We start from the raw sequence: 72,089 nt of genomic DNA, 5'->3' as shown, positions 1-72,089 counted from the left end.
GCCCTCAGTGCTGCCTCGCTATGCTTAGTGAATGTGTGCATGCTATTCAGTCATTGCTGTTGCTGTCAGGCGATGTCGAAACCAATCCGGGGCCTAGTATAGCTGACGTTTTCGCTGAGCTGCAGAAGCTCACAGTTGGACAAAGCACACTAATCACTGAGGTACAAGGTCTAAAGAATCAACTTTCGTGCACCGATGCAACACTAACAGATTTAAGTAAGCGAATTATGGAACTGGAACAATACTACCAGGCACTGATACCCCTGCGAAGCGAATTAGAAGCTGTGTACGCTACTACCTCTGAAACTGGTCGCCTGGTATCTAGCCTAGAGAGCCGCATAGAGTATGCTGACAACCGTTCACGCAGAAGCAACTTAATATTGTATGGCATTCCTGACCCTAACCGTCCTGAAACCTTTGCGCAATCGGAAAAACTATTTATTGATAACATTCAAGAGCACATGAACGTAAGCCTCGACCCAAAAGAAATTGAGCGTGCCCACCGGCTAGGACGCTATTCACCTGGCCGTAACCGCCCCATCATTGCCAAGTTTGCATTCTATAAAACAAAAGAATTGGTCTCGTCTAATGGTCGCAAGTTAAAGGGGAGTAAATGCAGTATTGGCGAGGACTTTTCACCCGCTGTTCGAAATGCCCGCAAAGATATTGTTCTTTTCGGCAAAAGCAAAGCAACACCTTTCAAGCTACGTTTCAAAACACTTGTCATAGGATCCAAACACTACGAATATGATGAATCATCTAAAACCGTAAAGGAGATTCACTAGCAATCAAAGTGCAATAGAGGTTCGCTTAACCCTCGCCACATCACCACAACGAATAATCTTTCTTTATGTGCTATTTTCACTAACGCCCGTAGTTTTCTTCCCAAACGCGAAGACATATCAAGTCTGGTTTCTTCATCAGGCAGTAATTTACTTATTTTAACAGAAACGTGGCTAACATCGGAGATCAGTGATAATGAGGTATTATCCGACTTGCCAAACTTCGAAGTTCATCGCTGTGACCGCCAAGGAACGCGACGAGGGGGGGTTCTTATAGCATTTAGCAAGCAATCGCCCTGTACACCTATCGCGCCTCCTACTGGCCTTGAGATAGCCTGGCTACTTATCCGCTCTTTCCCACAGGCTGTCCTGCTGGGTGTTTGTTATCGACCACCTCTTAACAGCCCTAATTTTCCTGGAAAATTAAACAGCATTTTATGCCAGGTTACTGCCGCACATCCTAACGCTCATATTATTTTATTCGGTGGCTTTAACTTTCCTGGTATTGACTGGCATCTTCAGCAGCATCAACTAATGCGGAAGCTAGAGACTTAACCGATGTCTGTTTGAACTTTAATCTTTCACAGCTTGTTGCTGAACCAACACGTGTATCGCTTGACTGTGCGAACATCTTAGATCTTATATTAACTAATCACCCCGACAGCTTATCATCATTAACCTTCCTTCCTGCTATCAGCGACCACAACGTTCTTCACGCTACCTTTTGCTTTTCCGCACCACCACGTGCAACATATCGCAAAACTATCAGCCTATACCATAAAGGAAACTTCGAAGCGGTTAATGACGAACTGACTGCCTTTCTACCACACTTTCAATCAAGATTTTACGAGCGAACCACTCGTACAAATTGGACGCTGTTTAAAACTAAAATTATTGAATTAGCTGACAAACATATACCGAAAATTACCTTCCGTCCAAACCGTCGGAACCCATGGTTCACTAACCATGTAAAGCGACTAGAAAATAAGAAAAAAAGACTTTTTCGATCTGCCAAGCAAAGTACAAATCCTAACTCATGGGAAAAGTATTATTCTGCCGAAAAAATGTACTTATCCGCTGTTCGCAGCGCCAAGCATACTTTTTTTAACATCGATCTACCGAAAATACTCAGAGACAACCCCAAGAAATTCTGGGAAGTAATAAACCCCCTCAAACTCGCGCCATAACTCTCGCTGACGATTCTAGAGATATCATGACTGATACCGACTGCGCCATTTCATTCAACGATGCCTTCGCCTCAGTTTTTACTAAAGATACTAGTTCTCTCCTACCATTAATGTCTAGTAACATAGTATCTCTAATGCCGGCCATCGCGTTCTCCGTAGATGGTATCTCCAAAATAATTGATAACCTCAAACTATCTTCATCCACCGGTGTCGATGGTATTAACTCGAAACTGTTAAAAAATACTAAGCATATCTCAGCTGCATTTTTGTGTCTTATTTTCTCAGTCACTTTTAGCAGGTTACATCCCTTATGAGTGGAAAGTAGGAAAGGTCATTCCTATCTACAAGGGAGGCAACAGGAATAACCCACTAAATTATCGCCCCATCTCCTTAACAAGTCTTCCATGTAAGATAATGGAGCACGTCATTTACTCACTCATCATGGACCATTTAGGCGCCAACAATTTTTTTCATCCTGCTCAGCATGGATTTCGTAAGGGCTTTTCTTGCGAGACCCAACTAGCTCTTTTCCTTCACGACCTTCATACGAATCTTGACTGTAATAAACAAACTGATGCTATCTTTCTCGACTATGAAAAAGCTTTTGACAAAGTCCCTCACCGTCACTTATTACATAAACTTTCTTTCTTGAATTTAGACATGGATGTATTAAAATGGCTAGAAACGTTCCTCACTAACCGCGAGCAATTCGTTACTATCAACGACCAGTCCTCCGTCAACCTCCCGGTAACATCAAGTGTCCCTCAAGGGTCCGTTCTTGGACCACTTCTATTTTTAATATACATCAATGACTTACCCCTTCACGTAACTTGCGAAATTCGGATGTTCGCTGATGACTGCGTGCTTTATCATACCATTAACAATGACACTGATGGAGACAATTTGCAACAAAATCTCAACCATGTACAGTCTTGGTGTGCCCATTGGCTAATGACTCTTAATCCCAAAAAATGTAAACATATGTCATTTACCCGTAGTCGTACATCCTTCTTGCCTTCTTACACAATAGCCAACAATCAGATTGAAACAGTAAAATCATTCAAGTACCTAGGCGTCATAATTTCCTGTGATCTTAACTGGGGCACGCATATCAACACCATAGTATCATCGGCGAACAAAACACTCGGATTTATGAGGCGCCACTTGCGTCATGCGCCTCAGGATGTCAGACTTGCGGCGTACAAATCACTTATCAGGCCTAAAGTCGAATATGCGTCATCAATCTGGAACCCATATCAAAAATATCTCGTTAACGCACTTGAGCGCTTCCAAAATCGTGCGGTAAGATACATTCAGTCATCCTACTCATATGACGTAAGCATATCATCTTTAAAAGAGAAATCTGAGTTAGTCTCTCTCGCACCGCCGTAAGGTAGCCAGCGTTGGTCTCTTTCATAAGTTTTTCAACAGTTCCCTTAATCGCGAGCCATACATCATTCCACCCGCAAGAATATCGCAACGCGCTCTTCATCCACTCCAAGTTTTAAAACCACGCTCACACACAACTACCTTCTCTGCTTCTTTTTTTTCGCGAGCAGCAGCTGATTGGAATGCCCTTCCCCACCATGTTGTATATACAAATAATCACCATGTGTTTATTGCTGAGGTTGCTTCTATTTTGTCAAATTAATTACCTTTTTGTACAAATTCAACATCTACCATACGTTTTTATTTGTATGCAATGTATCTACCTTTTTTCAAATGTTCCACTAGTTACTGAAATGACTTGTGCATTGCCACTGTTTCTTCTCTTCGGCCAAATTAACTGTTGCTTTTTTATTCTAATTGACAATTTGACACGAGTATGCACTTGTTTATACAAAGTATCTACCACTTTTCAAATGTTTCGTTTGTTATCATGTTGAATTTTTGTTACAAGATGTACCCCACCCCTTATGTAACACCCCTGATAAAGGGGCCTTTAAGGAAATAAACTGACCTGACCTGACCTGAAAGGCGAAGCCGTATTACTGATAATGATGTATACGACAAATACACGAAGGAACATTACAGCACCGAGAAAGGCAAGATTCTTGGTCGTGGGAGAGGACTCAGGATGCGAAATGGAACTGTCTCCTACTACGAGGTCTTGTAAATTCTCATATAATGCCGTGACTTCAGTGAATAATTCTTCCAGGTCACACGAAGTTTGTTCAAGTGCAAGAAACACACACACACACACAAACACACACACAAACAAAATATATATAGGAGGGGGGTTCTTCAAAGCTCAGTTCGCAGGGCCCGACGTAACATATGCAAAAGAGACGACGAACGTTTTGGAAGACGCGTTTACTTGCCGTTGTCGGCTGGACCACTAGCTGAAACCAGGTAAACGCTGTACTCTGTCGATGGCTGGTCCACCAGCCGAAAACTTCAATTAAACGCGTCTTCCAAAAGGTTCGTCGTCTCTTTCCTGCACACGCACACGCACACACACACCCACACACACACACACACACACACACACACACGTGTGTGTGTGTGTGCGTGTGTGTGTGTGAATGTGTGCAGAGATCTGGATGCCAAGAACGTGGCATCCAGATCTCAGCATCCGTGGCGGCTCATAGCGTCTAAGGCCCACCGGAATCGTGAAACTCTTGGGAGATACGGTACGTTACAAGAAGACGGGTTTTATGAGCAAACGAGAGGCAGAACGGCCACTGATAGAATTTCTTGAAGGAACCTGCTCGCGTAATAATTTTAAGAGCTTTATAAATAATTGACACAATGCTTGTTTTTCTTTTTTCGTTTCTAAAATTCATCCAAGGGAAGGCAACTGTGTTTCTTTCACTTGTGTTAAATGCATTGACACCATGTTTGCTGAGACCTGTTTGTGATGATGTTCATTACGAACGCGGTAATAACGCAAATCCTGGAGTACAGTCTCAGCACACAATCCTGTTTTTACTTTTGCTTTTTTTTTCTTCATTCACGCACTAACAGACTTTGTCTCCTGTTGCGGCTGTTGTGTCATAGCTCGTTTCTTAAATGTGAGGGTTCATGAACTAATAAAGTGTAGTCTTCCATAACTGTTTTTCTTGCTTGTCGATTTTTCTTTCTTAAGCGTTCTCTATCCTAAGTTGGAGCAATGGAGTAACTGGCACTCCTAATATGCGCTGTCGTCTCGTTAAGCACGTTTAAACGTCCACTGCAACAAATTTTTATTCTGGCTAAGTTGATTATAAGCGAGTAGTATCATACTATAGCAGCAATCCTGGCATATCTGTGGGGCAGGTGATCGTTAATTTTCTTAGGTGATCTTTACATAGCACCTAAGCAGACGACGCGTGCACATGGTCGTTTAGTGGATGCGACATAAACCCTACCATGTATCCTCTGACATTTCGTGGCGCACCCTGCGGGCAGTCGCAGTCGGTGCCTAATCTAGGAAATCGTGTGGAGGAACAGCATGAGAGAGGTAATGACGCAAAAGGATAGAGAGTTGTGCGAGGTGGTGCGGTAACATATTCTTGGTTTGTATCCCGAAGTGACAAAGACAGAGACAAGAGGCAGACAAGACGAGCGCTCGTCTTGTCTGCTTCTAGTCTTTGCCTGTGTCGCTTCGCGCTACAATCCAAGAATAGGTAATGGCGTTTTCGTTTTCACAGATTTTGTATGAAAGACATGTACGCTTGCGAGCTTTTTGCGATGCATTCTCCCATATTTCATAAATAAAATATTGCACGCAGGCTGCTTGTTTTGTCTGCACTATGTGAAGCGTCGGTTCTACGCAGTCCAAAGTTTCACTACTGTTCGCGTTTACAAATACAACACGTAGATCTGAAAAGTTGTGTAGAAATTTTGAGCCTTTTATTAAACTGAACACCGGGGTCACAGCCAACTCGACACCTTTCTTCAGGGAGGACAGGGTGTCACCTCCAGAAGCACGAAGTGGATCATATTCTCGAACTGGAACTAGCCTCATACACCTGGTTACACAAAAACAGGGGAGAAAAAGAGATGTCAGTACACTATTGTGGAACGCAGCGTCCCCACAATTCAAACCCTCGGCTCTGTGAAATGCCTACATATAGATCAGTGGGGAGAACTGCGGCGAATCATACTATTTAGAACAGAGACACTGCTACATTGGGCACGTACCCGATCAATAAAACCAATAAGTCCACACATGCTTTAATCACATGTTACAAAGGACCTTCATATGTTCCTACGAGATTCTTTGACATATGGGGACATACTGCTTTTACGCGCGAGCGTACATGCCCTGTCTGTGAAATCGGCGAGGCGAAGTCACAGGCCGTTGAGCTGTGGAAAGGGAAGCGAGCGCCGGAGGAGGACGGCGCCTGGAAGTGGAGAGGAGGAGCGCGCTCCGGGGGAAATGCTGTGCAGCGTGTAGCTGAGGGGGGTGGGAGGAGGTAGACGGAGCGTCGCAGAGGAGGAGCGTCGGAGGAGGTGCGCGGGGTTCACCTCCTCTGGCAGTTGCTACGGGCTCTGTGTGCGCTATGAATGCACCGGGTTTGTCTGTGGATCGAGTGGTCGAACGCCGAGCGAGAAGCACGGAACAGCCACAGAAGCCACGGTAGGCAAAGCGCGAGTCGACCGACCCCGAAGTCGTCGGCAAGCGCCGGGCGTCGGGTACGAGCTGAGCAAGACCGGTAAAAGAGGCGGGATATGCGGGTCCAGGACACTCCCTAAGAACGCGCTAGGCGGCTTGCGACAATGCAGGCGTGGCAGGCAAGACTCCGCAACAGCACCCATGCGTTTGCCCGTAACCCGAGCTCACAAAGTAAAACCTCCCTTTTTATATGGGACCTCAGTTTGTTAAACGGCAATATTAGATGGGGGACTTACACGTTTTTCTATATGGTAATAACTTAAATTTTTCTATAACTTTAACTGGAGGGTTTCGCTACCACAGAAATTACAAGTAGTTCACTAGATCTGCATATTATTAGTTCGTGGGTCCTCCCGCGTTATTATTGCGTTATCTATTATGCGTTATGCTTCTAACTTTCCGAGGAATCACCTTTTCTAAACTCAACAAGGCAAGAAGTATTTGTGCACATACACAATTCCAGCGAAATGTTACATTTCTAGCGCAATATCTTGTTGAACATCAGGAATTTGCAATGTCGCAGAGTTAGCAGCTAAGAAGCAATATCAGATAGCTCTTTGAAGACGGAAACATGACGTTTGTAGAAATCCATGCACGACATCAGTACAGTCTTTGAGTACACTGGTTGGGGTCCCAGTTCAATCTTACAACTATGTATGAAAGTCTATGCCTAATAGAATAGTGCATAGAGAAAATAGAACTTGAGAACTAGCAGTTGCGTGGAGCCCACATTAAAAAAAGTTATAATGGCGTACCGACTAATGTTGCCGCAGCTCATTGAAAAATAGAAGTAGATTCTTGCTTGAAAAGAAGTAGAAATCAGTTGATTCCTTAAAGGGACCCTGAAACGATTTTGGCGATTTTCTACAAACGTACTGAGTCGTTAGAGTAGGTTCTTCTGATCATTAATTGACACATCTAAGTGCTCTGCGTAAAGCGTGTAATTTATTATAGGGTTTTAAAAATGCACATCGCTGTCGATCGCAGCGCACTGCTCGGCGGAATTTTAAGCCGCCCCTACCCATATGATGCAAATAACCCATATGACGTCACATGGGCGAGCTATCTGATTGGCTGACCAGGGCGCGTGGTCGATAATTTTTCCAACTTTATGGTGAACAAATGATGCTCGTAATAGTTGGAATGTTAGTTACTTTGTTTTTGTAAAAAGAAAATAACTTAAAGAGAATACACAAGAATAGTTTTTTAGTACACTTGAGCACTTCCGGCACACAGCAAGTGTCGTCTGCTTGTGTTACAACGTGCGCAGTCTTTGACGAGAGCTCCGCCGTCAGTGTCGATCAGTCTTTTCGTGACCACGATGAATCACCCTTGTTGCGTTGTGGGCTGCAGACGTAGCGACTGGAAAGATGTGAAGTTGCGAAATCGTGTCCCTCTGCAAGGCAGCATACGAGCGAACTGGCTGCTGCGCATCGGACTGCGGCTATCCGATAGGCGCCAGGGTTTGCGCGTTTGTGGCCGTCACTTTACAGCGGAAGATTACTAATGCAATAGCGTTTCACAAGTCCGGTATTAGGGCAAACACAAGCGCAAGGGGACAGGGTCTGGCCGCTTGACTGTGCCAGGATGAGCCATGAGATGAGCAGAAAGGTAAATGTGAATGGTCTGCACGGTGCAGCCACCTGGTGGCACAGAGCTCAACCATACACAGTAGCAGCAACGAAGTGCATTCTTCTTTGCTGCTGGTGTGTATTTTTCGCAGGAGTGTAATCACCAACACGTTGTTCTTATAAATGTTTAAAATGTTTTACACTTGGTTAGAGCAATATTAGCGCTTCGTTTGACTGGTTAAGCGCTGCGCCAACAAGTGTCTGGACCGTGCAGACCGATCAGGCTGCTCACGTACGTCTACTCTGAAGTTCCTTCATCAGCTTGAGTTTATGCCTCCAGTCATTTGCCGAAATGACCAGCTTGCCTGTGGTTACCGGAATACCGGCCACCTTCGGCGCTACGACAGAATGCTCGCAACGCACGCTGCTTCGATGGCTCTCGGTCGACGGCCAAGCGGCCAGCGGAGAGGTCTCGCGCGGGAGGAGGCGTGCTCCAACAACCGGAAGTGGACGATGTGACGTTGCATCGTGACGCAGGACCAGTGAAGGCGGAGCTTAGCGCCGCTCGCTCGGCGAGCGAGTTGAGGAGGAAAGGCATGGCTAGGGAGGAGGGTAACTTCTAATCGCTTGTAACTCTATTAATACGTAACGCTTCACTTAAATTGTGGTGCGAATGTTCTACTTAAGCTGTACCCTATGCGCCTACAAAATTTGTCCAAACCGTTTCAGGGGCCCTTTAAGCTGGCGAAAGAGGTATCTTAAATGAAGTCTTTACTGGCACGTCTCCCTTGCTTGCTGTCAGTTATATAATTTGACATCTGTAAAGCAGCAACATGATACAATGAGGTGCAAAATTTTCGATTGGTCCATGGTTTAAAAATCGCCACAGCGTACATGAAATCTCAAATACCATGACTGTTAAAAAGAAGCGTTGTTACAACCTTCAAACAAGTTTCCGAAAGGCCTCAGACCACATCTTGCACTGAAAATTGAAGTGTTCAGTGTGTTTGGGCGATACTTAAGCCCAAAAATGAAAGGAAAAGTTCGTATTACTCCACGTACATGCGCAGTAAAATACACGGCGCTTTAGCAGTGATCTAGTGAAAATGTGGTTGCCGAAAGCAGTAGAAAGAAAAACAGAAATTTTTAAAAAAGTTACAGATTTCGCTATTGTTTTCCTGGAAGACACCTGAAATTTGCATGTTCCGGAGATTTATCACTGCATAGCTAAAAATTAAACATCAGCTAATGGCATTGGTACTGAGACTGATATTGACAGAATGGTGATAGCGTCGGTCAACAGGGACCCCCTGTCAGAGTTGGATTCACTGTAGCCACTACGTGATCTTATTTTGTACGAACTGTTATCACTCTCTTCTGTTCGTTAATTATTGCCCGTTTGGCCGAGTAGTTTATACCGGTAGTAGTGGAGGTATGGCTTTCTGGAAGTCAACCGCAAGAACAAAAAAGAATTGAATATCAAAACAATCGTTACAAAACAGTTTCGCCGCCCTTCTCCTTACATGCATAGCGCTCATAGCAAAAAGAAAATACTGATTTTTTTCATATTGCACTAGACAGATTGGACAATAAGCACATCAACATGACTGTAATGCATGAGTGTCGATGAACATATTTGCGTGTGCCCCTGTGGATGCGTCACAATGGAAACGTTACTGTACAGCGTGCAAGACATTCAAGTATGTTGATTGTTTTGTCAGAAAGTAAAATATGGCGACACAAAGCAGGTGGGTCAAAGCAACCACGCTTGGGGGCGAAGCAAATCACCGCCTCTTTCTTTGCCGATGCGCGATTCTGTTCCACGGAGTGTGATCTTGTTGGAACACTCTGCGACCATTGTCACCGAGATCTTTGGTGCAGCGTAATGCGAATTAATAGGTAGGATGCACCACTTAGGACTAGGTTAGGCTGTCAGGTTCTTTATTGTTCGTTGCGCGAATTAGCGGCAGAAGGACAGTGAAGAGGGGAAGTTGTAATTTACCCAGTTTAGCGAGTTCGGGCAAGCGGAGGAAAATTCAAGAAAGAACACTAAGAAAGAGAACCGAAAATGTGCTATCTAGGAACATAATTTTTTTTTCAAGAAAACGTGCTAAGATACTGCAGCTTTGTTATAACGAAGATACTTGCTTAATAAGGGGTCATGAATTATGGAGCATGATGTTACGGCACAAATTTAGACGGCATGGAGCGAGAAGCACAGAGCAAGCGCCGAATCTGTCTAAGGAAAATTATGCGTCGTTTGCAAAAGCAAAGGATGTGAATGTGCTAGATGACAGTGTGCGCAGATGCGATGTTTTTGAAACACCCGCGCAGCGACTGCTGTTTATGTATCGTTCTGAACTAAATGCCCCGTAACGTTTCACAATGCTTGCAACGAACTACCTATCTGATCTTCTTTTTGAAGGTGACATGGACAACAACATCATGAGCCATAAATGAAAATAGCTTCTTATCTTTGTAGGAATAGGAACGCCTGGTTGATGCGCAGGCCTTCAGGTTTTACAGTGAGAAGAACTACAGGTGTTTCACATGCGCGCTGATTACGATGCGTCATGAGTCATCATCACAGCCGTGTTGTCCCAGATAGCGCGGGACAACAATGGCGAAAATCCTTCGTCAGTTGAGAACTAACTGCCTTTCTTGTGAGTTGCGGCCTGCTTTCTTCATCAGACAGTAATACGAGGACGCGTCTACCCGATATAAACTTTGCCACTGTTTAAAGGTAAGCTGTGTACGACCCCCGAGTCACAGTCAGTGTACCTACTGACGTGGTTGACGGGACACCACGAACGCTCCCGCTGCTCTTGCTCTCAACTGTGTGCGCAAAGAGCTCACCGTTAATTCTAATGTCTACGGCATCTAGCACGGCTTCATGAATGCTGCAGGGCACTAGAACATTGCAGTTGTATTTTCTAGGAAAAGGATTGGCTGTTTGTTTGCGGCTGTTGACAGCCTGGGCAGGCAATGGCGTCCGTGGATGCACCGTAAACCACATCAATGGGCATACAGTGACTGTGACTCGGGGTTATGTACGACGAACCCGAATGCGGCTGCCTTAACAAACACAATTTATCGCGCTTGTCTTTTCGAACCGCATCAGATGAATCGAAGGGAGCAGGTGCACTTGCCTCTGACACACCAGGTCCCTCCGCAAGGCTTGCGACAGCACTCAAGACCCCTGAGGGCGCACTGCCTCGGAGTGCACCTGGAGAAGGTGCAGGTGCTGGCCTGCCCAGTCGTGGGAGGGCATCGGCTCAGCACCGGCGTGGAGACCGCGCACAGGAGCAGCAGAATGGTCATGGATGTTGTGGCGTTGCAGTTCATGTCGGTGCGGCTTGCTGTGGCTCGGTCCTTTTGCGTCGGCTGGGCTCGTCTACGAGTTTCTTGACGCTGCTCGTAAACTAGCGTCTCTTATAGGCATCAGAGCCTTATCAGTGCGTCGAATTGCCATGTAGGAGACCGGTTCTGCTTGACAGTACGAGGAATGCAACCCTCTATGTAAAAAAAGAAAGAAAAAAAAAACATTGCCCCGCACGGAGCCAAGCTGAGCGAACTTTGACCATTGATTCGCGCTGCGCTGAACAGGTTTGTCTCTCGGGTCGGCCACGTGCGGATGAGTTGCCTTATTTTGTTGAAATCTGTGCCAACCCCAAGAAGCCGGAAGGTTTGTTTCTTTTGTCGGTAAGGATGCAATACGAGTCACCGGCGGCGTCTGCCAGATGCTCGCCACAGGGAATACACACGACGCCGTATACAGTGACGGTGAGGAGGAAATATGTTCTTGGCCGGAAGCCTCAGGCGTCTTACGCGATGGCCTTCAGTTTCACGGCAGGCGGCAATGAACGACTGCGCCCGCGAAAACTGCTTGAGGAAAATGACGCCTTATCGGCATGGTTTCATAATTCAATTGCCTGGGTTCCGTGCCCCTTTCGCAACTCCAATCCGCAAGTTGTAATGCACAGGCGCTCGTTACCTTTTCGTTTAGTTCTGGTGCTTTGCATACCGCTACATCGAGGTGGACTGCAAGTGGCTACGGCAGGTTTAACCTAAATGCAGAAGGTGAACAAACGCATATATTGGATACGTGTGTCAATAGAGGTGTACCGCGTGATCAGGTGGTATGCGAACGCTCCTTCTATTATGCTTGTAACTGTGGAAGCTAATTTTGTGATTCCTATGTTTACGGCGCGCATTGATCACGTTGTGTGGCATCACCTGGTACTATACATATCAGGCGTAAGTTGCCCAGGAAGGTCAACCTAAAGCCCGATGTACCAGATGACCATAACCATTGGTTAAAGAACTACTACGCAAGAACATTACTGCAGTACCTGCATCCTACAGCGTTACTTGCTTATATTCAGTGCCTTTTTTACTATTATTTTCGTCAGAAGTACAGATGAAAGGGAGAGGTTGTCCGCTAGATCCCTCAGATGAAGAAAGAATTCTACAGAAGCTGAAGGAATTAGCACCAACTCGCCCAAGTTTCCTTTCTAGCTCAGGCATAAAATTGAAGCGTGATATTACGAAGGCGGTATTTCCTTCCTTATCAGTCCGAGACTGTGCGGCATCAACGACTATTGAATTACAGATTGCTTAGAAAAAAAAAAGCGGTGAATTATATGATTCACATTTCTTTGTTACCTCTCAGTCATAGGTTTATAGAGTTGTAGTTTAAGGTTAGTAGAGGAGAATATGGCGTTAGTACCTGCACGTGCTACAGATATGGCTACAAATCATCGAAGTGTAAGAAAAAAAGCACCAAAAACACGACTTCAATAATGTAGCGAGACCGCTATTCTTTCAGCATGGTGTGATTTGTGTTTTTTGAATTTGTTAAATGGTATAACAACTGCCACATGCCCGTGAAACGGCACATATATCCTTGCATTTTTCATCCATAAAATTCATGCGAAGGGTATGTATTTGCCCAACCTTCGTTCATCATGCTTCAAACGTTCTCGTCGCTTGTTATTCAGGCATTAATAACAGGAGAACGGGCCGTTTTATGTCGAAAACGTTGTCAGGTATTCATGAAAAATTATTTCTAAAAGTTGACAAAGATTCTTCTACCGGAGCAAATGTTGAATGTATATACGACTCTATCAGCCTTGTCCGTTGCCATTGTGGAAACCATTATGCGTCCTCGTTGCCAGCTTTTACCCCCCGCTGGCTACCTGTAGTATGACTGGGAGCCGCCTGTGTGCACTAGCACACCATGCAAAGTGCATATGCTCGTTAAAGGGGCCCTGAAACGATTTTGACGATTTTTTACAAACGTACTCAGTCGTCGGAGTAGGTCCTTCTGATCATTGATTGACGCATCTAAGTGCTCCGCGTAAAGCGTGTAATTTATTAAGGTTTTAAAAATGCACATCGCAGCCGATCGCAGCACACTGCTCGGCGGAATTTTAAGCCGCCCCTACCCATATGACGGAAATCACCCATATGACGTCAGTGGGGTGAGCTATCCGACTGGCTGACCAGGGCGCGTGCTCGATAATTTCTCCAACTTTATGGTAAACAAATGATGTTCATAATAGATGGAATGTTAGTTAAATTGTTTTTATAAAAAGAAAGTAATATAAAGAGAACGCGCAAGAAGAACATTTTTTCAGTACACTTAAGCACTTCCAGCACACAGCAAGTGTCGTCTGCTTGTGTTACAACGTGCTCCGTCTTTGACGAGAACGCCGTCAGTGTCGGTGTCTTTTCGCGAGCGCTATGATTCGACTTTGTTGCGTTGTGGGCTGCAAACGTAGCGACTGGCAATATGTCAAGCTGCGACATCGTCTCCCTCTGCAAGCCAGTAGACGAGCGGACTGGCTGCAGCGCACTGCACAGCCGCTATCCGATGGGCGCCAGCATTTGCGCGATTGTGGCCGTCCCTTTACACCGAAAGATTACTAACGCAATAGCGTTTCGCGAGTCCGGCATTAGGGTAAACGCAAGCGCAAGGGCCTGGCCGTGTCCCCTTGCGTGTCGTTTCAGGGGATGAACAGAAGCGCAGATGTGAATGGTCCATAGAGTAACATAGTAAACGTAAAGAGTGGACACTCCCACAGGCGCCTGCGGCCGACTTTAGTGTTCCTGTATATGCTCCCGCAGGGAGCAGAGTTGCGCATACGTCCGCCGCCGTGACCCATCTCTGCAGCGAAGCCACTCCTCGCGCGCGCAGGAGCCAAATGCCGCGCGGTGTTCCGCCTTTTTCTCTATGGTCGCGAGCTACAAGCGCCAATTGTTCGCAGGCGCTTAGCAAAGGGCACTTGTTAATACAGGCTACGCTCGAACGAGTCATTCGTGCAGCCGGAGGGGGTGGGCTTTCTATGTATCTATGTAAACACGCATATAGAAACACACACACGAACGTAAAATAGGGGGTAGGACCGCCTTCCATTCCCCAAAATAAAATACTCCCGTGGCTCGAACAGCTCCAAAGTTCACTCGCAAACGCGCAGTACGTTGCCACAAAAAGCGGTGCAATGATTTTCAGCATGCATATGAAGTTGTCTTATCATGGTCAGAAAGCAGGAAATATTTTAAAGAGTGTTTAAAACTTCACACACGTAAGGTGGACACTTAGCGCATTTTGGCTGCCGAAACCAGCCGATTAATGACCGTCGCCAAGAGAGCTATCGTGCCTGCAGTTATGTCAGTGACCGTTAACAGAGCGCCATATATCACTAACCATCGTTCACAACAGCTGCACGTTTTCGATACATGCGGTGCAGACACAGATTTAAGCGCATTTCAAATGTTGACATGCGCACATTTTAAGCAAAGCTTACTTTTATTTACTATTACTATTTAGTAGCAGCAAATCTGCAAGTAGAAAAAGATTCAAGATGCAAGAGCTTCTAGCTGCTCCTCTGAAGGCACGATCGACGGTCCACTGATTGCAATGGCGATGGTACTGACGGAAACGACGAGTTCGCATGAGTCGGCGATGCGCCCGTAAAGTTGGCTTCGCAGCGGCGCGGATCATTTGACGTCATTTTTCGCGCTCGGCCAATAGCGGTGCGAGCGGCGCCGGAAAAGTTATGCGCAACTCTGCTCCCTGCGGGAGCATATACAGGAACACTAGCCGACTTTGGCTCTCAGCGCACCTAGCGGAATCGGCGAAACGCGCCAGCCTCCAAGATTATTGAGCACGCTGCCGAATCTCGGAGGCCCTAATTTCAGTGTCGTTCTTTGTATTTTTTTTTTGTGGCCCATATCTTTTTATTTAATCGCGTGATTTCATGCAGGCGCTTGTGCCGATATTTATATGTTGTGACGACGAGCGCGCAAAGGTGTTTCACTCATGTTAGTTTCATTTAAATTTATATTTGCTGTTTCAAGCAGTAACTTAGCGCAACAATCATACCAACTGTTGAGCAAGTACAACTTTATAGCTTATGATATTGTACGTCTAGGCCACGGCGGCCGCATTTCGATGGGGGTGAAATGCGAAAACACCCGTGTACTTAGATTTAGGTGCACGTTAAAGAACCCCAGGTGGTCGAAATTTCCGGAGTCCTCCGCTACGGCGTGCCTCATAATCAGAAAGTGGTTTTGGCATGTAAAACCCCATAATTTTATATTGTACGTCTAGTAACTCACGCCAAAAGGTGTATCGTAAATAAATGTGCCGTGTTCCTTAAATATAAATCAACTTGCTGCACAGTCAAGAACACGAAAATAGCAGGCAGCAATTTATTGCAGCAAGATTGTAAGTGGCAGATACATGAAAACGGGAAAAAAAACAGCGAAATGCAAGTAATACGGGTGTCACACGGCGCACTTTTAAACGCGATCAAGCCCAATCCGATTTGAATTTGTCGGTTACGATTGGTTCTTTTGCGCAAGCTGCGCGATCGCGCCAATAGCAGTCGCGAATTTCAATCCGGATTGGACTTGATCGCGATCGAAAGTGGTCGTGTGACACCGGTATAATGGAAAATAGTCGGAAAATAATGGCGTGATGGCAACGACTTTGCACAAGCAAAACACATAGAAGACGTGTTGCAAGTATCCAGATAACGAAAAAAAAAAAAACTCCATATACACGACAGCAATTAATTTACTCAAAATGGGATTGTTTGAGAAGGAAAGAAAAATATGACGTTTTGTCTTGCACTTCTGCGAAGCAGGGTGAATTAGAGCAGCAAAATTATGTGAATGGTATCGTGCCGAAATGAAATGGCTGCAAAAATAATTGAGCACGCACCAACATCTTCATCTCGAATGTGTGTCCATCATTAAACAGCTGCAATTAAGCACTTTGTGTTGGGGGTCTTCACCAGCTGTCTTCGAAGCCTTGCAATCGTCTTCTGATACTTATAATTTCGCCCTTGAGTATGCATGATGTCCTTTGGCTGTACAGTGTATTTTGAGGAAATGGCGATTACTGCAATACGTGGAATGACAGGTAGATGGTAAGTAATACTGAAGGCTTCAAAGCTATTGAATGAAGACGCTACGATCCTTCGTATAAGCAATACTGGAGCCTGCAAAGCTTTATAATGGAGATGCTGCGTTCCTTCAAGCGATGCGTTTTTTTTTGGTTAAGGAAGCGCGGTTATAAATGCTAAGAAACAAGGAATTTTCCAGGGTAATGACTCCATACCCAATTAAAACATGAAAACACGTATCCTCAACCCAATGCAGAACAGCTAACAACGCTCGAGCGCACATAGCCTGCTACAGAGTTTGGGAGAGAGCGCATTATTGCCATACTGCAAATATTGCACGTGTACCGCTTTAGAAATAGCTACATTTCTTTTGCAAAGTAGAGCACCATACTTTTACAGCAGTCGCCGCGCGTATCATAAATCTCTCTGGACCGAACGGCATGTGTTCATAGGCCGCATTTCTTAACGAACCATTTTATTTTCAAACTTAATCATTGTATCGAACGTGCCTCGCAGCTCGGACGCTGCCGCATCGCTGTTATCGCTGGTATCACCGCTCATTGCTGCGCATAAAAAAAAAGAATACGAAATGAAAGCTAGCGTAGCAAATGCGCAGCAGCTGTTCATGGCAGCAGGGCCGCCGTCACTCGTTCATGCGGCCAACAGTGACATAAAGAAATGCGAAGAGAATAAGTCGTTAAGAACGTGCAAAAGAACTTGCTGTGGCCTTACCATGAAACTGCGACGAAGCAGACGCTGGCAGAAGAAGCCAACAACGATGCTCAGGTGCATTTTACATAAAGAGACCGGCGGACGCGGTTTGACTAGGCTTCGCAGATGTTGGGTCGTGCCCAGCATAGAGTTTCCTACTATGTGGTGCCCAGTGGTCGTGCCGCCTGTCAAGCTGCTAGCCGCAGCCACAGCCGAATTTTTCTTGATGTGCTCTGCCACCTAACGGAATCGGCGAAGCTCCATAGCTCGGGCGCGAAACGGCTCGAGTGTCCGCTCTTGTCGTTTACTATGTTACTCTATGAATGGTCTGCACGGTGCAGCCACCTGGTGGCATAGAGCTCAACCACACACAGTAGCAGTAACAAAATGTATTCTTCTTTGCTGCTGGCGTAATTTTTTCGCAGGAGTGCAATCGTTAGCACGTTGTTTTTGTAAATGTTTAAAATGTTTCACACTTGGTTAGAGCAATATTACTCTTTCTTTGGCTGGTTAAGCTCTGCGCCAACGGGTGGCTGGACCGTGGAAACCGATCAGGCAGCTCACGTACGTCTACGCTAAAGTTCCTTTATCAGCTTCAGTTTATGCCTCCACCGTTCCGTCGAAACGTTCTGCTAGAGTGTGATTACCGGAATACCAGACACGTTCGGCGCTACGACAGAGTGCTCGCAACGCACGCTGCTTCGATAGCTCTCGCTTGGGGTTGAGGGCCAAGCGGCTAGCGGAGACGTTTCGCGCGGGCAGGGGCGGGATCAAAAGCTACCGGAAGTGGACGATGTGACGTTGCATCGTGACGCAGAACCAGTGAAGGTGGAGCTTAGCCCCGATTGCTCAACGAGTTGAGGAGGAAATACATGGCTAGGGAGGAGGGTAACTTGTAATCGCTTGTAGCTCCATTAATACGTAACGCTTCGCTTGAATTGTGGTGCGAATGTTCTACTTAAGCTGTACCCTACGCTTCTACAAAAGTTCTCCGAACAGTTTCAGGGGCTCTTTAATATCTTGTTTCTTCATGCTTTACCCACAGCGCGAAGAAGGGATTACTGTGGGAGGCGTTACAATTTGTAAAAAATAATGATAATATCAACAGAACGTTCATGCAACTGCATATAAGGAATGCCCAACAGTGTTCATAAATCAACATTGGACAAAAAAAAGAACGCTCTCTGAAATATGGGCTTAAGGTAGCCGAAATAAGAGCAAGAAAAAATACTCAATTGCGAAATAAAAAAGAAGAAAAACATCATTAGATACAATATTGACAACATCGAAATACTATCTAATCCACTCACGAATAGTTAGTGAAAAAGAAGACATCATGAGTAGATCAGGCTTCAGGCACGTTCACGGACTACTAGCGAATGGTGAACACAATGTTTTATAAATTAAGTCGCGTGTAGCTACATCCGGTAAATAACTACAGTTGCGTCGGACAAAACCAAGTTTTACTCGTTTTTGCAGCAGCAATGTCGGCTTGCCACTGCCATGATAATTTGGTTGTGCAGTAAACCCTTAAAAATTAAAAATCTGTCACTTTAGTTACCAGGTCGTGGCTATTCTATAGGAAGCATTCAAGGGGTTATTTCTGCGTGTAGACGTCTGACCAATGGTTTTGATTCGGTTTCATTGCATATGCTACTCTTTACACCATTCATAGACTTGATCTAGAACTTCAGTATCATCCGTTACAGTACTTTGTGCAAAATACAGTCATATTCAAATGGCCCAATGTGTGATGTCACACCTTTACTAATACCGTTTCTCTACATTAGGAACAGCGGAGGCCCCTGAAATAAATTACGAGGCAATCCAGACGTAGATTTCCGTAAATGCAACTGGACCCCATTTATAACCACGAACTGTTGCCGTAATGTAACACAGCGTGTGATTCCAGAGACAATCACAGGCTGTATATTCAACATGATATTTGCTATAAATAAAGAATACGGTATCGTATCAAACACCTTTCTGAAGTCCAGAAAGAAACGATCAACAGAAGGTCGTTTACCTAAAGCAGAAGCAACATCCTGTGTTAATGCAGTTAACTGTGTGGAAAAAAAACCTATCCGAAATCTATGTGCTAACCCTTAAGCAGATAATTGCGGTTCATATACGCTACAGTGTTCGTGAAAAAAAATTTCTAAGGTCGACCAGGTCCAAAGCGGACCTAGTCAAGCTACAGTCAATTCGGCTGCTGGGTTCTATGGCAGTGTTCGCCCTTGTTGAATTTGTTTCTCAGAGTTATCATAGTCACAAGCTTTCGAAGAGTCTAACCCTAGAAGCAACAATTCTATGCCACGCACACTGATTACGATGTCATCCGTAAAGTCCCGTAGGCTTCATCATTGCACGAGCATGAGGTGATATTTTGAACGGGAAAACGGAACCGACATAGTTGCGAAAGCATTCCGATTTGCCGATGTCATCATGAACAATGACATCACCAAGCACGAGCGGGGGGCACAAATACTACATCTTTATCGGTTTCTTAACGTGCTTCCAGAATTGATTGGGTTTCTCTTGTAATCGCAGCTGAATTGATTCAAGATATCTGTCTTTCTCAAGGTGTGCCGCAACTTTGACTTCGTGCGTTATTTCTTTCATCTCTGCAGCGTTATCGCTTGACGGTGCTTGGCAAAAAATAGAATGAGCTCCCAGTTTTTTAGCGGGCTTCTTGGATTATACCGTCCCGGATCGTCCTCAACCCGTCTGCGGCTGCCGGTCTGACTAGCCCTGAAAGACGGACACGTCACAGACACGTGATATGGATGTCGGAGACTTCTGGAAGTTTCACTCGAGAGCACCGGGGGTGGAGGTCACTTTCCAGGCTGCCGTCGTCTGCTCGTAGCTAACGCCAGTACCCACCGAAATAATTAGCGCGGCCTCCGAGATGGTGCAATCTTGAAGGCCACGTTGCCGAGACAATGATAAAGCTTGCGCTGTAATCCCTTCCTGAGTGCATAGAACGTATTCGCAAAGCGAAGGTTCAATAGCGTTCTCGCACCTTGGGCCGCTTAACCGAGGTAATAATGCTAGCTCGTTGACTGCAAAAATTCAGCTGAACTCGCGCACGAATGTATGAAAAATCGTGACCTTGCCACATCCCTGTTCACGCAGAAAGCTCCCGCCGATATCCTTAGAGCTCATGAAACTGCACGAAGCACCCGACCGGTATCTAGGACATAGGGCGTGCACACCGTCTACTAATGGTGCACGTCAAAACGCAAACGCTCGAATTTGGCAGCAGAAGCGATAAGCAGCGAAGTTCCGATTGTGTGCCAACCCAGGTAACAGCGTGAAATAGCGACGTGCGATATGATACGCTTCCTCGCACACCACCTTCTCTAATCTGAAAAACGAAATCCACCTGTTTGCTGCACGTGTAGCAATGAGCATGACAGAGTTAGCGAAACGCATCAAGAATCAAGCTTGTGCGCTTGATCGCTATGCTTGTCTCTTAAAGAAACACGAAGTATAAAGCAACAGCATCTTCATGGATTATGAAACGCTCGCATGATGGCAGACAAAGCACCGATGTAACAGACGCACTAGCTGAGTATTTCCCACCTGGGTGGAACGCGCAAAGTCCGAAGAAGCACATGGCATCTTTCACAACATGGCGGCAAATGCAGCCCGCATCTTTTAACGCGAAAGCGTTAAGGGCCCCGTGTCGTGAAAAATCCGACGCCGGCGTCACCACCGGCGGTGATGTCTGTGTGAGAATTTTCATCCCGAACCACGCACCCTAACCACGCAGGCCTTCCGCGTGGCGCAGAGGCGTTACTGAAATAATAGCATTTCTCAAAGTAACATGCGTCAGAAAATTTGTAAAGTATGACTTACACACAATACACAGACATGATAGCGTCGTCCTGTAATTTGAGTATATGAGAAAACATAATTCCGTTACTCGGAAACTCAAACACAAACCAGTTTTCAAGCTGCCGTTTGAGATCTGTCTTAGTGGGAGCGGCGCACCCCACTCGGTTCCTCGCAACACCTTCCATATCGCACTCGCCGCCGCGCACCCGTGGCTGCGCTGGCGCCGGCGATGGGGGTAAACAAAAAAAAAAGAACCAGAAAGCTCGCCTTCGTGCATAGCGTTATCCGCCAGTGTTTCCAGGAAAACATTGCGGTTACATAAGCTACAGTAGCCGCGAAGTGTGAGAAGCAGTCGAGAATCTTTGAATGCAGTCGTGTTCCACACAAGTCATAGGTTAAGCGCCCTCCAAGTTTTTAATACGTAAGAATTCTTTGGCGAGCTCCCCAGCCCTGTCACGCGAAAAGTGGAATGCGTTGTACATGAGCAAAAATGTCTAATTTGGAAAGCTAAGACATTCAATCGTTATCATAGTGTAAATGTATTTGATTGGTAGCTTTTTCAGCAAGCCGTCGTCTGCTAGCTGCTTGCGCTGGTTTGAACAAAAAATACGCTGAACGCTGCGAGAGTCCGCGGAGAGGCCACTACTTCCGGTCCCCGAAAAACGAACGCAATTCTGGCAGCTCGCGGTCTGGTGGACGGAGCTTCAAAAGTTGTCCGAGCAAACGTGAATGTGGCACAGCAGTCCCAAGCAGTCCAGGACTGTCACGGACTGATAATCGATGAGGCGCAGTGTAGGACGTCATAGTTGTTCGTGAACCAAGGCTTGCTTTTATCCACGATGGTAGGAACTGATCGCGCGGCTCAAATATTTCTTGCTTCAAGAACAACCACAGCTCATTGATACTCTTGACCTGTGCTTCGGTTTCAAATGCAGTAAAATGCCTACCAAACATTTCACTTAGTTTACCAACATCTTCTTAAAGGTAAGCATTTCTATGCTTATCCAACGAGGAAAAAAGTCCGAACGACACGTAACTCAAACAGATGTAAAGATATGTATAAAACAAAATAAATTCGAAAGGAAAAAGTTGGGGGTGGGGATTTTGCGACCTACGTCCCCACGCTCAGAAGCCGAGTGTCTTACCCACTGTGCTAAGCACAGAAGCTAGCAGAAGGTGAAGATATCTGAACCATAAGAATGAGTTGTATCTGAGGTACAAAACAACTGTAAAAGGATAACAGTTTCTCAGAAGGCTTTGTTGAAACATTTGGAGATGGCGGAATAAAAGCAGTCTCTAGGATCACATATACGGCCGACATGGAGCGTTGTATACCTCAGGGAAATTCCGACTTTGCGAAAATATAATGCCAAATACGCCACATCCCGATGCATACCGGTGGTTTCAATATGCGCCTTTCGTTGGGGCATTTCTTCACGGACCAAAATGCCCTGGAACTCCGAGGGCTCATGCGCTTCGCATTGCACAACACTGACAGATAAGCAATCAATAAGTTAACACGGATGATAAGGAGTGATGAGGGGTTACGTGGGTCTCATCACGCTTTAAAATGGTTTGACGTGCATGGATAAGGTGCTAAAGAGCAATAAGGGCTTACAATGATCGGATCAATTCTGATAAGGTTAATAAGGACCGATGAGGGTTGATGAGGGTCCAATGGAGTACAATAAGATTGATAAGAGCCTATAATATTCGATAAGTGTCTGATGATGTCTGATGAAATTGATAAGGACAGATAAAGGTTGATAAGAATCAGATCGATTGCGATAGAGTTGATAATGACCGATAAGGTTTCATAAGTGTCTATACTCGTCAGATAAAGTTTGATAAGATTGATGATAACACCGGGCTGCGTGGAGATAATGCAGTGGCATAATGCTTCCGCATGCTTAGACAATGCTTAGACTACTAGTTTCCGCGTGAATTTTTTCATGTCTCTGCTCACGCCACACCACGTGTGCTTACTTCAGTCAGCTTACGTTTACTGCAATATATACTGTCATTAAATCTACGAGCCTCACTTCCGCTAATATTCAAACATGCTGCTATTGCATTCATAAGATTTCTTTAATTGTACATCCTACGGTTAACACGGCTGCATGATCGAGCGTAAACCAGTGACACGTCTAACATGACAACATTTTGGTCGCTTATGCTTGGAATAACATTCGCAGAGAAGACAAGATCAGGTCTGTTAGTCAACAGCAAGTCTAATATATTATTTATAGGTTACTTTCACGAGTTGGTTGAAGGAAACCCTTGCGCAATGCATGCAGATTCACCATGCGTCATCGTTCCAACGTTACAACCTCCCGCCACAAAAGTTCTTGCATATGGTACGGTCCATTTCTTATCAAGTAAAGTCCCCCCCTTATTACCATTATGCCTGCATGAACTGCATGAATTAGGCTTTGAAAGTGAGCGATGGTGTTTGGCGAAGTGTTTGGGGGACGATAAGAGCCACATACTGTATGCGTCATACCGTTTAGAAGTTCATGTTTAAAAAACATGGCCTCGCACGCAGCAGCATCGAATCGTATTCGACAGGAGGAAATATTGGTAGCTACCTAAATAAGTACGCCACCAGAATGTGCATTTTGATCTCTTCTGTAACAGGGGAAAATCTTAGAAAATTAGAAAAATTGTTTTTTTTAATGTTTATTGAACCCAGCATGTGCCGGTATCATCTTTCAAGGGTGCGCAATTTAACAAAGCTTTCGTAAAACAGATGATTCTCGTGAAAAAAAAAATTAAGGGGTTCTACGCGCTAAAACCACGATCTGATTACGAGGCACGCCGTACTGAGGGATTGCGGAAATTCGGGCCACCTGGGGTTTTTTAACGTGCACCCAAATATAAGTACAGGGGTGTTTTCGCATTTCGCGAAATACTGCAGCCATGGCCAGGATTTGATCCCGTGACCTAGTGCTTAGCTGCCCAACACGATAGCCACTAAGTAACCACGGCGGCTTGCTTCTCGGGAAGCCTCAAAGGCTTAGTGTTTCTCATTTCTAGTGCCATGATATGTGGGTGAGGCTACTAAATAGATAATCCTGGTAGCAGTGGGCACGCCAAGTTGACTTGGGCGGCATCAAAATCGTAAAAGCAGACAGATTTCATAAATATGTGTCTTTAAGTATTCTCAGTGAACGTATATTGAAGAAAACAGGCTTGGGCTGTTTCTGCACACTTACTCGAAAATCTAAGAAACAAAATTTGATGAAAAGTGTAGTGATTGCTTGAAGTAAGATGAAACGAATCACAAAAGAGAGCGGAAATGCAATAAAAGTATACAGTTGATGCAACCGTTCCGCCTTAAGCGTCCAGACGAGATCAAGTAAAACAGTGACAAATCCGCGTTCAATTGCAGGTTTTATAGCCTGCCACTACTATGCAGTGAACCTACCCTGAAAAATCACACCGATATTCCCTACTATGTAGGTTATTATCTTCGGAGCTGAATGATGGTCGCCGTATCTTTGAGAACAATTAGTCAAGCTTAACCTTATATTTCTCTCCTTTTTTCATGATTTTAAAAACATAAGCTAACGTGATCGCTTAGAACGTGAAGTATAATAATGAACAGCCTGCGTTACTTATTAAATATAATTACATTTAGAGAAAGGCGTGTTCAAAAGCATAGTCAATTTTTTAAGTAGTAGAAGTAACTTACTTTACAGTGAAGATTAACATTTACTCTAAGAGCGTGAACTGTTCTAAATAAGCGTACTGAGGCTATTCTGCTATCAAGTGAACTACACATAATAAGGAAAAAGAAGTCGCTACGCGCTAGGGTAGTTAAACATCACCAGATATGAGAAAAAGGTCAAGCACTTCATATGATTGACATAAAAGCTAAACAATTTTGCACAAACATGCCTTCTAATTAGAGTTGTAGGTACTATATGTATTTTTTCGCCTTCTTCAAATACAGGGAGTCGGAACATTTTGTTGTGAGGCAATTGCGAAGCAAGAATGCAGAAGTTGCGATGCAGAAGGCGAAAAACTATAAGGCCATATAGTCCAGTGTCGATAAATAACTTTGGCTCTGCAGAAAGTACGGCATGTGACAGATGGTAGAAAGGGAGGTGAGAATAATCGAAATACAAATGTATAACACGCTTTCAAGCGATATGGGAGTGGGAAATCCATAGGATAAGTTACTTGAAGTCGCAAGAACGTTTATATTAGTGTGAAAAGGCAGGGGTTGCTGATACTTGGTAGCTTCTTCATACCATGGCTGTCACATATATAGCACCGACGCAATGTAACGTGCAGGTAAAATGGACCGATTTGAACTGAGGCTCGTTGGAGTGAGCATTAATTCTGCACTTTAGTGTAGGCTTTATGAAAAATTACGAATTCTTACTTTTCTTCAATATTTCAAATGTCTTCGGGTTAAATTGTTATCGTCGTCATCATCATCGTAATCATCATCATCGCCATCATCATCATCATAATCATCGTAATATGTTATGGCCGCTGCAGGACAAATACTTCTCCAGGCCATCTCTATTTATACGCGCCTTGCACCAGCTGGCACCCTGCTATGCCTGACAATTTCCCTATTTTATCACACTACCAAGTTCCTCTACTGTGCTTCACTCCCATTGGTACCCATCGTGTAACTCTTAGAGAGAACCAGTTATCGTCTCTGCCTATTAGAAAGCCTGACCAGCTCCATTTCTTCCTGCTAATGTCAACTAGAATGTCGGCTACCCCCGTTAGCTCTAATCCAGACTGTTGTCTTTCTGAACTTAGCGTTACGCTTCTGACTTTTGATTCCGTTGCTCCTTGCGTAGTCCATAACTTCATTTCAAGCTTTTCCATTCACCTCCAACCTTCTGCCCGATATGTCAATGTCGATGAAATGCATTGATTGTACACTTTTCGTTTCAGCAAGAACGCTAACCTGCCGGTCATGTCTTGGTAATGTCTGCCGTGTGTGCTCCAACCAAATATTTTTTCTTCTGTAGACTTGCCTCATATGACCCGTGCCCACTCTGATGAGTTGGTTTATATTGCTATGGAACAATATGTGCGATCACGAAAAGGCGAGCAGTGTGAAGACGACGACGACGATTACAAGCTAGCGCGGGCTGTTGCTTCTTGGCCAAGCACAGCGTATTTTCTTGTAAATATACTTCCACATAGCTTTTCGTCTGCGTCTTCCTACGTAACATATCTGGTGGAGGTGGACGTTCCCTGTACCTCGTCACGGAGCTTCGCAGTGGACGGTACGTCGAGCCTTCCTTCATGGCTCCCGGCGACGACAAACCGACTCCGCCGGCTTCGACACCTGCTGCCACTTCGACGACTTACATCACTCTCCCCGCTCCCCGTGAACCTGGCGTATTCTCGGGCAAAGATGGGGAAGACGTCTATGACTGGATCAGCCTGTATGAACACGTCAACCGCAATAACCGGTGGGACCCTACAATTATGCTCGCCAACGTAGTCTTTTACCTCAGTGGCACACCTCGAGTTTCGTATCGCACGCACGAAGATGAGCTCACCAGTTAGGATTCACTTAAGACACAGCTTCGAGACTTGTTCGGCAACCCCTACGGTCACCAACTTGCCGCGCAGAAGGCGCTTTCCGGCCGTGTGCAGACGTCAACACAGCCCTATGTCACGTACATTCAGGACGTCTTGGCTCTGTGCCGCAAAGTTGACACCCACATGACTGAGTCAGACAAGGTCGCCCACATCCTCAAAGGCATTGCCGATGACGCCTTCAACTTGCTCGTTTGCAACAACGTAGCGACGGTGGATGCTGTTAGGAAAGAGTGCCGCCGCCTGGAACTCGCTAAAAGCTGACGTATTGAGCAGCAGTTGGCCCGTCTGCCCAACACCCCAGCGACATCTTCCTGTGCCGACACTCCTCGTCCCAACAACACTGCGGATGTTACCAGGATCGTCCAGCGTGAGATCGAGGCCGCCTATCCGGCTGCCTTCGACTCCCGTCCCACCAACACATCTGCAGTCACGGTCTCACTGATCCAGGCAGTTGTCCGCCAAGAGTTCGAAAACATGGGTCTTCACACGATCTGCTCAGCCCATCGTCCTGATACCCGCCCGGCTTTTTCGATTCCACCCCGTCCCGCATCTTCTTACCCACCACGTTTCCGCTACCCATCTGAATGGCGCACTGCTGACGACAAGCCCATTTGTTTCCACTGCCATCGAATCGGGCACATTTCTCAGCACTGTCGCAGTCGCTGGAGTTCCCCGACCCGGTCTACTTATACTGCCTACTCTCGCCCCCCAGGTGGCCCTTCTCGTCCCTATGCCGCACGCTCTGATAACGCCGCCGCTAATTCTCCTGCACCGAACCGCTCCTAAGCTTGTTCGCATTCGCCCCTACGACGGCAATCGCGCTCTCCCCAGCCTCGTCGCTCCTATTCGCCGACACCCTTCGGACGCGGCTCCCAGCCGGAAACTAGACGATGCAGCGCCTCGAGGTGACGCTGCATTGCTCCCTACGCCGCCAAATCCTCTACTGACGTTGCCCACTCATCTGAACCTTCTTGACGTGCAAGTCGACGGTGTTTCTGTGTCTGCACTCATAGACACTGGGGCGCATTTGTCCGTAATGAACGCTGGCCTTCGTAACCGGCTCAAGAAAATTATCACACCCGCCACGACGCCTGTTGTCCGTGTCGCCGATGGCGGAACAGCCCCCGTAATTGGTATGCGTACCGTCCGCGTGTCCTTCGCCGATCGCTCAACTGTCGTGCTATTCACAGTCATCGCCCACTGTCCCCACGACATCATACCCGGCTTAGACTTCCTCTCCGCACATTCTGCTCTCATCGATTGTTCCGCCCGTACTCTCCTCCTTCACCTGCCTGTTCTGGATCCTGCTGAACCACACTCCAGTCGCCTCAGTTCCGTCGACTTCGTTCGCTTGCCACCTTCGGCACTGACCTACGTTGACCTAGTGTCATCCCCACCAGTCCCCGACGGTCACTACATCGCGGCTCCTATGCAAGACGACCTCCTTACACACGGGATCACAGTACCTCATACAGTTTTATCTATTACGGCCAATTGCGTCTGCCTGCCAGTGGTCAACTTTGGCTTGACGACACTAGTGCTGCCACGCGGGCTGTCTCTGGCCCAGCTTTGCTCATTCGAGGAGCATCCACTGCAGTAGACGACACTTCATCCGATACTCCTCTACCATCATATAGTCCATGGGCGTCACCTGTTGTACTGGTCAAAAAGAGGGATGGCTCATGGCGCTTTTGCGTGGACTATCGGCACCTTAACAGGGTTACCAAAAAGGACGTGGATCCCCTACCTGGGATTGATGACGCCCTTGACTGCCTCCACGGTGCTCGCTATTTCCCCTCTATTGACCTTCGCTCCGGCTACTGGCAGATTGCCGCGGAAGATCTCGACCCCGAGAAGACTGCTTTTGTAACACCCGACCGTCTTTATCAATCCAAAGTGATGCCGTTCGGTCTATGAAACGCCCCTGCCACTTTTGAACGCATGATAGACTCTCTTCATCACGGTTTCAAATGGTCCACGTGCCTGTGCTACATGGACGACGTTATAGTATCCTCCCCAACGTTCGCTACGCACCTCGAGCGCCTCTCAGCAGTCCTGGACGTTATTCGTCCAGCCGGTCTGCAACTCAACGCATCGAAGTGTCAATTCGGCCGTCACCAGATTACCGTCCTTGGACATCTCGTTGACGCGAACGGAGTGCAACCGGACCCAGGCAAGATCCATGCTGTTGCGCACTTTCCTGTTCCGAAGTGTGTCAAGGATGTGCGCAGCTTCAATGGCCTTTGTTCGTACTATCGCCGGGTCGTGAGAAATTTCGCCGCCATTGCACGACCACTAACCGAGCTTTTGAAAAAAGACGCCCCTTTCCAGTAGGGCGATAACGAGGCCTCTGCATTCTCACATCTAATCGACATTCTCACAACGCCTCTCGTTCTGGCCCATTTCGATCCTTCTGCGCCTACCGAAGTCCGTACTGATGCCAGCGGTCACGGAATTGGCGCAGTACTGGCACAACGCCAGCGTGGCCACGACCGTGTTATCGTTTACGCCAGCAGGCTCCTCTCACCCGCGGAGCGCAACTATTCCATCACTGAGCCTGAGTGTCTGGCCCTAGTTTGGGCGGTTGCGAAATTCCGCCCATACTTATATCGCCGACCCTTTTCCGTTGTCACAGACCATCACGCGCTTTGCTGGTTATGCTCACTGAAAGATCCTACAGGAAGACTTCGTCGCTGGGCCTTACGCCTCCAAGAATATTCGTATACTGTCACCTATAAATCTGGCCGACTACACAAGGACGCTGACTGCCTGTCTCGCTACCCGGTCGACGAGCCTGACGACACCGACAGTAGTAGCGCCAACGGCATTTTCTCTGTGTCTGCTTTCGCTAACATCGCCGATGAGCAGTACCGAGACCTATCGCTGCGAGCACTTATCGAGCGAGTGCGCTCCTCCAGGGCGGCATTCTGCATCGAAGGAACTTCCTCCCTGACGGCTCTGATCTTCTTGTCGTGCGAAAACAGCTACGACAGACTGTGCTCTTTGAGATGCATGACGCACCCACTGCAGGACATCTTGGGGTAAACCGCACGTACGACCGCGTCCGCCACCGCTTCTGTTGGCCTGGTCTCGCTCGCTCCTTTCGACGCTATGTTGCTGCCTGTGATCCCTGCCAGCGTCGGAAAACACCTCAGGTGCTACCTGCCGGTCATCTCCAGCCGATCACCGTCCCTGTGGAACCGTTCTTTCGTGTTGGGTTAGACCTGCTCGGTCCCTTTCTCACGTCATCCTCTGGGAACAAATGGGTAGCCGTCGCGATTGATTACGCCACCCGATACGCTATCACTCGGGCTCTCCCTACCAGTTGCGTCACTGACGTTACCGACAAATGCGCCCCAGTGTCTATAAGAGCAGATACAGAAACACCATGGACTTGCACGTCAAGAAGGTTCAGTTGAGTGGGCAACGTCAGTGGAGGATTTGGCAGCGTAGGTAGCAAGGCAGCGTCACCTCGAGGCGCTGCATCGTCTAGTTTTCCGGCTGGGAGCGGCGTCCGAAGGGAGTCAGCGAAATAGAGCGACGGGGCTGGGGAGGGCGAGATTGGCGTCGTTGGGGCGAAGGCGAACGAGAATAGGGGCGCTTCGGCGCAGGAGAATCAGCGGCAGCATTATCGGAGCGTGCGACATAGGGACGAGAAGGGCCACCTGAGGGGCGAGAGTAGCCAGTATAAGTGGACCGGGAACTCCAGCGACTGCGACAGTGCCGAGAAATGTGCCCGATTCGACGGCAGTGAAAAGAAATGGGCTTGTCGTCAGCAGTGCGCAATTCAGATGGGTTGCGGAAACGTGGTGGGACGGAGAGATGCCGGACGGGGCGCAATCGATGAAGCCGTGTGGTTATCAGGGCGATGGGCCGAGCACATGGTGTGAAGACACATGTTTGCGAATTCCTGGCGGACAACTACCTGGATCAGGGAAACCGTGACTGCAGGTGCGTTGGAGGGGCTTCAGTAGAAGGCAGCCGGATAGGCGGCCTCTATATCACGCCGGACGATCCGGGTAACATCGCCAGTGTTGGTGGGACGACGAGCGTCGGCACAGGAAGATGTCGCTGGGGTGTTGGGTAGAAGGGCAAACTGCTGGTCAATACGTCGGCTTTTAGCGAGTTCCAAGCGGCGGCACTCTTATATAACTGCATCCACCGTCGCCACGTTGTTGAAAACGTGCAAATTGAAGGCGTCATCGGCAATGCCTTTGAAGATATGGGAGGCCTTGTCGGACTCAGTCATGTGTGCGTCAACTATGCGGCACAGAGCCAAGACGTCCTGAATGTACGTGACATGGGGCTCTGTTGACGTCTGCACACAGCCGGAAAGCGCCTTCTGCGGGGCAAGTTGGTGACCGTATGGGTTGTCGAACAAATTTCGGAGCTTTTGCTTAAGCGAATCCCAACTGATGAGCTCATCTTCGTGCATTCGAAACCAAACTCGAGGTGTGCCACCGAGGTAAAAGACTACGTTGGTGAGCATGATAGTAGGGTCCCACCGGTTATTGCGGCGGACGTGTTCGTACAGGCTGATCCAGTCATCGACGCCTTCTCCATCTTTGCCCGAGAATACGCCACGATCACGGGGAGCGGGGAGAGTGATGTAGGTCGTCGAAGTGGCAGCAGGTGTCGGAGCCGGCGGAGTCGAGTTGTCGTCGCCGGGAGCCATGAAGGAAGGCTCGACGTACCGCCCACTGCGAAGCTCCGTGACGAGGTACGGGGAACGTCCGCCTCCACTAGATATGTTACGCAGGAAGAAGCAGACGAAACGCTATATAGAAGTATATTTACAAGGGAATACGCCGCACTTGGCCAAGAGGCAACAGCCTGCGCTAGCCTCTAATCGTCGTCGTCGTCTTCTCACTGCTCGCCTCTTCGTCATTGTAAACACCGTTCCGTAGCCCCGCGACAACTACTTACTGACCGTGGTCGTAATTTCCTCTCGAAAGTTATCGCCGACATTGTGCGTTACTGCTCCATTTAACACAAGCTGACTACCTCATACCATCCTCGAACCAATGGCCTGACAGAGCGGTTAAACCGCACTGTTACCGATATGTTCTCGAAGTACGTTTCCAAAGACCACCACGACTGGGACATTGCCCTTCGTTACGTAACATTTGCGTACAATTCTTCCCGGCACGACACCGCCGGATTTTCTCCATTTTATCTACTTTACGGTCGCGAACCTACCTTGCCCCTAGACACGGCACTTCCTCTTGCTGCAATCTCAACAAGCGAGTATGCGCGCGACGCCATCGCCCTCGCCGACCATGCACGCCACCTTGCCCGTGCTCGACTGACGGCCTCACAAACCACTCAGCAGTGTCAGTACAACGCCCGCCATCGTGACGTACAGTTTTCGCGTGGTGCGCTCGTGTTCCTGTGGTCGCCCTCTCGTCACGTCGGACTTTCAGAGAAGCTCCTTTCGCGATACACAGGGCCCTACCACGTGCTGCGCCAGGTGACGCCTGTGACGAAATTGCTCCTGTGGGTTCAACCTCGTCCTCTCCTCTGGCATCTAGTGATGTCGTGCATGTCAGTAGACTCAAGGCCTACTACACTACTTCCGTGTCCAATCTTTAGTCACTCCGGGACGGCGCTTTTGCAGCCGGGGGTAGTGCTACGGAACAATATGTGCGATCACGAAAAGGCGAGCAGTGTGAAGACGACGACGACGATTAGAAGCTAGCGCGGGCTGTTGCCTCTTGGCCAAGCGCAGCGTATTTTCTTGTAAATATACTTGTACATAGCTTTTCGTCTGCATCTTCCTACGTAACAATATAAACGTACTCTTGCACAGATTCCTGAGGCTGATTGCAAACCAAGAATTCTCGTTTTCTTGCTGTGCTGTTGAGCATTACCTTAGTCTTCCGCCTATTAATCCTCTATTAATCCTCAAGCCTTCTCTTACACTTTATCTGCTAAGTTCTTCAATAACTTGATAGTAAAAGTGAAAGCTTATTCGTTGTCAACGAAAACAAGATGCCAGGACAAAAGTTTTACATCCTGACAGGGTGTTAGACACCCGAAGAACCTCTATATTGTGCACAAGAGAAGTAATTCACAGCCATTGAACAAGAAAATAACAAGCACACGATTATGACGATGAAGAATAGAAGAATAGTCAGGAAGAATAGAACTTACACTAGAAAAAATGTATACAATTTAATGTGTCCGCAACCTTTCAGATGAAACATACAAATTAAATGTACATAATACATAACCTACAACCTTCACCTAATGCGAAGGTTGCGGGCTTGGTCCCCACCGGCGACGAGTTATCTTGTCGTCCACTCTCATTTCTCACTTTCTTCAACATTTTATACGTGTAAATTTCAACCTTAGCTAATTACCCCTATGATTTTCTTGCCTGCATTAGGTGCTGTGTTTATATGGTGGCGATAATCTTGTACACACATACAAGACTGTCAGTCATAAAAAAAAAAGAACTATATTTCGAGGTTGACACATTCGCAAACAAGAAGTCGCGCTTGATATAGAACTTTGCTGAATCTCATCTATAAAAGGCAAGCCGCTGAGGGTTTCTCTGCTGATTTTCACGCCCCATTCTTCTCTGTCTAATAGCGTGCATATTTCTAAGTATTGAGGAGACTACGTGGTCTTGCCTGAGCGAAGTCTTACTTGGTATGAATTTTGCATCGGGCTTCTTGGATTGTCCATTAAAATAAATTTTCATCATTCATACGTATTTGAGCCGTAACGTCCGTATTATAATCCCTAAGCTCTCCTATATGCAGGGTGTCTACCAACCGGGAAAACCGGGAAAACCGGGAATTCTCAGGGAATTTGAACAGTCTGGAAAAACTCAGGGAAAACTCAGGGAATTTGTGCTTCTATCAGGGAAAATTAGCTGTAACTTTATAGAAAGGGAACGAAAGTCGTATTAATGCTGGCTCCAGTAACAGAGGAATCGCAACGAATCGTCATTGACGCCGTGTCATCGGCACGATGTAGTGCCAGAGTAGTTAACGACCGATTTTCTAACGCCCGATTTTTCGGACATGCCCGATAATTTGCACGGTTTTACGGCACCACCACGTACTCCATATAGTCAGTGTACATTGCCCTGACTGCAGGTCTGAAATGGCATTCATCAAAGCCGCCACCGCCGCTATTTTGATTATCTCGCCGCCTCGAACCGGCACTCTCGCAGGCAGATCCGCTGGCAGCCGTAACCACCACCGCGGCAACGTTAGGCCTAGCTGCTTCTATGTTCGCTATTAAGCTTCTTGCCGTGCGGTGCCGTGTTTTTCATTGAAAGAATTCGCCGCTATCACCAATGGCACCGACTCCGCCTTTGTAATCCTCGCGACTGGCTTTGAAGCTCGCAGAGCACAGCGCGTTGCGTAATGCCAGTCTCCGAAAGTTAGCTTCGCCTCAGTACATTATTGTTAGGCGGTGAAGCATAAGAAGCGTGGGAAGGGGGCAATTGTCACGGGACACAGTATGTATTCCTTAATTACACATGCGTGCACACCGTCTCCTGTCACAGTACAAGCCCTGATATGCCTAACAAGCGTACTGGCAGGCCTTCAGAGCTTTTTCAGACGTGCCTGTGGTAATTTTAGCCCTTAAAGGCAGTTAAAGACATGCATTAATTTTTTTCAGTGCCCGTTTTTTTTTCAATTTTTTTTTTGCGGCCCCTCGGAAGTCCGAAAAATCAAATGTTGACTGTACAACTGAACAAGAGGATGCTTCAGATGATCCATGTGGTGAGAGCACGGTAGAAGGAGGATGAGAACAGAAAGGACCGACGCACTGAGGAATAAACGGGAAAGGAAGGGTGCGGCCGCCTTTTTAAAGGAGCTTGAGCTAAAAAAAACTAAGTGTTGGCTGACGCTGAGACACAGGTGTCCCTCATCCAAACCAAAATAAATTGTTTAAGCAGTGAAACCCAACACTGAGATGCTGTGTACGGGCTGAGAGTATGTCAGGACAGTTGAGGTTGACTTCCCAGCTGCTGAGAGAGAACCTTAGTTGTGACAAAGTTCAGGACCTCATACAGATGAGCTTGCTATCAGTTGATAGAAATAGCTGATATTAAAAAATATTTACTTATGTATGCATCTCCTTTTCATTCGTACTTGAAAATGTTCGGCCACCTGCGTAGAAACCTACGTTAGTGCCAGGGGCCTCACCTGCTTGACGGAGAAGTCCGAGCTCCTAACGGTGTGGCGAGGCAAACAAAATCGAACGGTCCCTACAAGCGATGAGCTCAGCCTCAACGTATACCTCGCGGGACAACGAATTCCGGAGAAGACCACCATTCGGATCCTGGGGATGTGGCTTCAGTCCAATCAACGGTGCAACCATACTCTGACACTGCTGAAGACTGCCACCATGCAGGTAGCCCGTATGATCAACAGAGTATCTAGCAAGAGACACGGTATGAAGGAGAGCGACACACTTAGGCTAGTCACGAGCCTCGTGGTTAGAAGAGTGGTGTATAGCCTTCCCTACCACAAATGCATCAAGCAAGAAGAAGAAAAAGCGGACGCCATACTGCGAAAGGCGTACAAAACTGCGTTTCACCTGCCGCAGTGCACATCGACCGAGAAACTGCTGGCCCTGGGACTGCACAATACCTTCAGTGAACTAAGAGAAGCACTACTATGCTCTCAAGCACGTAGGTTGATGCAGACTCCCACGGGAAGGGTGCTCCTGCGAAGATACGGCGGTGGCAACATGATCCAAGAGATCGAGCGTACCGAGGCCATTCCGGACAAGTATCGCAGTACACTGCGAGTCGCACCGATACCCAAGAATATGGACCGGAACCTGCACAAGGCGCGTAGAGAAGCAAGAGCGGAGTACATGCAGAGAACCTTGGCGAACAAGGACAACACAAGGTATACGGATGCGGCAACGTTCGTCAAAGACGGAAGACACAACAGCAGAGCAGTGGCGTCGGAGGTTAATTCGGACCTCAAGGAGATCACCAGCGCATGCCTACAGGACTGCACGGTAGTCGAGGCCGAAGAGGCAGCTGTGGCTCCGGCAGCACTGGAGGGCTATCGATCTGGCAGGTCCCTAACAATAATAACAGACTCTCAAGCAGCATGCGGTAATTATACAAACGGCAGAATTGGGCGCAGAGCACGCCACATACTCTGCTCATGCGACCCGGGAAACAAAGTTCAGCATACCATAATCTGGGTACCAGGGCACACTGGCATAACAGGGAACCAAGAGGCGGATAGGATAGCTCGAGGGCATACCAACCGGGCGTCCGACCCATCCAGCCTTGAGGAACCCGAGTCAGTACCTATGGGCTACTCAGATATCCTAAATTATTATAAAGGGGTCAGACTGAAGTTCCCACCCCCGGATAAGGATCTAAGCAGAGAGGATGCTGTTGCATGTCGACAACTGCAGACGGGTACTTTCCCGAATCTAAACATTCTCAATAAAATTTTCCCTACACAATATGAGGCTAAGTGCCCATGGTGTGGAGAGAAACCAGATCTATACCACATATCATGGGCCTGTCCAAATATAGAGTCCCCAACTATCTATAAAATTAAAAACCCGAGTGCGGAACAGTGGGAGAGTATGCTTTCCAGCGTAAGCTTGAACGGTCAAAAGCGCCTAGTAGAGCGAGCTCGCGAGCTGGCCATACTCAGTGGAGCCTTGGACTAGGGCACCAACCCTGTGATTGCAGACAGAAGAATCTATCAGAAGATGGAAGAGGCCGTCTGAAGCCGCGAAAATCTCTTTTCTAGAGCCTAATAAATGTTTTCCGATCCGATCCGACTCAATTTGGAATGGGCTTTACCATTTCTTTCGCTGTGCATTTTACTAACACCTTCCTTCTGTTTTCTTCTTAAATAAAATAGATATTACTCCTTACTATTCAAACTGGATTGAGTCATTTTTTTTTGTTTCAGCATGCTTACTAGAGAGTGACAGCATCGGGCACCGTGGTGTCAGCCTGTCTTGACATAAAACAAAGTTCTGGGTCATTCAGGGAATTTCACAAAGGTGCTCAGGGAAAACCTGGAAAACTCAGGGAATTTGGAAATGTCAACTTGGTAGACACCCTGTATATGGTTATTCAGCGTCAGTTTATATATGCGAACGAACGTTTTTCTCCTACCTTTCTCATTAACGGACGAGAGCAGCAATGAATAAAGACTCCATCTAAGGAAAAGTATGCTTATGCATCTTTCTTTTATACTTTTGCACGGATAAAACAGAAACGTTCATGTGCAAGGAATTGGAATTGCACTCCTAAAATTATTTACTTGACGATGCATATATTGCATTGGTGGGGTACGGGGGCTGAAGAAACGAAATGCTCAGTTGGATAAGCAGAGACTTTTGATTAGGTAACATTTAAATTATTAGCTTTACGCAGATCTTGCAATTTAGAAATTCAAGCATTATGGCAATGACTGAACTCTAGATGCCTTGTCTTGTCTAAATAAATAATGTTAATTGTGTACGGGGATCGAGGTTTTGGGTAACTTAGAACACCAATTCGTCTTAAATAGCACTTTAGGGACGAATATATCAAAACTGGCACAAAAATTTATGTTGTTTATTTAAACAGCATGTCCTAAAGACCAGCAGGAGCAGTCTGGCTAACTGGCTTCAAATCTGCAAGTCTAAAACTGAATAGGCAAATTGTCATTGGTAACGCATACACGAACGAGATTGCCGCTCGTGGAGTTATTTTCGGGAACCATCCCATTTCATAATTGAAGGTACCGGGGGCAAAGACTACACGGCAAAGGGGAAGACGGACAAAATGGGCTGCTACGACCAACTGACTTCACTGCTACTTGACAAGCTCCAACATGTACAAAAAATCATATACAAGGAAAACCGAAACAATGGTTCCTTGTGTGTGACTTTATTATAGGGGATGACGATATATAAGTTTTACAGAATTTTAAAGACTCTCTCACGGCAGATTGCATAAGTCTTTTCTTTGTGCTGGATCATTCGAAGAGGCGGACATTGTTGGAGCAGGAAGTGGAAACACACATTCAAATAAATAAAAAGAAGGATGTCGCAGTATCGCCCGAAAAGCAAAGCACCAATTACGATAGAAAATTAGCACACAGCCAAACGAAGTAAGGATAGTACTTTTATCGGCCTATCAACTTCTTAACATTCACTTGCTAACTAAATTAACAAGCATGCTGACAGCGTGCACAGCAAACATGAACACATCACACTCGATGACTGCGAACACTCGCAGTCGAAACGCTGGCGTGAGGAAATGCACCAGCTGCAGCGAGCGATCTACGTACGCAGACCGCTCTCAAGATACGGCCACGCGACCGCGCGCAGCCTCCACATGCGCGGTTGCAGCCGGAGTAGAACGCCGCTCCACGAACGCCGCTACGGCGAAAAGACTGGTAGATGGTTAACCGAAGCTCCTTTTCGAAACTGAGTAAGTGGAATCCGCACCAAATAGCGACAGTATTTTCGCGTCAATAAAGAGCCTCGCGCAGACTTATTGGTTCGCTCTGCAGTGTAAGTCAGGGGAGGCTAAAGAAGCATTGTTCTCAGTGACGACAAGAACCGCATTTGACGCCACTTGTGCACAAAGGACGCTCTTAGGAACGGTTCCTTAAGCGCAATCTCACTCGTGTTGTTGACTAAGAGAAGTTTACCAAATGTGTAATAAGATGGTGCTTAGCTCTTCTGTATAATATTGTGGCCCAGAAAAGAAGAGTGAAGAGCATTTCTGACTGGGATCCACGTCATTGTGATTACACAGCCGCAGGCCCTGTGTGATCACAACTGTGATCACACAACCGGAGACACTCGGTGAGATCACAGCAATAAGCTGCGAATGAAGCCTGCGCTAATTGCGACGTCAAGGTTACTGTGCCGGCGCTTGCGGAGCTTGTCATTGCGTAAGTGTTGCCTCACGCTCGAATCCTGGCTCTGGCAGTGGAAATGGCTGCCGCGGTTTCTCTTGGTGCGAAATTAGTTGCGAAACCGACGGCTGCACCTTGTAACTCTGCAGGAAAGGTAAGTTCGCTTGCCGCTGAAATAAACAAAATGTTACCAGCTACAGCGCTAACAGATGCAGGGATTTTTCGCTAAACTTTAAGAAAGGGGAACGACAACAAGACTTAATTACAAGGGAGCTGTACATTCAGCACCAAGTGCAACATCCTTGCTCCAATGTGTATTCTTACCACTCTTGATGGCTGGATGGTTATCATTGGGTTGCTGATGATGAGGTTATGGGTTCGTTTATCTGTCGGGGAGTCCGCATTCTGATTGGGTCGGAAAGGAAAATGCTGGTGTACTTAGGCTTAGTCCCATGTTAAAGATTCTCAGGTGTTCAGCAAGTAATCCCGAGTACCCCGCATGCGGCGTCTCTCATAGCCCAGTTGTGAAATAATTGCTTCTGTTCATTGAACGTCATTATTTATTTGATTTAAACAATCCTTGGCCGCACGAAATGTATTAAAAACCGACGCAGCAGTTCACAGCCTAATGCTCCAAGTTAATTCCGCACTTCTCCAAAAACCGGTTCTCCAAAAAAAAAAAAAAAAAAAGGGTTCTTGCACGGAAGTTGGGAAAATAATTCCAGCACTTTGTGTTTTCTGACGATAGCATAAATAACCACGCAGCTTTGCTTGCACTTCTCGAATGGCATTTGAAGCATTGCAGCAGCAATATCCTTAAGCACCCCTCTTGTCTACACCACACTCTTTCCTACGTATGGATGACGATGCGTGCAGAAGCACCGTTCTACCGCCAGCAGTGCCATTTCTGCGTCATGATGCGGACAAGTGGTGAACTACGATCGGTGGGTTCACCTATCCTCTATCCACAATACTTACGTTGTGGGCTACAAACCTAGCGATTGGGAATACGTCAAGCTGCGACATCGTGTCCTTGAGCAAGGCTGCAGCCGAGCGGAGTGACTACAGCGCATCGGACTGTCTGTATGCTATCGGCGCCAGCATTGACGAGTTTCCGGTTGTTACTTCACGCCGGTGGATTACTACCACAACACCACGTATCGAATAGAGAAGCTTCGTTTCCGTATTTACGCTTGATGGTGACCGTTGTCGTCGTCAGGTTAATCAGGTTAGTTTGATGATGGGCAGTCATTGTTCCTGTCGTTAACGTTGAGCTCAGGATTGCAAAAAAGGCGTGTTGCCATGCGGGTAAAAATCCATCTTTTCGCTCAGCCGGCTCAACCGCTCCTCAAGCTCCAGGTCCAGTACGCGAACGACGGTAAAAACTGGGGTCGAAACAGCATGCTCGCAATTCATGCTGCTTGGATAGCTTTCGCTCAGGGTCGTTATCAAAGCGGCTGGCGCAGAGGTCGGCGAGGCTTCGTGCGCTGGCTCAGAAACACCGGAAGTAGACGATAGCACGTCACATCATGACACAAAGCCAATGAAAGTGGAGATGAGTCCCAATCACTCGGTGAATGAGTTGAGGAGGAAAAATATGGCTATGGAGGAGGGTACCCTGCAACCGCCCGTAGCTCTCTTAATGTGAGACACCTTATTTAAAATTGCGTAGCGAATGTTTCACTACAGCTGTACCGTTTGCTACTACAAAATTTGTCCAAACCATTTCAGAGTGCCTTAAGCCTGTCCGATACCTGATGCACGTCGGAAAGAACTGCTGTGCTAGGATGGGGACTGTGCGTATCCACTCGCATAGGTAGTGAAACGCCTGTATATTGTTTTTTGAGTACGGCCAGTGCAAAGGCCTTGAAAAGTATGAGCTCCCCTTACCTTTGGGATTTGTTTTCTTTTAATGAGGACTGTTTTGATAGTTTTGATAATTGTTATAATTCTTTCCTCGTTTCGCCTTCCTAACGTGGGCAATGGCCGTTCCGAAATGGAAGTCAACTATGGGATGAGAAAACTGGCTTGCTGCAGTCCTTTCACTTGGTTTAGGAAACGACCTGCCACCTGATGATGGCACATGACAGTGTTAAAGCTGCTAGGGCAGGATCGGGCGATGCTTCGTTTTGTCAGGTTAGAAGGAGCTGACGTGAAAGCTAGCAGACCTTTGCAAGACGGCGGTTTCACGTCAGCTGCAGGGCACGTTTACCTGTTCACACGCTATGCTGAAATAGCTCCAAATTAGCTAACGGCATGGTGTGAGACGTGGAATGCTATCTATATGGTGCTTGTGGATGACGCATATCTAAATATAGTTATGTATTGTATGGCCATTAGGTGACAGTGCCCTATGCCAATTTTAGGGGATCGGTTGAAACTGGGGACATAGATGATGCCACGCGCCCAGCCGCACAAACGCAGCTTACCAAAGCCAGCTTTTTCCAAACATGAGAAAAATGCTCCATTACGTCTGTGTGCTATCAGCCGACATTATGTGAGCAGGTTGTATGTCGTAACTTGTCGGTTGATTTTGCCGAACACAGCTGCGCTCACTGTGACTTTAAGTCAGCCAATTGACGTGCAGCCCTATACTTATAATCCCGCTTGCTGTAGCCTCGCTCGCATACGTGTCAGGTGTGAAACTGACAACCCATGCCGAACACTGCCGTGCAGTAATCTCTGCTTCAAAGAAGCTTAATTTCTCAGAACGCTTGGCTCAGCACGAACTAAAAATCAGTTACCGAGAGAGATGTTGACGTGCGACCCTCAAGCCTCCCGAATACCGACCGAAAAACAACATTAATATTTCTGTATTTAAAGCGACCATCAATTGTGATTGTATTCAAACTACAACAATACTTCATCATGTAACTCTTTATTTTTGATCGCTCGTCACTATATCTTTCTGTAATGCATTCCGCCATTGAAGGGTTGGATTGCATAAATAAACAAGATTGCGAACTGAAAATTGCGGATGAGAGCTATGTAACATGCCTCCAAAAAAGTAGCGTCAGCAGCAATGCATTGGTGCAGAACTCAAATGCTGCTTAGACTCTTTCGTGTGCTCCGTGTTCAACGCATTCTGGGTCCGTGGCTTCTGAGGTTCCTAAATGTCGCCTTATAGAGAGTGCTGACCAATAAATACCCGCAACCCGATAGCAGAAAGAGAAAGCTACCTTGCTATACGACAGAAAACAAGACGCCGTCCGCACCTCGCTGACCCCACTTCTTGCAGACGCGGCCGCAACCTTCAGGGGCGTCGGCTGGTTGGGGAGAGTGCGAGCGACACGCGTGCACAGCGGGCCCCTCCGTTGCTGTCTTTACTGCACCGGTGAAGTCGGTTTGTCTTTTCTTCTCTCCGGGCTTCATTACTCTCTGCGAAAAGCTCAAGGACTGTTTTTACCTATTTTAGTTATCGTAGTGTATATTTGAACGAATCTCAGACGAAAAAAGAGCAAGGTATGGGCAATTCTTGCAACCTACGTGATTTGTTTTGAATCGCAAACGTGAAGAACGACGCCACCACGTCGGTGACGCTCTCGCGCGTGGTTGGACTACCCGCGGCGGCTGTGCGCGAGTCCGGGTGATCCGCATATAAATTGAGCTCATTTACGCTGCCGAGTCAGACACAAGCCGCAGCCAGCAAGGTAGACGCAGCGAGATCCACCATTCACACACTGCGAGATGAAGTCCCACACCGCTGCCCTGGTGGCTCTGTTGTTCTTGTGCGTGGCATCCATCGCAGCTGATGCGAGATGCCCCAGCAATGAGGGCGTCTTCAGCGACTGCGCCTACAGCACGTGCACACCACTCCAGTGCGCCGCCCAAGGCCTGGAGTGCTGCCCCAAGCCCTGTGGTGGTACCTGGTGTGTCCGAGGCGAGTACAAATGTTGCTCGTATTTGAGCGCGTTATGGCCGCACAGCGGACGCGTGGATCTATTTAGCGCGACGTGTCTTGCCAGAATTAATCGCCCAGTCTGCAACGTCGAAAAACTTACGCCGCATTTTAAGTTACACTCCGAGATGCTAAGTTTGGCGAGCTGCAACTGAAACACGATCACGAATGCGAGTACGCACGCAGCTGTTCTTTGTTACCAGCTCCTCCTGTTTCACTGCAACAAACTGTGGGATCTACAGTGCGCGAGGCTTCACTGAGATGGTTGATTGATTGATTCATTCGTTTCTTGATTCATTTATTGTTTGATTGACATTCGCTCATTCATGATGTTTAACGTGCTAAAGCACCACCGGGCTATGAGGGACGCTATATGAAGTGGTTCAGGTTAATTTCATCACCTGAGCTTTATTAGCGTGCACTTGAATCTAAGTACAAGAGCGTTTTCGGATTTCGTCCCCGTCGAAATGTGGCCGCCACAGCCGACAAAAAAGAAAAAGGAAACCTGAGACCTCATGGTGACCGGCGGAGGGCATATAGCCACAGCACCACCACGGCGGGTGGCGTTCAGTTAGAAACACAATTATGAGGTTTTACGCGCTATAGCGATGATATGATTGTGAGGCACACTGTAGTGGGGAGTCCAGAATAACTTTTACTACCCGACATTCTTTAACGTGCGCCCAACGCTCCGTACACGGGTGTTTTTCGATTTCGCTCCCATCAACCCTACGCCCTCGGGTTGCAGATCAATGCCAATGCCACTACGCCACCACAGCGGGTATTAAGTGAGATCTACAGCGCCATTGTGATGCACATGCTGAGACGAGCAAAGAAAAAAAAATTGGCAGTCTCTTTATCATACGCCAAAGAGGTTGAAGGCGAAGTCCTTGCTTGAGAGACATCCATTAAATTACTAGTTAATCTCATTCAAATGCGTTGTTACTGCTTATTACTTGTTTCCTGCGAAGAAAGGTGGTGGGTTCGATAGCGTAATTAATTTTTGGCATTTTTTGGCATGATTTGCGGCATCAATGTGGCAGCGATGTGGAGGATGCGATGTAGCATCGATGTAACATCGATGTGGAAGAAACGACGTGGAAGAGGGCCACGAACGCGCGAGCAGTGGCACGAGCGCTCCGATTTTCTGTACTTGACAACGCGACCTTCAAACATAGAGATAGGAAGCTTTCTCTTTAAGAATGAGGCACTGGCAGCATCAAGTAACAGTGGAGTTGTATAAATTGTCTTACGCGCCACTCATTTCCATGTTCCTGTGTAAGAGGAAAGTCGATAAGTGAAAGAAAGCTTAAAAATTTAAGTTTTTCTTCGTAGATTTTTGGTTAAAAAAGAAATTTACTTTTTCCGGGAATCTCCCCGCTTGGAGGTTCCTGAAAGGAAGGTATTTCATATCTAAGGCTTGGGTTGCACTTGGAAGCTTCTTGTGTTGTAGCGCTACTTGAAACCTAATTTGACATGCTTTACTTTGTTTTGCAGGTGTGTTTTAGGTTACCTTGACGTAGCAACACTCCAGACGTTGCCTGCAGCCCTGACTTGCGCCATCTGGCTGTTTACCATTTACCCCCATCCCTAAATTGTCGCAGCAGGGTGGGTGGAATAAACAGATGTCACAATATGCTGGTTTTCGCAGTTCCTTCGTTATTCTTGGTCCTTAATTTACTTTCATTCTTTTTCGGTAAGTACCAGTTCAAAGGTAAATTATAGCACGTGAGTATGTGTGTGTGTAAAGGGAAAATGAAGCATCCAACCAAACGTACCTAAGTGCTAAGAAGGAAACCCATACGGGTTCCTCGAAAGAAAAGCTTCGCAGTTGAAGAAAAATTCGTCCTGGTCCGGGGACTCGATGCCGAGACCACCACCTTTCCGGAGCAGCCGCTCGACCTTCTATGCTAACCAGGCGGCTAGCATACACCAGGCGAAGTCGAATTTATCAACAAATCAGAAGCAAAGGCCGGCGTTTGACGTAATAGTTCTGCGGAAACCTGCAAGGTGGAGAGAAGTAATTAATTCTCTCCACCTTGCGGGTTCCCGCAGAACTATACGTGAACCGTGCGTGTGTTTTTGTGTGTGTGCAAAAGTGAGAATTAGCACCTCACTGCTAACTTCTTTGATTTTTTAACGTTCACACACACATATGCGTCAGGCCAGTGAAGCACATTGCTCAATACGTGAGATAGGTTCACAATATGATGAAGGCTTGAAGGCGGCGCATGTGGGGTGCACGCGGCGAAAGTGAGACACACGTTCGCGACAATGTTCAAGCAAAGCTGCACGTCTCGCTGTCATGCTTGCGCGCGACGGCGAGGTGCAGCCGTGCAAGAGGCACTGCTAGTGAGCGAAAGGAAGGCTCAGCGGATTTGAACCGTATTCGTGACGGTGCTCTTTATTACAGTCCCACAGTTTCGTTCGTCTTCGTCTCAGCTGGGGAACCGGAAACATGGACATCTTATTTATTGTACAACACTCGTAATAAGATAACTCAAGGTGCACCATTCCGCGTTAGATTTGAATTTCATATTCCTTGTGTCACGTCTTGACAAATGCAAAACCGTGGCAAGTATGAAGCTGCACTAGTTAACTATCTTCTCCGTGGAACTGAAAAGGATAACAGACTTGCCAGACGACTTGGCGCTAATTGTAATAAGCAGTTACCAGAGTACATGATGTCACTTAATACATGTGCACAAGCTCCGGCCCGGCAGCTGCTGTAGCTACCCTTTCATTGCGGCAGAAACTTGTTCAGGGGAACATGGAGAAAAAGAACACAGGGACAAGGAAAACCATGGTTGAAAACTGCACTAGCTTAGCTTACTTTTGCAGTTATCTTAGGTGGCTTCTGAACATCTCTTCCTTTTGTTTATTTTGTGCGTTCTCAAAAAGAATTTGGTGTTTTCCCACGTTCGCAAAGCACTAGAATCATATGTTCTGCTGACGCTTGCGTGAAATCGAAAGGAAGATATTTCTTCTGCACACAACACTCAAGGCCACCGTTGGTGGGTCCTGCCTCGGATCACTCTCCTGGCCGCCATGCGATGGGGGTGGCGAGTTCCATAACCGGCCTCGTCGGCTGCCCTACACGAGCGTTAATGCACTTTGAGTGCTAATGTTGAAAGAGTAATCGAGCTGCACACTCCTTTAAGGTAACTTTCAGAGTAGGTTTGTGGCTGTTGGACCGAAAGCCTGATCGATTATTTTTGATTCATGCCGTTCACATTTCATTGTTTCTTAACGTTGCCCGGAAAAAGCGCTCGTGAAACCAGATCTATTTATCAAAGCTTATCTTAGTAAAGTGGTAGTGCCTTCCGCCAAGAATATATGAGGCAAACAGTAATACCATGACGTGGATAGCTGGCTGTCTTCATACTACCGCACGGGTGCCCATAACAAATGGGATGGCGCAGCTAAACTGACTAACGTATCTTCAGTCACTAATGTCTGGTTCCGGAATCATCAATCCAACTTTTTCACCTGGACAGCATTTACGAATTGTTTCAATGAAGTCTTCAGTTGTCCTGCTGTGCGCAAGCTTCGCGCGGAGCAACGTTTGCGTGCTGGCGTTTCGCCAAAAGGTTGGAAACTTCACCAGCTATATTAAAGACGTAGTGTGCCTTTGCCGGCGAATTAATTCGGCTATGCCCGACATTGAAAAGATAAACAATGTCATGAAGGGCATAAAGGATGACGCATTCGAAATGCTTTTGGGGAAAAATCCTCAAACGGTTTACGAGGTCATTACGGTGTGCCAGTGCTACGACGAGCTCCGCATGCAACACCTTACTACGCACCGAGCTGCCGCGCCGGACGACACGGTTTTGGCCTTAACCGTTAGTTCCAGTGATGCTCCCGTCCACTCCCCTTTTCTCGACCAAACCAAAGAATTAGTTCGCGAGGAAATCGCGCACCAACAGTCGATGCTGCCTCCTACCGAGTCGTCTGAGTCCCCTTTGTCCCCGGAGCTCCGACGGATCATACATGCACAAGTCAGCGAAGCACTACGTGTCGCTAATCGGCCCCCTCCAGTGGCGCTTGAGCTCACGTACGCTGCCGTCGTTGCCAGTCCAAGACCTCCACTTGAAGTTGCCCACTACACGCGCACAAGCGGCTTCTACGCCTCGCCTGCAGCAGCTGCGAACCGCTTGCCCTGAAGCGGCTTCACAGCCCTACGCCCGACTCAGCATTGTGCACCCCCAACCTAGGCCCCCTGTTCACAATCCATGGCGTACTCAAGACAACAGGCCGATCTGCTTCGCCTGTGGCTTTGCTGACCACGTAGCACGGTTCTGCCGCTGGCGGGGACGGTACCCTCCTGATACTGCGAAACTACAAGGGCATGCTCCCGACTCCCAGTCCCGCTACGCTCCACCAGTTCTGCACTTCGCTCCCTTCTCTCCTGTTCCCCAAAGCTTCAACACTCATCGGTCTCCATTTCCTCGTCAACGTTCATTGTCTCCCATCGTCTGTCGCCCTCTAGCTGTGGAGCAAAACTAAAAGGCGCCGTCCCGTAGACAAGAACTGCGATGTCTTCGAAGTGCTCAAGCCCTCGCTTATTCCTTGCGAACGTCATTGAAGTTCAAACCTAAGGTATCGCCGTTCACGCGCTTGTCGACACGGGTGCCGGAGTGTCCGTGATTGCCGACCACCTTCGCCGTACGCTCCGAAAAGTCGAGACGCCGTTTTCTGCCATTTCGCTACGTACAGCAAGCTCTGAGCCAATTGAGCCTGTAGAAACATGCACCGTCCATGTCGCCATACAAGACAGTTTATACCACATTGTGTTCGTTGTTTTTCCGCGCTGCTCCCATGCAATTATTCGAGGATGGGACTTCCTCACATTTCACCACGCAGTTATTGATTGTGCCAGTGCAGCACTTGCGCTTACCCCATTTTGCGGCAGTCTTTCTGAAGATTTGCCTCTATTTTCTGCTCTAGTGTACACCACTGCTGATACTGATGTCCCTCCCTTCTCTTCCGACCTTGTGCCCGTTTCCTGTGCTGCTTTCTACGCTTACGCAGTTCTTTTCACGCCGTGTAAACTTGCTGCAAGCCGTCATCCCTTCTTGCTTCCCGTCATCCCTTCCGCCTTCCTTCCCTTTCGCCAGGGCTCCAGCGCACTTTACGTTTCGAATCCGTTTTCGTGTCCATCAAGCTTGCATCATGGCGAGTGCGTCGGTTTTTCAGACGAATTATACACGAGCTCTATCTAGGTTGTACCTGATGACTCGAATTCTCTTCAGGTTGCCGCCATGGCTCTTCCTGTTTCTGAGTGTGCGCCTGCATGTGACAGAACGTTTGCTCAGTATATTGACCCCAACCTCACTCCGAATAAGCGCGTGCAGATTGTCGACCTAATTAACCGATTTCGAACTTCTTTCGACTTCCAACAACAATGTTTACGACGTCCCACCACAGTCACTCACCATATCGACACCGGAAGCCATGCGCCTCTGCGCCAACGTCCGTACCATGCGCTCGGGACGGAGCGCCGTGTCACCTATGAGCACGTAGGCGACATGCTCCAACGCGGCGTGATACAGCCATCACACAATCCCTGAGCCTCTCCAGTAGTGCTGGTCAAAAATAAAGATGGGATAATTTATTTTTGTATTGACTATCGAAGACTCGACAAGGCAACCCGAAAGATGTCTATCCTCTTCCCCGTATCGACGATGCACTGCACTGCCTACTAGGCGCTGAATTTTTTTCGTCCTTATACTTACAATCTGGTGATGGGAAAGTCCCGGTAGCTGAGGCAGATCGCTCGAAAGCGGCATTCGTTACGCCGGGCAGCTTATATAAGTTTACCGTGATGCCCTTTGGCCGGCGCAACGCGCTTGCCACGTTTAGAAGAATGATGGATAACATCCTTCGGGACCTCAAATTGCAGACGTGCCTTTGTTATGTCGATGACATTGGCATCTTTTCCGCGCACTTTTTTTCTCAACTGCTCCGACTCAAACGCGTGCCCAATCGCCTCGCCTATGCTTGACTCCAGCTCAACTTAAAGAAGTGTTGCTTCGCCGCCGGGCGGCTAGTCATCCTTGGCCGCGTTGTTTTGAAAGGTGGTGTGCTCCCAGATCCAAACAAACTCCAAGCTGTGGCCGAATTCCCATCACCAAAGGCTATAAAGAACTTCGCAGCTTTATCGGATTATGCTAATACTTTCGCCATTTCATCCGCAATTTCGCCACCATAATAATGCCTTTGACGCACCTACTCTTGGGTAACTACGGCTTCTCGGCCTGGCCGCAAGTTTGTGATGCCGCATTCATGACGCTGGGTAGTATTCTAAGCTCAGCCGCTATCATCTGACATTTTGACTGAAGCTCACCGACAGAAATACGCATGGATGCAAGTGGAGTCGGCATTGGCGCTGTTCTTGCACAATGAAAGGCTGGTTTCGATACGTACGTCCTTGCCTTCGCTAGCCGCGCACTCACGAAAACGGAAGCAAACTATTCCGTTAAAGAAAAAGAATGCTTGGCTATCATTTGGGACATAAATAAATTTCGTCGTTACCTCTACGCGCTCCCTTTAGACGTCATAACTGATCACCATGCACTCTGTTGGCTGTCGTCCTTGTAAGATCCTTCAGGTCGCCTCGCACGATGGGCGCTCCGCCTCCAAACATACGATATTCGAGTGTTGTACCGCTCTGGCCGTAAACATTCGGACGCGGATGCCTTGTCTCGCTCCCCAGTGTCAGGCCAGCCCAATTATCAGAAAGTACCAATATGCGAGTCCTCCTTCATGGCCACGTACATGCTCTCGGAGCAGCAGAAGGATCAATGGATTGTTTGTATGCTGGCTTTTCTGTCACGCCCATCAGCGCCTTCTCCTGGCCATGCATTGCGTCGCAAAGTGCACCCCTTCGCCGTTCGTGACGGGCTCCTATACCGGCGTAACTACCTCTCGAACGGGCGCAAATGGTTACTCGTGGTTCCTCGGTATTTAAGTCAGGATATATGTGCAGCGTTTCACGATGACTCGCAATGCCCACGTGCAAAAGTATTAAAACATACGCGCGCCTTCGACTCCGTTATTACTGGCGTGGGATGTACCGATTCGTCCATGAAAAAGTCCGCTCCTGCCTCGCTTGCCAACGCAGCAAGAATACCCTTCGTCCCTCAGCTGCTCCACTGCAACCATATCCTTGCCCAGGAAGTGCCTTTGACCCCGTCGGATTTGATCCTTGCGGGCCCCTTCCGAGTACTTCAGGCGGCAACCGCTGGGTGATTGTGGCGATAGACCATCTTACGCGCTATTCGGTAAGTTCGCCTCCACCCAACGCATCTGCGCGTGATGTTGCCTCGTTACTTCTGCGTAACATCATACTTCGCCATGGAGCCCCCAGAGAACTGCTGGGCGACAGAGGCCACGTCTTTCTTTCTGACGTTATAGAAGCCCTACTCAAGGAGTGCCATGTAATTCACCGTACCAATACTGCACACCACCCGCAAACTAATGGGATGACTGAGCGTTTTAACCGCCTTCTTGTTGACTTGTTATCCATGTACGTCGCATCTGACCAGATCAAGTGGGACCGCGTTCTACCCTTCGTCACGTACGCTAGCTTATAATACCGCCACACAGACCACTACGGGATCTTCCGCGGTTTCCTCTTTACGGACTCGAGTCTTCCTACACAATGAATACCATCTTTCCGTATCGCCCCGACACAACGGAGGCTACTACCTTCTCCGGAGCTGATGTACTCGCGCAAGAGTGCCGAAAGCTTGCCCGCCCATTTCCTTAGAAACATCAGCAGCGGTAGAAGCACCTTCGGGATATTTCCGCCTCTCCTGCACCCTATGCCCCTTACTCACTAGTCTGGCTTTGGGTTCGCGCTACCAGCCCTGGAGTTTCATTCAGACTTGCTTCCAAGTACCAGGGTCTCTACCGTGTGGTCAGTCAAATGTGTCCTGTGAACTGTTTGGTAGAACCCCTTGAGCCGCCTTCGAATAAACGTCGTCGAGGGCGCGAAATCGTGCACCTTCAGCCGCTAAAGCCGCACTTCGATCCGTCTGTGCTATCCTGTCCGTACGTTGCCGGTACGGCGCCTCTTCTTCAGGGAGATCATTGTACTGGAGAAGAACGAACAGCATGCACTACTTCGAGAAAAAGACGACGATAACGAGATGTTCGAAGCCTTGCGCCTGTGTTGCCTCAGGTGTGTGACTTACCACTGCGGTGCACTACTCTATGAGGGTTTCATCAATTTAACCAGAGCACCTCTTGATAAGATATGTGTTTGTGTGTGTGTGTTTCGCAATACACCTGTCTTGCAAGAATGCAGTTCAGGAGGACGTACTGCTATAAAGAAGCATAAATAATACACCGCAGTCAACACGCGTAGCGCAGTTGCCCATTGAAGGTGGCGGAAGAATAAAGACAGGAAATATGACAGCTGTTAAGAAATTAATAACTGGGGAGAAGTGGAGTTCTGTGGCTAAACCTGGTCGAGAGAGCATCGTGTTCCTTTGTGTCCTTTGTGAGAATTCACAGGCGTGCCAAGACAACGTTTTTACTTAATGTTAGACAACCCCTTCAGTTTAAGTGAATGGTCTCGTTCAAATGGTATTGCCTAATTTTGTGGCATTTCTACATCATAACGTCGGAAACCTTCCAAGAAACCAACTGAAAGTTACAAAAACAAATTACATTTTTTTTATTTGGGTGCGCTTTTTCCTTTCTGCCTTCTGTGCGGGAAATTTTTTTTACACACGTTGATAGTTTTACACACACACGTTTTACACACGTTGAGGCGATCTCCTCAAAGGAATGCTTAATTCTTGTGCTGAGTTCCCATTACTATTTCCATATTGAAAATTGTGCCCGCAAGCTCAGCGGAAAGAAATTGTATAAATGGAAGAAAATGGGACCCTATAACGTAAAGCTCTTTCAATGTGTTTGATTGTAAGCTCTTGACGTCAAATTTACGTAACCGTCGGCGCAAGCATCGGGTGGTGACCCGCTGCGTTGTTTGAACAGTCAAATGAAGCGCTCTGCTTGTTTATAGGAGCTCACTCTTGTTTGCTTTCAAAGTGAGAAGCATTGCTTAGCTTGATGAGATTTTCATATCTAATTGGATACCAAGAGACGAGGAGCACACTCTAGTGGAGAATGTCCCAGTGGGGCTGGGCTGGCTGAGTGAAAGAAGGTAACCGGTCTACCAGGGTAGTGCCGGCGTCGGCGATTGGCCCTCTTCTCCTTGCTTAGCTTTCAGTGGCTGCTAGAAATCGCAGCGCCGTACAACGAAATAATGAAAATGCTGCTAAAGCGAATCCTCAGTGAAGGAAAGTTGGCGGAGTGATGTAGTACACGTGCTGAAAGGGCTCGACAACGCTATGCTGGCACGTGAAAATATTTTGTCATACCCAAATAAATCCCCCATACTTTCAGATCGGAGTAGCCAGTGCCAGAGCAATGGACAGAGCAGTCTCCGGCTATTCGAAAAAGAAATCAGTTTTGATCAGCATATTAATGCAACTCCACTGCGTTTACGTCACTTTCAAGTAGTAAGATTCCAAGTTTTACGACGCCGCGCGTCAACAAGGCGAACAGGGCGCCGGTTATCCAGCATGTACCATATGCCTTACATGGCCCGCACAGCTCTAGTTTCTCCTCTGAATGCCAAATAGAATATCGCCTACACCCGTTTTCTCTATAATTCTCGTCGCTGCACGTCTTTCTGTCTCTTAACGTTAAGGCTAACATTCTTAATTGAATTCTTGGGTTTTACGTGGCAAAAGCACGATACGATTATTAGGGACGCCAAAGTGATGGAATTCCGGCTTAAATTTGACTACCTGGAGGTCTTTAAGTACACCCGATGCACGGTGCACGGCTGCTTTTGCGTTTTAGCCTTATCGAAATGCGGCTGCCACGGCTATAACATTTTTCGTCCCATCGGCCCACTTGGCGATCATTAATTTCTTCTCAAGCTCCTTTATTAGGCTCCATCTTGCTGCTGTATGCGTTAATACCGCTAAAATGCAATGACTGTAAACCGTGATTCAATTACAGTTGTTCTCTGGTGTGGCATTTGTGCGATGAACAGAACCCTAGTGTAGTTAACATGGAGAATAAGTGTCATAGACAGGTTACATGGCAATGCTGAAACAGGCAGTAATGTATCAACTATGTCTCGATCTCAGAAATGGCCTATGAACGGTTCGAGTAAATGTTCATAGACGAGTTCCGTAAGACAGCCTGGGCAGCAATCATAAACGTTCTACCTCAAAATTTCTGAGAGATAGTAATGCAAAACATGAAGCAATAGCATCAGAATTTCTAAAAATGAATGAAAAACAAATAACAGAGACTGCAAGAAACATAGAGAAGAAACTTGTGGCGTTTACAACAGTCTGGGAATATAAGGAGTTGTTAGACGTTATGCAGCAGGAGATAAGAGAGACCCAGCAAAACAAATCCTAATCCTAATCCATCCATCATAATCCTAATCCATAAGTAAGGGGACTCCAAATACTTGAAAAATTATAGACCGATCAGCTTACTGTATGTTGCCTACAAAGTATTTACTAAGGTAATCGCCAATAGAATCCGGAACACCTTAGACTTCTGTCAACCAAAGGACCAGGCAGGATTCCGTAAAGACTACACAACTATAGACCATATTCACATTATCAGTCAGCTGATAGAGAAATATGCGGAATATAACCAACCTTTATATATAGCTTTCATTGATTACGAGAAAGCGTTTCATTCAGTCGAAACCTCAGCAGTCATGGAGGCATTACGGAATCAGGGTGTAGACGAGCCGTATGTAAAAATACTGAAAGATATCTGTAGCGGCTCCACAGCCACCGCAGTCCTCCATAAAGAAAGCAACAAAATCCCAATAAAGAAAGGCGTCAGGCAGGGAGATACGATCTCTCGATTGCTATTCACAGCGTGTTTACAGGACGTATTCAGAGACCTGGATTGGGAAGAATTGGGGATAAACGTTAATGGAAAATACCTTAGTAACTTGCGATTCGCTGATGATATTGTCTTGCTTAGTAACTCAGGCGACCAATTGCAATGCATGCTCTCTGACCTGGTGAGGCAAAGCAGAAGGGTGGGTATAAAATTAATCTGCAGAAAACTAAAGTAATGTTTAACAGTCTCGGAAGAGAAGAGCAGTTTACGATAGGTAGCGAGGCACTGGAAGTGGTTAGAGAATACATCTACTTAGGACAGGTAGTGACCGCAGATCCGGATCTTGAGACTGAAATAAGCAGAAGAATAAGAATGGGCTGGGGTGCGTTTGGCAGGCATTCTCAGATCATGAACAGCAGGTTGCCATTATCCCTCAAGAGAAAAGTGTGCAACAGCTGCGTCTTAGCAGTACTCACGTACGGGGCAGAAACCTGGAGGCTTACGAAAAGGGTTGTACTTAAACTGAGGACGACGCAACGAGCTATGGAAAGAAGAATGATAGGTGTAACGTTAAGGGATAAAAAAAGAGCAGATTGGTTGAGGGAACAAACGCGAGTAAATGACATCTTAGTTGAAATCAAGAAAAGAAAAGGGCATGGGCCGGACATCTTATGAGGAGGGAAGATAACCGATGCTCATTAAGGATTACGGACAGGATTCCAAGGGAACGGAAGCGTAGCAGAGGGCGGCAGAAAGTTACGTGGGCGGATGAGATTAAGAAGTTTGCAGGGACAATGTGGCCCCACTTACTACAAGAACGGGGCAGTTGGAGAAGTATGGGACAGGCCTTTGCCCTGTAGTGGGCGTAACCAGGCTGCTGCTGCTGCTGCTGCTGCTGCTGCTGCTGATGATGATGACAGAAAGCAAGGCACTTGAACAATGCAGTAGAGTAAGTGATTAGAACGAAGAAAATTTAGGTGGCATGGTGTGACAGCAAGAAGCTCACCTGGAAAGGCAAAGGTGGTAGGGATGGGACGACCTCGTACAGGTAAGTTACAGTACCGTCGGTGATACAGATAATAGCAATGAAAACCACAAAATTGGAATTGTAGAAGTAGGCGAAAAAGATGACGTACTGGGGGAACTGCAAAATGGTTTCAGGCCAGGTAGAAGCTGAGAGTATAATATCTTTGTACTAACTGAATGCATAGAGATTTCAGTATCTCAGAATATACTTTTATCAATAGCATTTCTAGATATTTAAGGAGCCTATGGTAGCGCAGACAGGGAACTGTTATGGGATATCTTTTAAAGCACGAAGGCATATAGGACGATTTCTTCGAGCAGCTGAGGGACATGTATAGAGACAACCAAGTAGAAGTTGTATGGGAAGGTCGAAAAGTAATGAAGTGGTGGTAATTCACGAGGAACTGAAGCAAGCATGCCGTCTGCCTCCGTTGTTTTTCACGCTTCATGTTAAGGCCATAGAAAGACTACTCGAATACAACAACTTAGCGTTTAATTTATCCTACATGCACAATGGACAAGTGGTGCAGCAGAAGCTCCATCATAGGATGTATGCGGATGATATAGTGCTACTAGCGGACAATAAAGAAGATTTACAGACGCTTGTGTCTATTTGTAGCAACGCAGCGGCAAATCTAGGTCTCAAGGTGAGCACAAAAAAATCGGGAATTATCGTCTTTATTGAAGAGACATGTAATTACGTGGAGTCAGTTCAACCGGAAATCATACCCATAGATACATCGGCGTTTACATAAAGAAGAAAGACTTAAGCGCTCACCAAGAGAGTCTAAAAATAAAGGGTAAGCTGAGCGCTCCAATAACGAAACACTGAGCACTGTGAGGCCACGATGAGTATGAGGTGCTGCGTGGAATCTAGAAAGGAGTAATGGTGCCAGCGCTACCTTTCCCAAATGTCGTTCTATGCTTAAATTTGGATAGCTTGTCGTGTTTGGAAGCTAACCACAAATCGGTAGATTGATTGGCTTTGAGAGCTCACGGCACAACCACAAATGAGACGGTGCAGGGGGCGAGTTGGGCCTCTTTTGAAGTTAGAGAAGCACAGAGCAAATTAGTTTTGAAGAAAGTCTCAGGAACATGGATGAAAATAAATGTGCAGCTAAAGTGCGCATATATCTGTACTTTAAATGTATGGACACAGAATGGAGGAATAGGTTAAAAAAGTTGGCAACCAAGTGCAGTGTAACTGAAGCTGTAAATAGGCAACCAGGAGTCATTAGAAAGAAAGTGAGAGAAACAGAGAGAGTGAGTCAATTGGATGCAAAGAATGGGAACAAGTAGGATCATGGAGATTTACAGAAATGAGAAGAAAGACATCAGAAGGTAAAAACTGTAGGATAACACAAAGGGCAATATCTGGCTATTTCAGGCTCTAGTAGGTTTTCTAAGGACAAAAACACACCGGAGCGAATATTCTGAAGTAAATGAGGCATGTATATGTTCTAGGAAAAATCCGGAGACCAACCAGCACATCCTAATATTATACGAAGGGATTCACCTTGGGAGAACCGTAGGTGGCCTACGCTTTTCCGAAGCTCTTGAGTTTAAAGTGGAGAGAAGCGTCATCTGGTCAGCCGTCGAGATAAGCAAGCGACGGTTAGAGCATTGGAGGGGAAATGCAGCGAAGAGACTGATGCTACCGGATCTCTTACAGTGATAGCGAGCCATGCAACGTACATTTTAAAGAAAAAAAGAAAACATCAAGTAAATATATGCAAAATAATAGATAAAATATATGTAGCATACCTGAATAAATCAAGCAGGCTAGGTGACAATTTGTCCCCGTGCCGTTTCAAAGGGGATGCCATTACATTATCATCATCGAGCCTGAAAAGCGTGGACAGAGAATCGAGGAACAGGTCAAGAAACTTGGCAACCAAGTACAGGGCAACTGAAAGCGAAAATGGACAACCGGGTTTCGAAAGTGAGAGAATAAGGCAGCGAATCTGATGCAAGCATTGGACAGAAAAAAATCTATGGAGATTTAGAAGAATGGGAAGAAATTGGAAGAGGAAGTCTGTACGATAACACAAACGGCGGTGCCTACCTATTTGTGGCTTAAACTAGTTGCCTAAAAAGGTTGCCTAAACTGGTTGCCTAAAAAGGTAAAAAAAAAAAGCTTCACCACCTTTCTCGACCTCAAGTGTGCACCGAAAACCATGGAGGGACGAAAAAGTTAGGAGGCAGCATCGAGCTACGCGGTTACCCTGACGATCAGAGAATGTAATAGCCTGACCCTCTCCATTATGAGTAGCACACCTGTGGCCCGTTTAAGTGGTTTGCTAGCCTCGCAATTTTACAACGGTGTTGAGTTGTTGCCTTTGTTGTCAATAAGTGAAGTGTCAATGTCATTTTGCCTGTGAAATTTACTTGTGTAGATTTCGTTGTATACTTTACAGCCGTGAATTCGGCGACCTTTGGTTGCATAATCTTTTATTATTGGTCTTGTAATTAATGCCTGTCTCTTCTTTCCCTCCTAGTATAAACCCTATGAGGATTGACAGCATGTATAAATAAAAAATAGAACATAAATAAAGCTACGCCTATCGGCGTAACACGCAATCGCACGTCAAAGTACGCGGTTGGTTTCAGTGTATCTGCTCTGCAGGCACAGCCACGGCCGGGCAGCCGAACAAGCGCGCACCGAATGAAACCTACTGGCATACTTACTAGGAACGAAACCTCTCAGCAAATGTTGATTCTCGCTTTGTGATCTCGACGCAAGAGGTCGCGTGTTGGGCTGCCACTGAGCATATGGACTGGCTTCGCGGTGCGTTCGCTTGCCAAGGCTCGCTGCGTGACGTAAAGCTCTCTCCTAACTTTTAGAGCACAGATCTGAGGCGCCCGTTACTCCGTTGAGCGTCAACGGCGTTATACCTCGTAACGGAGCGAGCGCGGAGCCCAGCATTACATGAAAGAAGAGCGCGCGAGGAGGAAAGTGAAGGGGGAGCAGAGAAGAGACGGCCTGCGGCAAAAAACATTACCTTGGTTTGGTGCAGCTACGTGGCATTTGCATATTTGAAAATTTTGGCTCAGGTTACGTGAAGTACTCCTTATTACAAAGGCGGAGTATGGCAAATCACGCGTATACCTGCGCAATTATCCTAAATAGAGGTCTTCATTCACATACGCGGATAAAAGTGATAGGGCAGTATTTTGACAATCAACTGCAAGTGATGTTGTATACCGGCCTGGTGCCCAGTAATTGTGACCTACTATGTTGAGCAGATTTTCTCATAGCGTGTTAACGGACGATGACACAGACACAATTCGCATAGTTCTGGTGTCGCAAGCATTTCCCTCGAGGTGCAAAGCCGACTTGTTCATGTCGACCTTAATACTTGAGCAAATATTTTCTAGATTTGCAGTTGCTGCAGTGGCCCAGAAGTTCAGACAGAAAAACGGCTTGGGAATTAACTCGGGGCACATTGACAAAACCGATCGGTAAAAATCCAGAGCCGTCCACAATGGGGTCTTTCATGCGCGCTGTGCGGCGTTCGGACGCCAAATCTTGCTAACGAATGCACAATGCGTTCTCACTGAAGAAATGCTGCCGCAGTGCGCTTCTGAAGATTATCCTAGCAGGCTTACTTCGTAGCATTAAAAAAAAAAATGGTGGCTTCCTTTCCGGAACCCTCTGAAAATCACGGATTCTCTCATTCTTGTCTTTGCGGTGTCGCGACAAGACGCTCTAAGGATTATAAGTCATTACAGCCAACGGGCGGCTAACCTTTATCAATAAGACTGATAAAGCCAGCGGCACAAGATTTGTGGTAAAGTTTATAGCGCAGGGATAGTGTACATTGCTTTATTTTCTTTTCGTGAGGTGATCACTACATAACCGCGGGAAGTTTGAAAACTATAAGGTGAATGCGCCATGCAACGGAACCCACTCGCACTAAACGCTAATGTATAGGAAAGCTGGATATGGGTGTTAGGACTGCAGGACTGGGTCTCAGAAATTCCGGAGCCATGGAAGACGCAAAATGAAACTACATATGCACGTCGTCATTTGTGGTTAGGTAATATTTGGTGGCGTTATATTTGCTTCTGTTATCAGTTCGTGAATGCAGGAAAGAAAATTTACTGAACTGTTGAAAAAGAATAAAAATAAACCATGTTTACTTGGAACAAACAGTATTGCGTTGCACTATGCAGGCAGTGTTGCAGAACCAGTGAGTGCCAGCACGATGTCCGCCGTTACGCTATAAATTGAGCAATTATTGAAAAATGCTCTAAGTAAATCATGACGTCTCTTCACCTTAATTTTATTTACTATCACTCATATATTATCATTCTGTTCAATACTGTTCCTTTTATGTTTACCATGGCTGGAGATTACTCACGTCGCACTGTAGAAATAATCGCGTATTAGTCAATAAATCAAACGCTTATACATAACAAAGCCACCTCGCTGCTGTGTTATTAAGCTCGAGGTTGTTTATATCTCATTTTCATTTCATTTATTAATACTGTTAGCCCATCTTTGGGCCGTTACAGGGTGGAAAATATTTGTTGCAATGCAGTAAATGCATTGGCAATCACAGCCTTGCAGACATGCAAATAAAAAATAAAGTTAGCGCACACAACCTGCGGTTCACAACAAAATACAAATGCGGTAGCAGAAGCACACACAGCAACATTCATATTTTCAAGTAGGTGAAATGTGCTAGAAACGAGCTGTCGTGGTTAATTTGGTAGGTCAAAGTAAAGGTGTATTGATTTTTCAAACAAACTGACAGAGTCTGTTTGCGTTATGTGCTGTGGCAACGAGTTCCATTCTTCAATTGTTCGTGGGAAGAATGAGTACTTGAATGTGTTGATCCGAGCTTGGAGGGTTGTAAGTTGTTCGTTGTGACTGCTTCTTAATGTTCGGGCCGAGCGCTTCGTTAAGTACAGTCCGGTGTTTATGTTAAAGAAGTTACCCCGCAAAAGATAGAGGAACTTAAGTCGAGCAACTCTTCGCCGCTCTAGCAGTTGGGGTAATTTAAGTTCTGACAACATCCCCGAGACTGAATCCGTGGACTTATATCTAGACAGAATAAATCTAGCCGCCCTTCTTTGTACTTTTTCAATCCTTGCTATCTGGTTTTTTGTGTAGGGGTCCCACACGATACAGCCATATTCCAAAGTTGGTCTCACAAGTGTCAAATAGGCGGTTAGTTTCACTGTAGTGGTTGCCTGCCCAAGTTTCCGGCGTAAAGTCCACATTTTTCTCTCGGCTGCACTACATAAGCTATGAATGTGCCTATCCCAATTTAAATTTTCATTTATTGTTATGCCTAGATACTTGAAGTAGCTTACTTTCTGTAATTTGTGTCCTTCAATTTCGTATTCAAATGGAAGAATATCTTTTATTTTGTTTGTTATTCTTATAAATGACGTTTTGTTATGATTTATTTTCATTTTCCATTTTGAGCACCAATCATGGATACTAGTTAATGCCGAGCTTAAGGTAATTTGATCTTCTTTGGATGTTATATGTGAGTAAAGCAGGCAATCGTCTGCGAATAACCGAACCTTAACACCTGAGGAAACTGTCTCTGCAATATCGTTGATATAACACAAAAATAAGACGGGACCGAGCACGGAGCCCTGGGGAACACCTGATGAAACACCCAGAATGCCGGATTTCGCGTTGTTGATTTCCACATACTGCGTTCTATTCTTAAGATACGATTTAATCCAAGCGACAATAGTACTATTAATTCCAAAATTCTTTAGTTTCCTTATAAGTTCTATGTGTGGGACCCGATCGAATGCTTTCGACATATCAAGACAAATTGCGTCTACCTGATGTTTATCGTTGATTGCTTTTGCTAACTCATGGACTGTTTCTACGAGCTGGGTGATCGTTGACAATTTTCGTCTAAAGCCGTGTTGATTAGGATTAAGCAGATTTTGGCCCTCAAGGTAATCAAATAAACTTGCTGATATTATATGTTCTAGTATTTTGCAGCACGTGGACGTGATTGAAATTGGCCTGTAGTTTTCAACACAATGTTTGTTTCCGGTTTTGTGGACAGGTATAACTTTCGTTCTTAACCAGTCGGAGGGCAATTTTCGCTTATCCAGGGACAAGCTGAAAATAACGTTTAAGTATTTAGACACCCATTCTGCATAACGTTTTAAAAACTCATTTGGGATGTTGTCAGGGCCAACAGACTTTTTTGTGTCAATGTTTAGTAAAAGCGATAATATTCCTTGCTCAGATATAGTGATATCCGGCATGCCTTCGTGTTCGTGGATGCTTTCTGCGCAGAGGTCTGCGCTTTGAACTTCAGGAGGCACGAATACAGAGTGGAAGAAATCGTTACATTTTTCAGCAATTTCCGTGGGATCGGTTATGATGTGGCCTCCGAAATCAAGGTACTGAATGCTGTCTTTCGCCGGAGCGATATGACGCCAGAAACGTTGTGGTGAACATTTCATAAAAGAAGGTAAAGTCTCAGACAAATATTTTTCTTTTGCCGCAATTAATTTGCGCTTAAGCAGAGTTGATACTTGTGAAATGTCATGTTGTTTTCTTAGGTTGTTTCTTTTCATGCGTTTCAATTTGCGTTTTAGGTGAATTATTTCCCGATTAACCCATGGGTTACGCTTTCTGACTGTTTTTTTCCGTTGAGGCACAAATTTTTCAACACAATACTTGATTATTCTTTTAAATTCCGTCCACAACATATCAACGTCATCTGATCCGTCGAAAGAGTACAGCTGCTTTTCTAAGTAGTCTAAAATGCTGACATCGTCAGCCTTGTTGAAATCTCGAATGAGGATTTGTTTCCTTTTCTTATTTTTACATGGTAGACCGTTTTTTACGCAAAGTACGACAAGTTTGTGGTCTGAAAGGCCTTCTTCAGTATTCACCTCATATTCATGTATTTTTTCATTTACGAACACCAAGTCTAGCAATGTTTCTCTCGTGGGTCCACTTCTAGTTATCTCCTTCACAACTTGTGTTAAGTTTTGATTAAATGCGATGTCCAACAGGGTGTCACAGTTTGTAACGTCGAAAGAACCACTTTCAAGACTGTGCCATTGTATACCAGGAAGATTAAAGTCTCCCGCAATTATCAAGCGCGCGCTGGCAGGTACATTACAGCACAGGTAGTCTTGGATTGATTTCAAAAATGTTAGAGGGGCATTTGGGGGCCTATATACTGCTCCAAGTACGCAGCAAATTCCATTGAGTTTAAGCTTGCACCAAATACTTTCGGTTTCAGGACACTCTTTCAATCGTACGACGTCAATTCCTTCTTTAAAGATGATAGCCACACCACCGCCCCGCGTGTCACGATCTTTCCGGATAATCCCATAACCAGGGGGAACTATTTCAGAATCAGCAATTTCGGTGCGCAACCAAGTCTCCGTGACAACGACAACATGAGGATTGTGCTGCATCAGAAGGTGCTCAAGCTCAACTGTTTTATTTGCTAGGCTTCGCGCATTTACATTGAGCAGGATAAAATTATCTGTATCTGCTTTGTGACGTCAAGCAGACTCGTCTTCACTTGCATGCTGCCGGTCAAGTTTCACTCTGCACCCTCTCTCATTGTCCCATGCAAACGCTTCGTTATCAATGAAAGCCCTATCGTGCACGAGCCGTACCTTTACCCCTCTTTCCCTTTCAATTTTTGTGCTCGCCCACAAGTTTCTGCGTTTTTGCGACGTTGCTTGTGAGTAATCATTCGATACAGAAATTTTTGTTCCCTTTAGCTTCTTGCAATTCTTTAGTATTGCCATCTTTTCGTTATAGTCAAAAAATTTTATTATCACAGCTCGTGCTTTGTTCCTGTTTTTCTTGCCGAGTCTGTGGATTCTTTCTACAGAGCTAACCTTCACATCGAGTCGCTTTTCGAAAACATCACACAGAACTTTTTGTTTAAGTTCATCTGAAGTCTCGCTCGCGTTTTCCGTGATTCCAAATACGACTAAATTATTTCGGCGTTGTCGGTCCTCCAAGTCAATAATTTTTTGTTGCTGCTGCTGAATCGTTAATTTCATCTCCTGCGCCATATTTTGAAGTTCTGTTCTACTTTCCTGCAAGTTCATTAGGGTATTGCGCAGCTCCTTGATTTCTAGTTTGACAGTACCTAATTCCTTCTGAAACGTGGATTGGTTTGCCTTAATTTGGCTCACATCTTTTATGAGATCTTTCTGGCCTTTCAATAGTTCTTAATATGAACTTAATGACGCAAGTTAAGAACTAAATGCACCCTGCCGACTAATTGGGATACCGATGGGCAAGTCTCATGGTTACGTTGGACCTATATTTACTGTCGTAAATCTGGGCACAAGGCACGGCGCCTGCTTCCGCAAGATCTAATGTGGGTTAGCGATAACAATTGAATGTTAACAATAAGATTGCATGTTTGCCTAGTCAATCACCTTGACCGTCGAAAAATAAGTATTTTTGAAACATATGGCTTGCTTTCTTTTATTAACGCTCTCTCGCAGATAAGCACATGAGTTTGATATCATTCCAGCTGGCTTTCTTTTATTAACGCGCTCCCGCAGATGAGTAAACGAGTGTGATATCATTCCAAACCCGGCCCCTAAACCTGAACAAATGTGGCCATAGCAGGCTGGCCAGCTAGAATTGGTGAAATTTTCATCGATTCCTTAGCTTATCAACTCAGCGAGTATACACCTCAAAGGAGGTTAGCGGCGCTGGTAGTCGGCTATACTATGCCAGATGATACATTGACAAGTGAGCTTCTTGCTTAACCCTGCTTACCACAGCACTGTGCTACGTTTATTCCTGAGAACATCTGTATGGAGAGGTAGTACCTAAACAAGCTGGACCCCTTCCTCACTAATAAGCCAAAATATCTCACCACAGAATGTTGAAAATGGTTGCCATCAAAGTTTACCAGATACGTTCATCCCTCCAACAGAGTGGAAGCCTGGCTAGTGTATGTTTGTCGGGGTGGTGAGAGGCTTTATATTAATGGAAAAAGAGCACAAACAAATACACAGCAGATAGGCTTTTGTGTCTGAGTGTTCCCTGTATGTCTTTATGCCCAGGCTTGTCATGTCTCTATCGTCTGCGTATTTCTTTGCGCGCGTTTAAGATAACGCTTTATCATTCTTTCACGGACTATTTGGAACCCAAAAACTTCGTTTACACGTAGTAGTTATAAAGGGCTGGTAATGCGCCGTCGCCTATTCCAGCTCCAACACCGCTATATTTGCTCCGACTATCTGAAATGACAACGCAAAGGCAGGGCATACTCGAGTGCAGTAGGCACTAATGCCCCAGATTCCTTCTGTGTCTATTAATTACCTGTCCACAGGCAAATCAAATAAGTACTCTTGATACTGAGGTAATCGTCTACAGTAGCTTTTTCTTTGAAGCGAGACAAAACCAAGCGTGACGTGTTTTTTTATTTAAAGAGCCTCTGAATCCCCACTTGGACTTGGTGAAAGAACAGCCCGCTGATAGCATACGCTGCTGTCGACGTCGCCACCAAATTTTGAAGTCGTGCGCGCCGCATGGAGCTCGCAAGCCGCCTTCCTCTCGGACGCTCTCTTTTCAACAGGAGCCTGCTCCTCATTCGTTTCTGGACGCTTTATTTCACGACATAGCAGATATCGATACACTGCTGCTATTGACCAATAGCTGATACCAATCACGATGGATGTCTGAATCATTGCGCTTTTTCCTACTATTGCTATGTATATTTATTGACGCTCTTGAATGAACTGGCCGAACTAAGCGAAAATCTGCTTTCGAATTTATTTCGATAATAATTACGTACTTCCAGAAGAAGCTGACTATTGTCTGCTCACGCTCGGATGCGGCCGCCGGCGTAGGAGCTAAACTTTCTCCACTCTGCTTACTGGTGTCATAGCCACTGGGTCTTACTACTTTCGACTCCTTTTGAACACTCAACTACCCTGGAACCACGCGAACGTTCAGGCCAGACCACCCGCACACTTGACAGCGCACAATAACTTCTCGTCGCTTCTGGTTAGACGCCTTGGCAGACTTCGCTTCGTTCTGAGCTATTGATAGCACTTCACAATGCGGAAGTTAGATGTGGCCATTATCCGCCGTTCATGCTGGTGCAGGACAAAGCCGGTCCGCACCACATAGCAAAGCCAGACAGGAGCCCATGAGCTCGAGAGCCAATGCGAGCACCGTTGTGCGCAAAGCAAACGCTGCAGTTGCATGTAGCTGCAGTCTGCTACATAGCGAAGATACCACGGCCGCCGCGGGGTGCCGCGACGAGTCCGCTGGCCGAACGCACTGCGCCTCGCTGAGGAATACCGCGTTTGGCGTGTCGCAGGCGGGCAAAAGCGGAAATATTGGCGTCTACGTGAACATCCGAAATGACACTTGAACTGCGCGCTACGGTCAGTAGGCGGAGCGTTGTGAGCCTCCCACTGCGTTGCAGGCTTCGCCGTGGCACACAATAAAGAAACAGTGAAAGCTCCGCGAACGGCGTTTGACTGTCAACAACTCAACAACTCGTCTTCTCCTGAACGTATTGAAGTACTTTTGCGGCAAAGAATTTCATAATTCAACCTAAATGAATTTCTCGACTGGATAAAATGAACTTCAGGGCCCCTTTAAAGTAACACATCATGCTTCCCAGCCATTGATATATCCTAGGCACCACGTTTCGCGCCTCCTTTATGCTTTTGTAGCGTAGTTGCGGGGTCGCGATGCCGCGTTTATGTGCCTTGGGGTGCAGCACAAGTGAAAGGGAAGGCAAGCGACTATTCCGTATTCCATCTGCCAAGCGAGACGCGCCACGGAGAAAAATCTGGCTATTAATAGAATCAGCCGGGCTGATTTCAACCCAGCGCAATGGTCCCGGCTCTGTGAGGTAAGCAAGCGATTCTTCGCTGATCTCTAAACTCATATGCTACCAGTTGTATGCGGCTTCGTTAGGTTTTCGCTCTCGAAGGTGCGGATGTTCCCGCTGAGTTTATTTGCAACTTTCGTGCTTGGACAGGCCAACCTCTCTGCCTTTCTGTAAATAAATTTATCTCTCTCTCTCAATGAAGTCGTCTTCGCACGCACATGCTTTTTGTCGACGAAGTCATACATTCCATGGGGCTGTCTTTGTTTGGCCTGAATGTATGCGAACAGCACCTTTTGAGAATATCGCCGTACGTGATGAAGCAGTGACGGTACGAAGGCAAAGAGATGCGCTGGTGACGTTCCGATCATTATAAGCTGTTATCGCTCTTTAGCGCCTTATCCATCCACATCGAACCGTTACCAACAGTGACCAAACGCACTCGGGCGCCGGCACCGCCGCGCGGGCCGTACCTGGAAAGCGATTTGCGATGCGGATAAAAGTGCTGACTACGGAATGGATTCGCGCTTTGTGTTCTCGCCGCTTACCTAGCGTTGATGAGAGACGCGCGGAGAGCGCAGAGAGCGTCTTCGGAGGGCGTCTTCGGTGAACACCTGCTAGTTCAGCACCGCGTAGGGGGAGTCACCATCGACAGAAGAGCGAGTGAACTACGGCCCAGGAAGACGAGAGAGGAGATGACGCTACTTTTATTTCATTTGTGGCCATCTACATCCCCAGCGGGTCAATGAAGAAGAGAAGAAGGCGACCAGGTTAGCCGGAGGAATGTAGCCATAAATGGGTTCTACCGGCAGTACCTTAGTGAAATCTTTACATTGGCGCAGTCGTAAACAGGGACCTGTGGAGAAGAAGATGAACGCCGCGTACAACGAAGGACGAGCCACCATGAAAGGCTACAAAGCAAGTGACACGCAACATGCCGGGCCACTGGAGGATGTCACCACGCCTGATGCTCTATGGAGCGTTCCAAGTGTCTCCAGGTTTACGGCTGACGACACCGTCACTAAAGGTACCGTTCCTGCCTCCAATGAACAAGACGAATCTGAAACTTGTTCTAAAGGACCCATCTTAACTCATGAAATTCAGCTAGCTGTAACGCCGCCAGACAGTGATATAACTGCTCTGAACGCACTGCTTGACCTTCAGAAATTCCAGATGAAGCAACAGCAGCAGCTGGTAGACCTTCTTGTTACGCTGTCAAGATCTGGTAACAAGAGAGAACCGCCTTTCGTAAAACCAGACATATTTGATGCCAATTCGTCCGGTGTACATACCTGGCTTCATTTTTATGAGTATGCTTGCTCGACAAAACAATGGTTGAGTGACGCGGATCGCATACAGAACATGCGGGCATTTCTGCGTTGCAACGCACGGAAATGGTACGATCTTCGGTTAAGTTCACAGTTGAATGAACCATGAAATGAGTGGAAGGAGATTTTCTCTCGAGCATTCTAAATAATCCCGTGGAACTTTGGAATAACGCCATATTATACAGACAGAAAGCAATAAACATCAAAGAGTGTGTGTTGGAAAAGTGGCATTTAATTTGTACAGCCGAGCGGAAACTTTGGAAGCTACCTGGAAGGCAACCACTTCAAGCTGTTCACAGACAACCACGTGTTGACGTAGCTGTTAGAGCTATCGCAGCCGAAGGGCAGAATAGTTCGATGGGTTAGTGAAGTAAACAATTAGGTTTTGACGTCATGCATCGCCCGGGACATAAACATCAGGGAGCCGATGCCCTATCTCGACTCCACGTGTTGCATGAATGCCCAACTACAAATATGAAACTGTTACAGCTTTGGGAAGGCACGCAGGAAATGGCAGTAAAGAATGGCAAAATTTACTTCCCAGAGACCAAAGTGCCAACAGTCCAGAAGCTTTACCACACTCGTCCAGACTCAGGAGGACACGACGAATTCTGGAAGACATACCATAATATAACCCAGCGTTTCATTTGGAAAAACATGAAAGACATCAGAAATTATGTGAAAACCTGTCATCAGTGTCAGCTTGGCAAAGCCAAGTACAAGCCTAGAGGCAACAGGATGGTCTTGCGTGAGTATTGCGATAGCCTCTTCGAGGGTGTGCATCTTGATTTCGCTGAAATCAAAATGAAGGGGGAGGGAGTTCGGAGGACGCAGGCATTCGTTGTCGCCGTGGACGACTTCACGCGTTTTGTAGACGCCAAACCTGGAAAGGAGCACGCGAACAGCGTGATATAATTGCTGGAACGAGAACTCTTTCAAGAGCAGGAATCCTTTGAAATATAATGTGGTGCCTTCTGTGGGTGCGAAAAAAATCATCGAGCCCCTATTGTGTACGTGCCCTCGCTACGATGTCCAACGCCTCTCTCTGCGGGCAACTTTACACCGACTGGACTCGAGACCGTTCACGGAGTCAAAGATACACGGACCGTGGCCACACCCGTCTCTGGCTCGAAAAGCGATTTGTGCACTAGTGCAATACTTGAAGTGCACCGGCGTAAGAGACCGTTTATGGTGTCCCTGTGCGTAGTGTCCCACCCACACGCACTCAGTGCTTACTCTCTCCCTTTTTCCTCTTTGTATTCCTCTTTTCCTTACCCCCAGTGTAAGGTAGCAAACCGGATGCTCTTTTGGTTGACCTTCCTGCCTTTCCTATCCTTGTTTTCTCTCTCTTTCAAAAGCATCAGAGTCGTCGTCGCAGACAATGACCTAGCATATAAAAGCGAAAAACTGCGGCTTTGGCTGAGAAAAGAAATATCGCTCTTCGCTTCCCTGCACTTTACCCATCCGGAAGCGAATTCCCTTGCAGAGCGAGTGATTAGGGACTTGAAGATATACATACGATTATACTCTGAGTTCAAAGGAGGCGGCTGGAAATGCACGTTGGAAGCCGCTGTTGTAAATCACAACAGATCCTATTCAGGCCTGGGATGCAGCGCACATTTTGTGGCATTTGGGACGACTTCATGGCTGCCAGCGGAGCACGAATTGGGCTTAGGGAAACAAATTGATCTAAAGGAAAATCCCAAGACTTCTCATCAGGGACAAAAATATAGAGCGACAATGAAAAAGAATATTGACCGCGGACACTGCACAATGATGCTGTAGATTGAACCAGATCCGTGGATTCTGGCCCGAAAAGGACATGATTCGAAAACGCCGGTTACAGGAACTTACTACGTCATCAAGATTGCTAGACAACAAGGACTGCTGAAGACAATATACTACTAAGGACCCAGTGGAAAAGTTGAAAAGGCTTTAATCGGGAACGTGCAACCGTACTATCATCGTGGGGGCCAGGACAGCTAATTGGGAGTGTGTGGCGATCGACATCGCCAGCGGGGTAATGAAGAAGAGAAGAAGACGAAAAGGTTAGGCGGAGGAATGTAGCAATAAATGGGTTCTACCGGCAGTACCCTAGTGAAATCTTTACATCATTGAGGGGCTTTACATGAGATATGAGAGGCGAGCAGCGTAGCACCTATACGCGCGCCCTTTCCATTGCAGCTGCGTATTATTACACAAGGTGGCACGCCATGTAGCAGTTGCATAGGTAGCGCTACCGGGTATGACGCAGATAGAGAAGTCATGAGGAAGGCAAGGAATATTATGGCAATGTATGAAAATTGCTTTAATAGATACAGAAGTTCCAAGGAACAAAAATAAGATTAAGAAGAGGCATACAAAAATGCTAGTATGAAAAACACGTAGCATACCTGAATAAATCAAGCAGGCCAGGTGACTGTTTGTCGTTGTACCGTTTCAAAGGGAATGCCAAAAAATCGCCATCATTATAATAAGTAGCATCGTATCGTGCCATTTGTCACGCAATGTGACACGCACGCCGCGTGGCGCCGATACATTCAAACTTTGAATTGCAGTTGCGTTGTATTCCGCCACATGTCCAGTCCCGTAGTAGTTGCACGTAGCGGCTGCAAGCTCCATGTAGCTGGACCACATTAACTCAAGCAGCCTCATTGAATATTTGTCACCGCCCCGTTTCAAAGGAGAGAGCAACAAATCATCATCACCACCACCAACAACTAAAACAGCGTCGTATCGTACCACGGTTCAAGGGATGCAACATGTGCGTCACGTTGTCTGGATACGTGTGCTTCGTTTCCCTTCGCTTCGTTTCCCTCGCTTCGTTTCCCTCGAGCCCTTCGCGCCCACCTGACGCATCCGTAAGGGAGCGAACTCCTTCCACTCTTCAGACTCTTGACTGTTTCGAACGAGATTCGGCCTCTCGTGTAGTCGCGTACAGCGGATTTGGAGTCCGTAAGGACTGCGATGGTGGTGGCGAAGGCGATCGCCGCTTCTTCCGCCGTCTCGGAGTTCCGCACCCTGACGGTGGTGGACACAGATTCTTTGCCTCTCGAGTCGACCACGCTCAGGGTGAAGGCCGGTTCGCTTGTGTATTTCGCCGCGTCGACGTAGCGTGCTTTCTTCGGATGCCATCGACTCGAGCGAACCCGCGTCCCCGATGATGCTCGGGATGCATGTTGCGAGGTAGTCGGCGAAGCTTTAGGAATATTTTTAGGTATGGCGGTATCTTGAATTGCGGTACGCGTCGGAGATGTAGCGTTCTCCGTAGCCGACGCATGCAAGGACCGATCTGCCCTTCGGCGTGATGTTCAGCCTGCCGAGTTGGTTGATCCTCTGTACTTCCAGAAGCACTCAACAGGTGTTATGAACACCTATTTTGATGAGTCGGGTGCTTGTCACCATGGGTGGTTGTCTCAGGGTGAGCTTCGTAGCTTTGTGGATGGGTTCAGGTCAGTTTCCTTCTATTTATGATTACAAAGGTTGCTGTAAATTTAGCTTGTCGACTTCACAGTTTTTGAGAGTGGGTTACGTGGTTCCGTACTTAATCTATTTGTCAGGAGAGCTTGGATGACACTCAGGGGTATCTTATACATTGAGGACACTGCGTCGGTTGGCTACCCTCCTTGCGAGGTCTGTGCGTTATGAGATCGTGCACTGGAACCAAAGGAGCATGGCGGCCCCTATCCATCTCGGTGCGAAGTGCAAGCCGAATACTCGAAGCCAGCCGACTTTCGGTATTTGGACCCCAGTGCATTTGTATTTGATAAGCGCCCACCAAAATACGAAATAATGCGAGCTCTCGATGCATACTTTTACGAATCTGAAACACACGCACAAAAACAAGCGTGTGCGGCCAATCGGATATCTTCAAAGTTGAACTTATTCAACTGCGTGAGCGAGATGTCCCATCGTGGGTGTTGACGCCGCGGAGGAGCAAAATCAAGCAGTGATGTACAAAGGACGGACTGCGCGGAGCAGAACCGTTCAATACGCACCCTATCAAAAGAATTCCTCAGTATACGGGACAGAATAAATAAAATATATTCCAGCACAAACTAAAGATGCGCAAGACCTAGCCTACGATACGCACTTCAAAACCTTTCATCTGGGGTTGCAGGAAATGCTCAAAGAAATGTGGCAATTTGTTAAAATTATTGGTGAAGATAGTACAACGATTCCTCACCACCCTCGCAATGATACTGTCATCCCCCAGAATTTTAGAAAAGCAAACAATTTTAACTGATACTTCAGCTCGGCTTTTTACTTATTACGAGACCTGAAAGCTAAATTGCTGGGTCTTTCCCACAAAAATCACGACATGAGTAATAGGCACGCCGTAGCGGCGACTCCGGACTAAGTCTAAACACCGGGGATTCTTTAGTGTGTACCCAATGCACGGTGCACGGTTGTTTCTGCGTTTGTCAATGCGGCCGTTGCGGCCGAGATTCAATCTCATGCCCTCGGGCTTAGCAGCGCAAGACCAGAGCCACTACCCGACCATGGCGGGGCGATCGGCACTTTAACAATTATCATGTTACTTTTGACTGCTATTCAACGGGTCCTATCTCCATCGATCAGGGAGGCACACAGATTCTGTTAAAACAACTCCATCCGTCTACAGCAACGTTTCCGGATGGCTTGCCATGCACGCTAATTTCAGCTTGTGCGTGTGCCGGGTGAAAATATTTTGCACCTATTGTCAGTAATTGTTTGGAAGAAAGCGCTTTACCAACTTACTGGAAAATTGCCAACGTCACTCCAGTACAGAAATCTGCACCCCGCGATCTTGTATATTATAAAGGAGGTTTATTAGGGTTCGTAGCGACCGCCGGTTCTACGATGCACCGAGCACAGTCCCCGAGCTCGAGCCTCTGCTGCGCGCTTGATGCTGCCGATGCTGCTGACTGCGCGCACGTTCCTCATCTTCCTTACAATGGCCCCGCGGAAATAAAGGAGCCATCCTGGCGACTTAGTTTTCTGGAAGGATGGTAGAATTGTGATACGGCTTGAGACGCTGAACGTGAACGACTTCGCGGTTACGACGTCGCATGTCGGACGGTGGCGTTAGCGGCTCAACCAGATAATTAACGGGTGATGTTCTCTCGAGAACGCGGTATGACCGTCGTACTTCGGAAGGAGTTTTGAAGCGAGCCCAGGCGTGCGGTGTGGCACTAACAACCAGACGAGAGCGCCCGGGAGAAAAGTGGGAGTCGAGTTCTGGGCATCGTGAACGGCTTTTTGGCGGTTCTGGTCGTCCGAGGTGAATCGGCGGGCAAGCTGGCGACATTCCTCTGCTTGTCTGGCGGCTTCCGAGATCGGCAGGCATTCATATGGGTCCGGCCGGTAGGGCAGAATGGTGTCGATGGTGTGCGAAGGATGACGGCCGTAAAGAAGGTAAAAGGGTGAGAATCCGGTAGTGGCCTGAGTCGCGGTGTTGTAGGCGTAGGTGACAAACGGAAGAACTAGGTCCCAATTAGAGTGATCAGGTGAGACATAGGGCGCTCGGCGATCGTCATCGAACGCCTGCGAGCGGCGGCGGCAGAACCTTGCGACATGA

The sequence above is a fragment of the Dermacentor andersoni genome, chromosome 5, assembly GCF_023375885.2.
Source record: "Dermacentor andersoni chromosome 5, qqDerAnde1_hic_scaffold, whole genome shotgun sequence".
NCBI lineage: Eukaryota > Metazoa > Arthropoda > Arachnida > Ixodida > Ixodidae > Dermacentor > Dermacentor andersoni.
Note: the sequence above shows the minus strand (reverse complement) of the source record.